Below are 70,553 nucleotides of genomic sequence, written 5' to 3'. Positions count from 1 at the left end.
AGAGCTTAACTATTAAATCAAGTAAAAAATGTCATTGCAGACCAACCATGCAGAGACCAACTTCCATCATAAATGGTACCATGTCTGACTTAAATCCACACATACTGAATTATAAACAGTCATAGCGCCTATCAAAACATATATTTCTGGCCATGCATGTTAGATGTTATGCAGCAGCTGATCTGGGACCCAGACAGGTTCACATATTTATATAAACAAGCTCTGCAAGTAGCAGGATGGATTTAGACGGTGTAGGTTAATGTAAACTTTGCTATTTAAAGGTGCCCTGTGGAGTTTTTTGGAAACACAATTCTCACAGAAAACTATTGTGTGCATCCTTGAAGCCTGAGAAATGTGCTGAACGTCTTTTCTTCTTCAGAAAATACCTGAAAAGTTTATTTTTATTACAGTATTTTGAATCACTTAAGTTTGTCGCTGCATTACTGCCAACTGTCAATCAGTGGAAGAGCATGAAACAGTCAAACTTTGCGGCGGTGGCTAAAAACTCGGCAGGGCACCTTTGACAGCCACATTGTTGTGAGCTCAAACAACAATCTGTGAAGTCAACAAGCATTTGAGTCTTTTCTTTGCAAAGACAATCTGAAATTGGTCTTGCGAAGACTTTACGCTCTCTCTGCTTGTTGGTGTGATTTGCACATGTTACAGAAGAACAGAATCTACATTTAGCCTTTTAAAAACACAACAAAGACTTTAAGTTACTGCATACAAAAGAGGATACTACTTCTTACCGGCCTGTTAAAAGTAGTATGTTAAAAGAATGTGCACATACTGGAGTGCAGTTAGGTGAGCTAAATGTGGGGTGACAAAATATATTATGGGAGATGTGGACACGAATGTAATCTGAACTCTTACTTAAAGCCAAACCATGTCTTGTAGAACCTGTGAAGTTGAAAAGAGATCAAATATATACAAAGTACTGCAAAAAAAAACAAAAAAAAAGTGACTGGAACGTTTGATTATGATTAATCAGGATTGATTTTGGTGATGACTTCTTGTGTGTTACTAGTAAAACAGTTACCTGCTGTCGTACGTATCGGAGTTTAAGTCAAACTTGTACGTGGGCTGAAAGTCCAGGGGTCCTTCCTCAAACTCCTGCAGCATCGGCTCTTTCTTCTTCATCATGAGCAACTGAAAACAGCAGCAACACACATATTTCATCATTTCCTGACCTGCCCATCCAAAACGCCTCCTCCCAGTTATCAGGCTCTTGGTTTTCATTTGGTTTAAAACCAAAATGTTCCCACAACAGTCCTCTGGTGTTTGGCTTTGCAACCAAATTCAAAATGCGTACATTATTGGATGCTCATCAAAATGTGGTTGGTTTAATATTAAAAGATAAGCGTCTCAAAATAAACAGTTGGTGGCGCTAATTTTCCACTCGTGTGCCGTAAACAAAACGGGAGGAGGAGGAGCAGCGGGATGAGGTCATTAAAAGCACCAGTCAAACCTCCAACTGTGGAAAATAACATGGAAATAGTGATGCAAATGTATTTGTTAGTTTCAGATGAATAGAACGATTCCAGTAATCATTGAAAATGATTGTGGTCAAATAAAATATCTGCATTTATGCATTACTTGTCACGTGAGCAGTAGCTGAATGATACCTGGTCTTTGCTCCACAGCAGGTTGTAGGTTTCATTGTTGATACAGGTGCGGACAAAGTGCATGCCGTGGTCCTGAATCCGGAAGTTGAGGTCTCCGAACCAGAACACGAGTCTGGACCAGAGGAGGACCAGAGGAGGACCAGAGGAGGGCCAGAGGAGGGCCAGAGGAGGACCAGAGGAGGGCCAGAGGAGGGCCAGAGGAGGGGCAGCAGGAGAAAGAGAGGTTTTTTATGATGGTTGCGATCAAAAATGTTTGATTTTGCAGAGGATTTTCTCAAGAATTGCGATGTAATTAGAAACAATTTTAAGTGGAGAAATAAAAAAAACATTTTGCACTACCTACTACTATAAAGGAATAAATGTATAATCATTTCCTGTGATAATAATCATGCTGCACATCACAGAAATATTAGATACGATAAGACTCATAATGACACAACTTTACAGAACAGACAGTCTGTGACTAAAATAAGAGCTTTAATTACCGTTTCATTATTGTTAATTCAGCATATATAGGTCTACTGTATGTACAAAAGCGCAGCCTCTTGCAACGTGTGTATAAAATTGTTTTAGCATACAGTAATATGTAATCACTTCCATTGATAATAAGAATTTCATTCAAAAGTATTAATGTGAGAATCACATTTCCTGCAAACTCTGTCACGTCTGGTTTTCCCGCTTGTTCCTGTTTAGTTTTCCAGTTTTATTTGGTGATGAGAAAACAGGTGCAGAGCATTTCTGAGTTACTTTTGATAATAAAGCGAGTTTTGTTTGAAAATACTTTACACTGTAACACTTTCAGCACAGCTTCTGCTGACGACATGTTTTGCGGAAAAATTGCAAATATTGCAAAATATTTCTGCCTCTTCTCACCTGTGGTCAGCAATCCTTGGAGCCTTTTCACAGTCAAACATCTGCGTGTCCATGATGTACTCAAACTCATCCACTCTCTCTGTGGCGTATTTCATATGAGCTGCCAGGTGGCAGTTGAGGAAGCAGAGCATGTGGCCGTAGAAGGACAGACGGACGGACACACCACCTTTGTTACCCTGAGAGACAAACAGGAAGAGATGAAACACACTGAATCTGTTGAAGCACTTTTCATCCACTGAGCTACAGCATGTGAGAGACAATTATTAAGTCCATTTTTAGCCTTCTGAAACAGTCAAACATTTACTTCTGCTTCTGCGGTTCAGTTCACAAGTAAGACACACCAAGTGGGATGACGCATTTCACAATACACTTTATTGCGTTCCGTATTTCGAGGGGAAGTGCTCCAATTTTACTCGCCAGAGTGAGTTCGTAGGTGTTGATGAGCTGCGCTACACAGCCAGGTTTCAGTTTTAGGAGTTTGACACAGAAAGCTGTTTTTAAATTCATCTGCTGAAAGGTTTTCTGAGCTGATCTGAAATCTGAGTTGAAGGCGTGTGTCTGTCGGGAGGATTTGCGACATCACAAATAGTTGTTGTTCGTCACAGTGGGGAAACCACAGATGGGATTACTGACGGATAAATTCCATTTAGTGCCCCACAAAGCCTCAACAATGAAGAACCAAACACAAAAGCAGGACCTCCATAAAGTGGAATGCAGCCATCATTAATACACTTGTGTTTTCCATACTGTGACAAGTCTCAGTGTCTATAAGCAGCTAACACGAGTATGAGATGGAAACCTGAAACCCGCTTTACTCATCTTGTATTTGGTAATTAAACCTTTGAACTGATAAATATTTTCATTGTGATAAATTCCATATTATTTTTGGGGGAGAGGGGCAGAGAATTTATACACTTAGGTAATTTAACTTTTTCTAATGACCAAATCTTATAAACACAATTCATTACTGAATTCATAGTATCTTTATACATCTTCACACATACCTGGAGGGAATCTTTGAGTGAAGAACCAGAATGCACTGGATTCATTTAGTTGTCTCTCTAAGTTGTCTTGAGTCTCGTCTCTTTATGGCCTCTACGAATACTACGAGCTTAGCAAAGCCAAAACTCTGACTTTGTGGCAGAGGTGCATTGTGGGTAACGCAGGCACCAGGTTTTGACAAGGAAACAGAAGGCGTGGAATAAAAAAAGAGAAATATGTTGCGGATACTTCAGCTTTGATTTTGATCCACTTGTAAAACCGTAAATTGTGTCTGACAGTGTTTTAGTCCACTCTATCAAAATGTTTGATATGTGTGTGTGTGTGTGTGTGTGTGTGTGTGTGTGTGTGTGTGTGTGTGTGTGTGTGTGTGTGTGTGTGTGTGTGTGTGTGTGTGTGTGTGTGTGTGTGTGTGTGTGTGTGTGTGTGTTTTACTCACCCAGTAACCGAAAATGCCTGTGCGTGTGAACGTAGCCTGGATGTCTCTGATGAAGGGGACATGCTCCAGTTTGGAGAAAAAGAGCAGCAGCAGACCCTGCATCCTGATGGATGACACCTGAAATACACACACATACACACACACACGCACACACACACACACACACACACACACACACACACACACACACACACACACACACACACACACACACACACACACACACACACACACACACACACACACACACACACACACACACACACACACAAGAAGAATTTACACTTACATGAATGAAAATGACTAATAACAGATTGATCTGTTCTTGTTCCCCTGTGAAAGTGACTTCCAGCTCTGACGTGTGTGTGTGTGTGTGTGTGTGTGTGTGTGTGTGTGTGTGTGTGTGTGTGTGTGTGTGTGTGTGTGTGTGTGTGTGTGTGTGTGTGTGTGTGTGTGTGTGTGTGTTTTGAGAGGATACGTACCTTGATGTATTTGTGTGGTGCTAAGGTGGACATAAACAGATGACTCCATGGGTCGTCGAACACGATGTCCGACACGAATCTCAGCGGCCCTGAGTAAACTTCCTGCAGACTGACACACAAACACACACACAGTTGTGACTGTCAGTCCAACTCATGTCTAGTTGCACCAACAAACCAGCAGCGCCACCTTCCCTGCACCACCTACCCGATGACGTAGAGGTCTGGGCTCTTTGGGGAGTTCAGGTGGAGGAGCGAGGTCAGGTCGTCCGGGGGATCGACGGTGGCCACGTTCCACGTCACCATGTGCAGCCTGTGTGAACGGAAGATGAAAACTAAGTCATTTTCAAGCATCATAAAAACATACAAATTGCGTGAATAATTGATTAACAAAATGGGAAACTAAACAAGCAATAAGCTACAACGATCCACCTTCATTCACGACAATCCACGAGATACAGGATGATCTTATGACTTCAGCTGCACCACATCGCAAAATAAGAAGTTACTATAATTCGAGCTTTACAAACAAAGAGCTTCTTTCAGCACGACCGAAAGCAAAGACGAACACGTCACGCGAGTTTAAAAGCTGTTACAGTATAACCACTGTACTACTACTACAGTTCTCATAATGAGAGCAGTCGTCCTTTCATCCAAACATGAGACATCCAGTATATTGAATTTTGTCTGCTCCGCTTTGACAGCAAAATCTATGACAGAAATTCGAAGAATAAAGAGGGGCTTCAATTAGAAGGAAGAAGAGTGTCCTTGGTTGGCCGGTGACCCGGCGGCTCGGTGAACCCAGAGGAAGAAGATCCACGAAGACAGAGTAAAGTTGTTCATGTGGAAAGATGAAGAGACGACGTCATTCTCCACCTGAAGCTGTTCTTTCTCTGCGTGTTCGCTCTCCTGCCACAGACGAGGAAGGCGTTGTCCAGGGTCTTCCCCACTTCCTCATGCAGCTTGTTTTTGGGGTCCAAGTCGTCCACGCAGGTCATCAGCTGGTTGAGGCGGTGGCGCAGCACCACTTTGCTCCCCGACAGCAGCGTGGCGTCGCTGCAAAGGCTGTCGGAGCGGACGCGGCGGAGGCTGCCAAACAGCTGAGTGATTTGACCCATTCTGCCTCCGAGTTTGACGTGTGGTCAGCTGGCTGCTTGAATGAGGGAGCGTGGAAGTTACAAAAATACACAAAAGTACAAAGTATTTGCTGAAGGATCAAAGATCGTTGGCAGCGTTCCACAACAACAAAATAATCTAAAAAAAGGAATCAAAGGAGCGGCAGTCCTTGCGTCTGTAGAATCGACCCACTGAGTGAAGTGAGGAAAGTTCTGGCTCGAGGATTTTGGTGCTCCAGAGTGGGACGGATTAGGAAATTGGCTAATTTGTCTACAAGTCGTCTTCGTGTGCTACGTCTAATCTCAAAGGTCTCAACATTAGGCCTATTAAAAATTGAGAAACCGGCGTGCGTGCGCGAATGTAAAAACCTCTGTTTCCTTCTGGAAGCTGTTGGGCATCCAGCTGCTTTTTCATCAGGCAGAATGGAAAAGCATTGTTTACCACTTCAAATCCGCATTAGATATGTTGTTGGGCAACCTAATCCTCCTGCCAGAACGCACTCTGATTGCACTCAGATTTGTAGGCTGGCAGGAGCACATTCAACCCTGAATGAGACGGACAATTATGCTTTCTGGTACCAACGTCAGGCAGCGACACAAAGACTTAGTCAACCTTTAATTAAGCCAAACAAAGAAACATTCTTCAGCTAGAAACGTAAATGTCACGTATAAAAGGCAAAGAGAAATGAGGTGGAGAGGAAAGGAGAGCAGAATAAAGTCCACATTGTAAAGTCTGTCTTCACGGCCGGGCGTAGACAATGTTATCTCTGTCTAAAGAGGGAAACGCCAAACTGGCTACGACAATAACACAATATAGTCCCCAACTACGGCTCTGGCCTGAATTATAAGATCAATCGAGTCCAAAGAAAATAAAGACAAATGAGGAGAAATAAAAGAAAAACTTGTGCTATAAAAACTGTTAAAATCAGAAGTGACTCAGACAACTTAAACAGCAGGATCCAATGAAAACTACAGAAAGCTTTCTCCTAAACTCTTTTAAATTATGCAGCACATAACTTGTATCCATCCAGCTGTTATCTGGGACTTATCCTGTCTTTACATTACATTACATTTCATTTAGCTGACACTTTTATCCAAAGCGACTTACAATAAGTGCATTTCAACCATGAGGGTACAAAACCCAGAACAACAGGAATCAAGAAAATACAATTTCTTCAAGAAAGCCAAACTACAAAGTTCTATCAGTAAGTGTCATTTTAAGTGAGATTCATGCTGCTACCTGTGTTTCAGATCGGGGGAAAGAGAGGATCAGTTGGTTGTCATCAGCATAGCTGTGGTAGGAAAAGCCATGTGAGTGAATGACAGAGCCGAGAGAGTTGGTGTACAGAGAGAAGAGGAGGGGACCCGGGACGGAGCCTTGAGGGACACCAGTAGTGAGAGGACAAGGTTCAGACACAGATCCTCTCCAAGTTCCCCGGTAGGTGAGGTCATTGAGGTAAGATGAGAACAGGGAGAGAGCAGAGCCTGAGACACTGAGGTCCTGAAGGAGGAAAGAAGGATCTGGTGGTTCACTGTGTCAAATGCAGCAGAAGGTCCAGAAGGATCAGGACAGAGGACAGAGAGGCTGCTCTAGCAGTGTGAAGCTGCTCAGAGACAGAAGGAGGACCGTCTCTGTTGAGTGGTCTGTTGAAACCAGACTGGTGATCAAGAAGGTTATTATGGAGGAGATAGGAGGAGAGTTGGTTGAAGATAGCTCGTTCGAGAGTTTTGGAAAGAAAGGGAAGAAGAGAGACGGGTCTGTAGTTGTTTAGACCCCGGACAGGTCGCCAGTCGATCCCACAGACACACAATCATCAACACTCAAACCTAAAGTCTACTGCGAATCACCATCTGACCAAACAAGCAGGTCTTTGCAGTCTGCGGGTCGTAGGAGGAAGCCGGGGTACCTGAGGAAAACCACTTCACACAGAAAGGCCCCGGCCGGGACCAGGACCTTCTTACCGAGGACTAACTTGTGTTGCCAAAAACAAACTGGGCTCCACCCAGCATGTCATTACATCCCGTCATCCTGACGCAATGCTTTCTATTGCGTGATTGGGTTTCTTTTCAAGACACTCACACGTTGGTCTTACAGCAGAAAACATCCCCCTCCATTACAATGGAAAGACATTAGAAATAGTTTGACCACAAAATGCAAAAAAAAAAATGCCATAGTTGTTTCACTTTGCACAACACAACAGAGGGTGTATGAAACATGCTTTTTGGTGTTTTTTTTTGTTTTTTTAATGGTCGCAGGGGGCCAATAAAGAGTCAGTGTCCCACCTGAAGCTGTCCGCCTCGTCGGTCCCGCTCCTCTCACTGAGCTCCTCGTGCTCCTCCATCATCTCCTCACCTGCAAGACAACGACACGCTTTCACTGCAACTTCAGTCCAAACCTGAAGCTGGAGAGGAGTGAAAACTCCCAACGCATGCAGCAGTGACGCTCTGGTTCCGCAACACTGCTGACGTATCAACACCTGAAGGCTGACGACACCGTGGATGTGTTGTTGTTGATCTCTGACTTTAGTCGACTCGGTTAAACCAAGCCGATAGCATCCATTGACTTCCAGCTAACTGCGCATGGGAACTTCGTGCTATCGCCCCGCGCCGCTGCTGCGTTGTTGTCGTCTGATAATGTCGTAAACAAAGCGAGCTGCATCGAGCTTTTCTCATTCAACACTTAACACCGGAATAAACGACAAGCAGCAGTGAAGGTGTTGCATCGTGTATTACCTGATATGCTTCAGTTGCACTTGTTTCCCTTGTTTTTGTCGACTTTGTCGAGCGTACAGTAAACAGCAGAGCAGCGACGCTGGTGTACAGTAGCTGCTGTTGTTGACCACGCCCCTTAACCGGAAGACAGGTTATTTGCCTTCAAAATAAAAGCATAGCTTTGAAGTTACATGTCAAGTGTTAGAACAGAGGTCTTCAACGTTTTTCAGGCCAAGGACCCCCAAACTGATAGAGAGATGGAGCAGGGACCCCCTACTATATATATAGTGTATAAAATTGTGTTTTATATTAAACTGGCGGAGTGCAGGAGGGTCCAGGCTAGTCTCCTGCTGTGAGTGAACCGGTGTCCAGCTTGAGAGCTCCTGTGTGTTGCTGAATGTGTGCATTTCTGATTGAAAGATAACATCCCTGTTGAAGACCTATGCGTTAGAATGTAATTGGCGTTTTCTAATATATTGTCTATTTATCTGCACTGCACATAACTTGACACCTATCGATGATAGTTTTTAGTTTACCATGCGTATTAAGCAGTGGTGGAAAATAAAGCACACTTGCTTGTGACCTGTATTCAAGCACGATTTTGAGGTTCTTCTACTTTACTGGAGTATTTCCACTCTATTCCATTCCACTACATCTCAGAGGGAAATGTAGTAGCTACTTCCTACTCCTCCTGACTGCTTACGTCACTTTTAAAGTGAGGACACAACGTAATACAGGGTATAATAAGCTTTTGAAATACAGAGCATTGTTAAAGGTTTAACCAGGGGGTTCCAACAAGAGGCTTCTGACATCTCACAAACAGCAGAGAGTAGTCAGGGTCACATTTCAGCCTTTTGGAGCAAAAGGTTTTTCTTAAAACCTTCCCCTTAGACAGTTTGCCTGACCTGAACCTTTAGTAGGTAACACAGCTACAGATTCAAGTTAATGTGAGAATTAAGTATGAGTAGAGTAAAAAAAATAAAACATTCTGACCTAAATTGTGTGCAACTAATGTGGAATTTAGTGTTTGGCAGTTAAAATTTGTGGGGGAGGCTTTTATTCTGAAAGGCTCAGGCTCAAGCGTTATTATTGGTGCAGGTGGTATGACGGGACATTAGCTCACTTTTTCCAGCAAAGCACTATGTACTACTGTATACAAAAAAAAAATATCAATAAACAAATACACTGTCTTTAATATACTAGAAACTCATAACATTAAAATCCAGAAGTTTTTTTTTTTTTTTTTTTTATTCAAAGCAGGATAAGACTTACAATGACCAAACATTCTTCTTGCATATTACAATCACCAACACTCTAAACCTAAATTTTAAATCACCTTTTATATCATAGTGTTTATATAAATCATAAGCTATATTTTCACTGCCTCCACTGCAGGAAGGGGGAGGAATTTCCCATTTGATAAAACATTAGGTGCACTTTGTGAGGTCAGAAAATGAACTGTTCCCTAAAAAGCACCAATGTCTTCTCCTTTTTATTTATTATTCTATAAAAAAAATAAAACAAAAATGTAACTCCTGGAAACTTTAAGGATTTTGTAGACAGACGACTGCAGGAAAAATTTGTCTTGCTCTGGTAAGTAAACAATAAATCACTGAGAACTGGAAAAGACAAACTCAAGAAGGAGAATAAAACCAATAACTGTCATTAAAAAATTATTGTATTCGCAGGAAATGTTGCTTCAGAGACAACCCACACCTTTACCCTAATGTTCTTCAACTTCAAATGACCAAATAGGCATAAACAAAAACGTTTCATTCCTCAACTTGCAAACTCGCCCATATAAAAAGACGAAAAGTTGTATTCAAATGTAGCACATAAATACACACAGTTGCTTTACAATAAGGAGCTCTTATTAAGAGCAATTTTTTATTGGGATGCAAGTGTGGTGCTCTCGATTATGCCTATCAAGCTGCTACAATTCCAGTCAGTCCGAGGGGTGGAGTGTGAGCTTGCTGAATGAAGACAAATCCTCCTGTGTCAGAGTGATCTGAGGAGGAAGACAGAAGGAATAAAAAAATAAAAAATAAATTAAAAAAAGATTCTGCGAAATCTCAACTCTCAGCAGGACGATAGCTTCATACTCACAGAGTCTGTTTCACTCAATGGGCATGCCTTTAACTTCATCCTCCTTCCTCATCTGTGACACGGAGAAACACGTTACTCAGACACATGAATACAAAAAAAAGTCTTCATTCAGCAGAAGCACGGCTGATGAGAAATACTGCTGCCGCCATAACAACAAAAGATTTGCTCAGTTCTTCTTTTAAAAAGATAATTTCCACATTGTACCAAATAATCTTTCATGGTGTTATGACATTGAAACCAAATAGGTTGACATGAAGAGCTCAGCACAGGGACAAAGGCTTTCAAATATGTAATGGGAGTCCAACCTTTCCAGCATCTTGTTTTATAAGTAGATATTCTCACCAGGTTGTGTTTTGAGTGCTGAAAGGCCTGAACACTTGTATACAAAAGATGAGGCACTTCTGGGTAAATTACAAGATGAGAAAATGCGCCTTCAAATATTCAGTCTCATGTAGACAACCTAGTGCCATCGAATTTATCTTTTTCTTGTTATATTACATACCAACTTATCATATAATAAGAACGCTTTCTTGTTTTAATGGGATGTTTTAATTTCATTATAATTTGAAAAATATCTTGGTACATCCAAAGAATATCTCACATTATAATGAGAAATTAGGGAAATATTTGTTGCTATGGTGACGCTGCCAGAGAGGAGTAACGCAACGAAATAAGGTTTAACTGAAGTGATTACTGCTCCCCCCTGCAGCAGCGATGCAGTAACTAGTATACAGTCACCTCGTCCAGCTCCTTCTTTGTCTCCTCCTCCATACGCCGAATGTCATCCATCGACAGATTAATCCATTTATCGATCGAGCAGAACAGCTGTCTGTGGAAGTGGGTGAACAAACGCTTCTCCACCTGGACGGGAGGTGGAGGGGGGAGTGAGAAAGACAGTGAGGACACACCACATTTTCTCTATGTAGAAATTCACATACTGACCACCAGAGGGCAATATATCTCTAAAATCAGATATTTCCTACTTTGTGAATTAGGTTTTCAATGCTTCCCTGAAGTCCCATCTTCTTGAATTCAACAGAGACGAGCTTATAGGCGCACATGTGAGGACACTCGGAGTTGGTGGAGAGTTCTTTCTGAAAACACACAGTTGCATAGACAAAATGTAAAAAAAATACAGATGTATATCCAAGCCTTTAAAATCAATCAAATTATTTCTTTGATGAAGTGACGAGGTCGTACCTTCCAGTCGGGTCCCAGCGGCCCTCGCCCCGTCTCTGAATTAAAGATGGATGGATCCTGATCTGCTTTGTAGTCCTGAAGGATGAAAGCAACCAGTACAATCAGTATGAGACATATGAAAACAACCTAAAGCAACAATTTTATCACACTGAATGTTTAGTAAACAGATGTGCTGACTAGACAGACAGTGTGACTCTGAGCAATTTCAATCAGCGATCTAATCGGCTGCTGTTGGGAAAAATCCAACCCAAAGCCACGGTTTGTTTCTAAAAACATGCAGGATTTTTTTTTCTCTTACCTTTGCACTTATCGCACTTTTGTCAGCAATATCAATGTTGACAACTTCAGCGCGTTCCCATGTGGCTGTGTCAAGTCCATGTACCTGCAGAGTGGAAAATCAAACCTTCACGTTAGCTCAGCGTCTTAGTGAAAGCAAGAAACAGACCAATTTCATGTTTAAAAGTACAGTTAAACAAAAACGAGGGTTTGACCAGTGTAGTTCGTTATTTTGTCCTGAATCTTCTCCAGACAGCTTCTACTGACGAAGCCAAAGGCAGAAAATCTCCTATTTACGGTCTAAAATAACGTCATGCTCGTGGTCCAACGCTTACGTGTTACCAACTCTGATTCTAAATTTTGACCTGATAATGAAACAAGATGAAAAGTCAACCACAGAGTCATTTGACTTTCTTTCCTTTCAAAGAAATCCAAGATATTTAATTTGTAGCAATTCTTGCACTCAACCAAAAATAAAAATCACTGTCATTTGAAACATCATCTGGGATTCACGAATGTTTATATTAAATTCGTGCCGCTCCCAGTAGATGATATTTTACTTTTATTTCTCATGCTGGTGGCTCCCAGCGGGTGAAAGTCTACATCCCCTCTGTGGGAATCACCAATGTCTGTACAAAATTTGATGTTTAATCCATCTACAATTTTTTGATATATTTCAGCTTTGACTAACGTGGAGCCATTCAGCCAGTGTGGATAAAAAAAAAAAATGGTCTGAAACTTGGATCTCGCACCAGCTGGCCAACACGTTGTTGCAGCTAATCAATCTTAATCCGATTTCAAACCAAAGATTCGCAGCGAGACGATTTGAACTACTTGCAGCTCTCCAGTCAGCAACACTGTGAAAGCTGCCAGTTTCCACTAAAGCAACACGCCGAGACGCTGTAACGTCTCCACGGCAACGACTCTGTACGCAGCAACACATGAATGACACAACATGGGGAAAACTAAATGATGGATAAGTCATTGTGGGTTTGCAATTCGGGATATTTCTCGACCTCGACAACTAGTCTCCCCTCATCAACTGAGACTGCAACACAACGAGGTGAGGAAGTGAAGCTGCTACGCTGCTACAGGAGCCACGGAGAGCAAAAACGGTGGAAATAGGACGGTGGTGTGAAGCGTCGTGGGGCGGCACAGTTATCAAACTGATGATCAGCTCTTTTAATCCATCATCTAAAACTAGACAGATCTAAGTTTTTCTGTTTTAAAGTGCTACTTGTGTTCACGCTCAAAACTCTGTAAACACGGCAGCAAAACACAACAATTACAGACATTTTTAGAAAGAAAAAAGATGCATATATCTAATCCACAAATCCAAATATTCAATTTCACGTATGTGACTTTAACTGTGATGTATCCTCTTGGGTAAGGTACGTTTGTTGGCATACATCCTGACTTACATTGTTCTGCTCCCCCATATCAGGCTTGTGCCACGTCTCGATCTTAATCATGAAGGATTCTTTCATGTAGTCATTCTGTGGGCACGACAGAGATACACGACAGGATCAGTCAGCGGGGGTCTTATTGTAAAAAGGTTTGTTATTCAGAATAAAAAGCTCAACTTCAGGTTTCATTTGAACACTCAAAATAAACTTACAGTGAGGACTGCATGAGGAGGACGGGTGGATCAAGACGGGAGGAGGAGACATCACAAAGAAAAGGACAGACAAACTTTTAGACCCGCCGCACATTTCAAGCACCCAACTTTATATTTGTAAAAGTCGACGACACACAGAGGAACCAACACAGAGGGACTGAGTGAAAACGGCCAGCCAACCTGCATGAATTGTTAAAATGACCAATCGTAATGCGACATATTGTGTGTGTACGAGCTGGGACTCACCGGTTTTACAGTAAGGATATGCATTCCAGGCTTCCTCGCGGACCTGCAGAGCACCTTTCGGAGCAATCATACGGATGATACCCGGCACTTTACTGCGGAGACATGAAAAGAAAACACCCATTAATGTAGCTGAATGTACACACACACACACACACACACACACACACACACACACACACACACACACACACACACACACACACACACACACACACACACACACACACACACACACACACACACACACACACACTCAAGACATGTACAGCAAGAAGCACCGGACACACTGGGTACAACTTGACACATAAACAGAGCTGCTTTCATAGTTTTCATGTCTGTTTGCTGTCTTTTAGCTGCTTCCCCACTATAATCCTTTATGTATGTCCCATGAGGTGAACAGTTTGACAAAAAACTGGTCATGTGCATTTCACCCATGGACCAATATCTCCCTCTTGACAGTGCTGCACTATGAGGGCCCAGACAGCTGTCGAGTCCATAATAAAGAAACCCCATTATAACTTATTAGAGGTGCTGCTACCTCTACCTTTTTTTTTCTTTTTTTTTTTACACCCTCCTCTGTCATGATTTTAGACTGTTTTCAGACAGGAATGGATGCAAACACATGCAAATATTTATTTTGAACAAGCTGTGTCAACTTACAGCAACCTTGATAACTGGCAGTTCGTGAGCAGTTAAGGAAATGATGGACGATCCCGAGAACAAGGTAAATGCGGTTAAGTAAATGGTGCAGTGAAGGGAGAACAGACAGAAGCCAGGACGGATGTTATCACTTAATTCACCACCTGCAGCAGTTTGCCATTTTTTTCCCCCAATCTCTGTATAATGTATTTTATGCAGGTTTTTTTTTTTTTTTTTTTGCTTCCGTTGTTCATTTTTTGTATTCTGGGTTAAAATCATTGAGCATGTTTGTGTGTTTGAAGCAAGCAGCTTCTGTTGAGCTTTACAAGGTGTTACAAGGTGTGACAATGATTCCACTGGCCATTGTATCACGGGGTGTGTGTGTGTGTGTGTGTGTGTGTGTGTGTGTGTGTGTGTGTGTGTGTGCGTGCGTGCGTGCGAAGCCGTGCTGCGCTGCCGACCTCGCCAGGTGGTAGATCTTGTTGGTGTATTGTCCCTTCTCTCCCTCCTTCTCGTAGGGATGGTTCTCCAGCACCTCCACGCCTTCTCCTCCACCCGTCTCGCTCTTGCTGGCCTCGGCGACCGTGTACAGCTGGCCCACCTGGTACTGGACGCACAAGCGGAGACAGCGTGGTCAGTGTTGTTTACACAGGTATTCATACAGTCACGAAGTCAATCAGTCAGATACTTTGTCAACACACAAGCATTGTAAATATTGGCATCATGTGAATTTACATAGTGAGAAGAAAAAAAAATATATATATATATACATATATATATATCTTAATTTAAAACAATAAACTAAAATGACCTTAAAAGAAATAGACGTTAATTGTGGCCATATTCACTATAAAATCAGCACAGAACCTTATCAGATTATTTGAGTCATCTAAAATATTCAATTACAGGAGCCCATCAGTTTAAAACACGCCTTTAAGGACTTGTCATTTCGTTCACCGAGAACACTTTTATTAAGCTGTCTTGCCACTGATGTAAGGTGGGTGGCCAAGACAAAAGATGCGCAGCTGTTTCATAGAGTCAACAATCACTGCTCCTGTTCTTCTTTTAAATGCTTAAACAACTCAAATTTAAGAAATCTCATCCAGGCCTGATTACTGTAAAACACTTTCTTTAATTGGGTCCTCTTTATCTACTTTTAGGACTTGTGTGAAAATCTGATGGTTTTATGAAGTCATATTTATGTCGAAAAATAAAAAATTCTAAGTCTTTTCAGCACCTAATGGAAAAGTAGAAGCTCAACCGCAGGAAAAAAAAATTGGATTTAGAGGATTTCTGCATAAACAAAGTGAAGTCTTTTCACATACTTCCTCAGAGCTCAGTGTTGTCAAACAAGTTTGTAGAAATGATAAAAAAAACAAAAAAACACTACAATCAAGACCAAATGAAGACAAGAGGAGACAAGTTCAAAGACCCGTGTTGAGTGCTTCTGTCATGACCTCAGTTAAACATTCACGTACAAGACCACAAGTTAACCGTTTTCCTACATTTCTTAGACACAAACTTCAGCAACAGGAAACCGCAGAGTAAGCCTGTTCTTGAATCTCTTCTTCCTTCTCCCTCCTCACCCCTCCTGACTCAGGCAAAAGAGTTGTGACACTGGAAAAAGTGACTCATATCACTGACCACACACACACACACACACACACACACACACACACACACACACACACACACACACACACACACACACACACACACACACACACACACACACACACACACAGAAAGCCTCTCTGACAGATTTAAGTCTGTTTTACGTAATGCTGAAACATCAGGTCCACTCAGCAGCCCGCTGGGTTTGATATCTTTGTGTCTTTGGTATTTTAGGATCTGGGTGACACTTGTAGAAGCACTGACACATGTTGTCACCACAATGTTGGAGATGAATGAAGCCAAGCCCTCCTCCCTCAGCGACGGCGCACCGCTACAGGCCGCTAACCTATTTTGGTAGCTGCCCGACGCTCGGCCTCGCCGCTGTGACTGGGAGCTCAGGAATGTGACTGGCCGTGTGGAACCAGTGCGTCTTGTCGTCGTCACAGACGGGTCAGACAGCTCAGGGGAGGGAGCGCAACGATCGGCGTTGGCAGGCGACGTGTTCAGACAGAGCGTGAACTTGCCGAGTCACAGCTCGCGATTTATAGACAAAAACAAGTTTGTGTTGCTTTATATTGAGAACCAGAAGGACTGTAGTCGGCAATCAGTCACGCCAACAACCGTCCAAACAACTCCAGAGTTTGTTGGTTGAAACTTCTGAAGCCACCAATCATCCAACAACATTTCCACACAGCGCTGCAGAGAAACTTCATTCTTTGCATTTCACATGCCATTATATACCGGAAGAATAAGTTCAAACTAAATAAGTGGGCTGTATTCTGTTACACTAACAGATGTTAATGAAAATATCACTTCTGTCAACATATTTCAATTAACTTGGGCTGCAACAATGTTATTTTCTATTTCTAGTTAGATTTTTTTTTCTTGATTAAAAAAGGAAACTCACTGCTTTCAACATTAACCCATGATGATGTAATCAGGTTATTAAAATAAAAAAATCCATTAGAGCCTGTATTTCAAAAATAATTTAAAAAAAAGTTATTTTAAAAGTACCTTTCATGCAAGAAATGCAGCTCCGAGTGCTTCAGTGTTAAAGTTTGAAGATGAAGGCATTCACCGGACTAGTCAGGTCTACTCAATGATGTTATCCTGTTGCATTGTGGGAAACGTAGCATTCACATTTTTGGATCTCATATTAAGGAGGGAAAGTCGGTGGCCTGTGATGCCCCAGTTTTGATCAGTTCTTTTGAAATAGGTTTCTTGTGAGTCCTCTATCTTTACAGAGAGCAACACCTGAGTGCTCCTTCAAATGATTATTTTAGTTTTATTCTAGTAATCGTTGGTCCAAACCGTTTTATATTCTGTTTAGTTTCATGGAAGATTAGGAAAAAAAACCTGATTATTGACAATTGTAAAGCTGAAGTTTAGTTTTGCATAAAGAATACAAACAGTGAAGGTGACTGTCCAAAGGTTAGTTACTGCAACGTAGTGTTTGCCGTTTCAGATCTATAAAACATACAACTAAAAGAAGGAGAAATCCAACACTGACTAATCCCATTACGTAATAATTGCCGTTTTGATAACCTGTAACCCACCCGGCTCGTTTCCAAACACTGTTACAGCCTCACATATGACAGCGCCTGCGGCGTAACAACAGAGCACAGAGCAACACCTCGACTTCATTCAGACTTAATCCAGCTCAGGATGTTGTAACTGTCGCGAACGGTTACCCAACGAACACGGGGATCGGAAGTTCTGCATCCAAAGTTCCCCCTCCTCCCGAGAGGGATCAGGGGAAAACTGAGACGATGCGGCTTTGTGAAATTCTGGCTTCCTCTTTGTGTTAGGCAATCAATGGAAAAACAAAGAGTTCAGTATTTGATGGTGCATTTGGATTAAAACTCAGATTAACGCAATAGCAAAAAAAAAGAAAGAAAGAAGGGGTTCACGTACATGCAGTGAGGAAGGTAAACACTCACGGTTCAGTACAAATGAGAGAGAAAGAGCTCTGAACTGCTTTCTTGAAAATCACAGCTAAATAAATTCTGGATTTTGAATCTGAAGGGAGGCTAAAGTGAGTAAAGTCCTCAAAGTGGCTAACTACAACAACAACACGACTGTGTCAAGCGGAAACCAGCAGTGACGTCACCCGTTGGTTTGTGAACGGCCGTTATGAAGCCTCGAGTTGGGATTTTGTCTGACGCCATGTTGCTAGTTCAGAGCGGTTTGGAGCAGGAAGTGACCATATTTGGATGAGCTGGGGGGGGGGGAGCGGTGGATCTGACTGATCTGATTGGAAACCTGACGATACTACGTCCCACCCACCGATAGATGTAACCTGACTGCACCGCAGGCCCGTCAATCAAACAGACCCCCCAAAAACAGGTCTTTTTAAAGCTTATTTTGTAATTAATGAGGGATTATTTTCAGATGGACGTCCAGAAAACTAATAAGAAGGAGCGACTTTAGCGAACAACACCGAGATAACTTGTTTTATTGACTGAGACTTTTATGAGACCAGTTGAACGAGAGTCTATGGAGCCTTTTTGGAGACAACCTCTAGTGGCACTCAGTGGTACTGCAGCTTCAGGCACTTCCTCATCGGCCTCATTTTTAAGAGCCGGAAGTCTAGGTTCTGTGTGAAATCTCTTCCGCTCTGTTGTGCCTTTAATCATCTCCAAAGATGAAGATCAGACACACCGTGATAACCAAAATATGTTGTATCAGCAGGCCGGAAAGGTTCCTCTTCCCTGGAATGCTGTACTGTCACTGAGTGACTTCATCTCACATTAAAGAGAAGGAAACTGGTACTGACATGAGAACATCTCCGACAAGGAGAAGAAACGATCAGGTGTAAAATGTGGACTGATGAAAACCAAACTTACCCAAAACCGTGTGAGCAGAAAATATTCCATAAAACACAACATCAACATGATATCAATTCTTCCTCTGAATCTGGAGCTCGTTCAGTCTGTTGATGTCGATTATCACAAACTGTCTCATTGAATTAAAGGAAATAAACGAGTTCTTACCTCCTCCACGGAAATGGGCAGGACGATCCGGCTGGGAGACAGAAACAACAAGAAGACATTAACTGTGGCACACACACAATCCAGTCAGCGATAAAACGGTGTCGGCTGCACTGTTGACCTACAACAACAGACGAGGAAACGCTATCACAGATCTGCATTTAGTCTTTAGGTCCGACATCAGCTGTCTGATGACATCATCTCAGCACATCAATAAACAGACAAGTCGGAAGTACAAACAAACTTGAGAATCACTCGTAGAAATGACTGTAACTTCATATACGGTGTCTCAAGATTTAGGAAAATAATCTTCTACTGAACATAATGCAAATTCACTTTGCAGAGATTTAGATTAGTCGATTGTTGCCACTCTCCTTCTGAAAGGAAACACAATTTCACCTCACAAATGCTCTGAAGTTCACTAACTACATTTTATCTCTTTACTAAACGTCAAAATGAGAATTCACTGGTTTTTTTTCCATTTCGTGACCAGTAACTTCATTTAATCCATGCTGGTTGCCTAGCAACTGTTCCCGACAAAGAAATAACCTCCAGCAATAACGAAAAAATGTGAAGCTGCAGTTTTTGTACAGATTAAACAAACAAGATAAAACAGGCTAATTTGTTTGCCTAAGAGGTGCTACTGGGTGGATTTAGTTTTGACAGAGTTTGGTTCGCTGTCACTCTGTTTCTCAGGCTATTTGTTAAACTAACCTAAACAAAGAGAAGCGGCTGCTGACTCCAGCTCATGGTACACATTCAGGATCCACACATGGGGGTGCGATTAGTCTATCAAAGTAACTCAATTAAAAAAGCGTGTGAAGAAATTTGGAACCTCTTGTCATTACATTATTTGGTGTATTTTAACAACTGTAATTAATGCTGTAATAAAGGGAAAGTTGTGAGACTCCCAAGAGACAGATTTTAAAAAAGATCCCTCAAAACTGAAGCAGCAGAGGCTGAGATGTTCACGTTTGAAAACCACGTTTCCCATTATGCAATTCCTCAGTTTTAATTGGACCTGTTTTGCACATGTCCTCCAAAGCCAACACTTTCTATCTAAAGCAGACATTAGAGTCACAGGCCGTGTAGCTCTCCTCGAGACGCGACGACTAAAGTGAAGTTCATGAGTAAAATCAGTGAAGATGTCCTTCAACCAATCAGAGCAGAGAGAACGGCTGCATCTACATTTACAGGTTGTGGGTTTGATTTCAACAAGCGTACAAAACAATCTGACTTCTACATAGATGTCACGCGGAAAACACAATCTTATACCGCAGCTGCAATAAAAACAGGAGTCAGCAGAAACAGTGACATAAGGTCAATCAGCTGTCCTGCAGAGGTGGAAGCCAGAAGCAGCTCAGACATGGCAGCTCAGCAGAGAACGAATGAAGCCACGGTCTCAGCACTGAGCACATGGAGATGCAGCCATAAAGGCAGCAGGGATAACAACATATCCCTGCTGCCTTGACTGATTTATAGTGATATATGATGTTCACTGGGAAGTACCATGACCGGAGGTTCTCCTACTGATGAGAAGGAGGAAATTACGAGGCTGCAATCAAGTCTGCTGCTGCGAGAGATAACAAACTTTTGGTAGAAGCTCTGCATGTGTGTGTGTCTGTCTGTGCTGTTTGTGCATCCTTCGCTTGTGTGCCGTGATACAATAGCAAATTAATCGCCACCTGTTGTCAGTCCAGCAGCGCCTGAATATTTCATTAGAACAGATCAGAGTGGAAGAGGAGCCCTACCAGGCGTGATGGCTGATGAAACAGATCCACGTTGGGCTGCTCACACTCACAGAAAGGCACGCCACAGTTTTTGAGGATGATGCCTAACTAAAGGGGCCTTGTATTACTGTAAAAGCAGAACAGATCAGTCTCCTTAAGAACTTTAATTTAACAGGGCTGAGCCTTTTAATGTACTTTGTACCATGGTCAGATGACGGCCAGGTACTATTTCCAGCAATGATATGCATATGACATGAGAGTTATAAAACTATCTGCCTCAGGAGTCACCGGAAATAAAAAAGACTCCTTTATTTACTCAATCAGGCGTTTTAAAGCATATTTGTGAGATTTGTAAATAAAACTGATTGCATTATTCCCAATATTTGCCAAGTTGTATCCCAAAGTCTGCCCAAACATTTGCCTATTTGAAATTGTCCTTATAAATTCACTACCATGTCTTATGAAACACGACTTAATACAGTTTATAAGAGGAATTTTCCACTTCGGCTTATATTGTGACGTAAACAAATACATATATTAAGAGCACATTAAAGTTGTTTCGCCGCACCCGAAGCGTGTACCTCGCTCGGTAGCGCCTTGTGTAAAACAAACCTGAACGTTTTACTGAGTTACACAGCTGCTTTGAAAGTAAAGGTCAACCTATCTATGCCGAAAATACATTCACCCCTAATAGCAGTCCAAAAGCGTTCCTATTTGAAAATATGTTATTGATTACGTATGGTTATAACCAAATGAACCTTAAATTGCAAGAACTTGAAATGGAGTTTTGTGAGTTCCAACTCAAACAACACAAGGGGCCAAAACAAACCCCCAGAAACTGGTAGCCAAGCAACTTATCGAAACATTTTGAACTGGAGCCTCATTATGCTGCCCTCATTCTCTAAGTTAGGTTAGTATTTCAAGAACAGTTTATGAAGTTTACCGATAAATCAAGGGTCCGTTTCGCTCCTCCAGCAGACATAACAAACCGAGCAGTTTCAGAAAGTTAAGATACTCACTATTCTTTAATCAGCATGTTGACTGCTTCCTCCGTCCAGAAAACAGCATACAAAGAGAGAAGGAGGTGGGAAAGCTGCTTGAAAGCTGACAGGACTCGTTCATTCACTGCTTGACACCGCTTCCCTCCGGGTTTTCTTCCTGAAAGATGCCGTGTGTGCGCGAAGGGGCGCGGCGTCCAGAGAGGCGGAGACTCCCACCTTTAGTTCAGGTAACTCCGTGTGACGTTCAAGTGCTGTCGGAACTTTATCAGTATCATCCATTTTACATACAGTCTCTGTACTGTGTTCTACTACTGGTACCGATGTTGTTATTGATACTACCAATATCAGTGTGATGATTACGATAGAGTTTAAGAATAAGACTAATAGGTGATAACTTAACTGCTGCGGTGTAAAGCAGAAAGAACTGCCTGTCTTTTTATTTACAACAACTAAACATTACCGTGTCTTCAAGTTCACGTGACAAGACGTCATGTGATTGCATGACCAATAGCAAACACAGGTTATAAGCATGCAAGTCACATGTTATAATGAGACGCTCGAGATTGGTGATATTTGTTTTAATTATTTTCCACCAAATCAGTGATCAGTGATCCTTAGTAGGTACACAAGGATACACTTCCCTGTCTTCCTAAGGGGTGGTGTGTGTGTGTGTGTGTGTGTGTGTGTGTGTGTGTGTGTGTGTGTGTGTGTGTGTGTGTGTGTGTGTGTGTGTGTGTGTGCACCTCAGTCTGGTCAAACCAGTAAGGAGAAAGTCTGGTTCAACCTGTTCATTTGAGTCGATTTACTCAAACTGTGGATTGACTATTAAAAACGGGTTTCATCTGGAACACAAAGATATCCTATTCTATTTATTTATTTAGTTGCAGATACCACAAACATCAGTATTACAGTGAGTCTGACCCCCGCTGCTCTAAATCTGCACATTCCTGCCATTTGAAATAAGACACACATCCATACAAATGATTGTGTTTATTTTGCTTCATATATTGATCTTTTTTTTTTTTTTTTCAGTCAAAACAGCATGTATTGAAAAGTCAATGACAATGGCTATACTGTGGTACAAGACAAAAGAAAACCAAATATACAATGTCAGACCATGGAAATACACATTCTCGTAAACATTGGTAGGGAGAAAAAAGCGTAATAAAAGACAACAATCTAAACTGGAGCATGGTAGGTAGAAAACAAAATACAAAATGCCAAGGGAGGGAAACAAGGGGTTGGTGTTTCAGCTCAAATCCCCGTTTCTTATCATCACACAGAGCCATAAAAACACCCGCAAGCAAACGCTGACGCTGGGAACTCATCATCAGAAAACAAACAATTCATCAATACATCAATTAATAATCCAAACTAGAGTCGAATCTCAATCCGAGGAGGTTTGGGTTAGGCCAGGAAGGTGATGGCATTGAGGACGGGGTGAGTCATTTAAGGTACGGCAGTGAAGGAAAGTGCTGATTGGATTCCCATTTTGAGGGCCTGAACTCATCACTCATTCAGCCAGGCTCAGTGATCACATGATGACCCGTGACATCAATGCAAGAGAAACGGCCTGTAAATAACAGTATTATGTGGCTGCATGAGAGTGAGTTCAGGATGGGTTACCAGGCAAATAAAAATTAAAATCAGTGTCCATCTTCACACATTCATAAGACAATCAGGATGCACTGATTTTAGTTACAGAACACGCTACCAGATACTCTATGGAGTCAAATTAGTGCCTCGATTCACATGACAACTGTACCTTAAATCAGGTTTCATGAAGTGAAAACAAAATCTGTATATTTGTAAGTGAAGATTTGTGCAGAGTATACACATTTTAATTTGTCCATCTCTTTAAAAAAAATGTACTGCCTTGTATCTCTCAAGCACAAAACCGCTGTTGAGAGGCGACACAGCAACAACACAGATGTCGTATCAGTGAAAACCAGCCGTCGGAATTTGAGTATAGGAGAGTTTTCCCCACTTTTTAAAAGATAGTAGTGCAAAGTCTATCAGTGTGGGGTTGTATTTACACAAAAAAATGAAGTTTGACAACTGAAAAAAACTCATCTGTTCTCCACATCTGATACAGTTATGGAGACACACGTGGGATACCGAGCTGCTGCCACCTTGTGGTTAAACAAATGGACAAATTGAGATCTGGTCTTGTTGCACAAGTTTTGCAGGACTTCTTTTTGGGTAAAGAAATGCAGAAAAAGTATGTGAGAAATTACTTAACGGGCTTTTGATTCCGATATGTAACCAAAAAGTGGCATTTTCAACAAACCAAGGTGCTGTCTATTGCATAATTTAGACCATGTGTGTATTATGCAACTTTCAATTTCACATGCACAGAAATGCAAAAATCTTTGATTACAAATGTACTTCTCTTCCCACTACACAAAACTTTACTTACATTTGTCATCTAACTAAACACGTTTGAATAAATTGTGGCACCAATTTAACTCCATACGGTTCTCTTTGCTTCTTCACAAACTGATTCAGTTTCATTAGTTATGTATGATTGGTATGTTTTATGGAGGTTCTGGAGCTGAGAGACAAAAACCCTGCCACGCCGTCCGTGTACAAAAAGGCGATACATGTGAAGCAATACTTTTTTTTTTTTTTCCGAGTATACAAAAATAACAGAATCTTTCTGTTCCCATATTCTGAATTACAAATCTACATCTGAAGCTTTGAGTCTACATTCTTTGCATTATGCACCACCAGGGAGCAGCCGTTCACGGGCCGTTCACGAATACATGACTGAGGTCCATTTTAGAGGTCTAAAGTGCATCATGTGCCATTCGTTTCTCACTTAACTCATTCATTGGGAGCGTCTGATGGCAGCAGAGGCTTGTCTCTCAGCTCTGTCACCGGTAAACATTTCAAAACCTTTTTGCGGGTGGATGAAAGCGTTTGACGGATGGATGGAGGGATGGATGGAGGGAAAGAGGGAAAGAGGGAGTGGGTGCGCCACATCCTGCCTGGTTCCACTCCTCCCACCACACAGAGAGGCACGCTGAGGGTCGTGGCTGTCTTTGGAAGTGCCTCTATCAGGTACCGGCAGCCAGGAAAGACGTGAGGAGCGTCACTGTTTGGCATTTGAAGACGGCAGACTGAATTATTATCCCCCTGCATGATCGTCTGCACACTCCACGCTCTTGTCTTTGAAAGAGAAGCCCACTCCTTATTGTCAGCGTTTTAGTCTCATCGTGCACTACTTTGCTGGAAGAAGCTTTTTCTTTATCAGCCTGCTACCTTCACGCTAATCTCCCTTTACGTCTGTAAGAGGTGAATTCAAGTTTCCCGGAGCTCCTGCTGTGGTTGCACTTTGTGTTACGGTGCAGAATCACCACAAAACCGATTAGAAACAAAAGAGCAAAAGGTAATTTGAGAGTGATAATTTAACTGTTTCTTTGGAATCCACCTTGTAAAGAAAAACAAGCTCTTGTGAGTACTTTGAAGTGGTAAAATGACCTCAACTCCGCTTTAAAGGAAAATACAAACGACACATTTCTGTGATTCAACTATCACCTTTTTGGATTTAGAAATACAGTCCATATAATATACGCCTCTGCCTGTCTGTGTGTGTGATCATGTGTCGGCATGTTGCCCAGCACCTCGCAGAAACACTTATTGCTACAACGATTCGAGATCGCAAAGTCGCGTGTGTGAGGCGATTAAAACCACCACCAACTCCACCTTTTAAAAACACTATCTAACGTCTTTTTCCTGTCTATCTGCTCTAAACGCATTTCCTCCTTCACGTTGTCAGATCATGCATGAGGACCAAAGACTTCACTACGCATCGGAGATCATATTGCAAGTAAATACAAAAACAATTACATATTCCAAAACGTATGGACATAAAACAAAAACATGGCGTGTTGAGTGTGTCGTCCTGCACTGGTGGCTGAGTGAAACACAGCTTTGTCTCCGGCATCATGCAGTTTGTCTAACACCAGAAACTAATTCATCAAACTCCACACACACATGGCAAGAGGTGCTGCAGTGTTTTCTGGACTAACTTGTGTGTGTGTGTGTGTGTGTGTGTGTGTGTGTGTGTGTGTGTGTGTGTGTGTGTGTGTGTGTGTGTGTGTGTGTGTGTGTGTGTGTGTGTGTGTGTGTGTGTGTGTGTGTGTGTGTGTGTGCAGTTCCACACTGAGTTTCAATCTGAGCTACTAGCGGTACTGCTGTCTGTGGATTCTGATCCAGTTAAAGCCCTCGAGAGCACAAGAGGAAGAGGAAATGCCATGACCGAGGATACTACCGTGTGTGTGTTTTTTTTTTTTTTGGGGGGGGGGTCTTCTCACAAACAAAGAGTAGGTCCAGACATATCTATCAAAAAGCAAAGGTCGTCATGGTTACTGGAGTCCAGCGTGTTCACAGCACTGTCACTGAGATCTTTTGACATCTGTCTCCCAGCTGTGGCTCCCCATTGGTTGGCATCTTCTTCTTCTGCTGTGGTTTTTAAAGTGGGACTGGCAGAGGCTCAAACCAGATGTAACGTGAAATAAACTGAAGAAAAGATGTGACAAAGAGGAGGAGTCGTTTGGGGAGAACTTCTTTTGTCTCCTAAGAGTCAGTTTTCTCCTCAGCTCCGAGGTGCAGTCCGGGGGACGGTGAGCTCCCCATGTGGCTTGAGTGTATGTGTGTGTCGGGTTTTTCACAGTTCATAGTGTCAGAGAGGGTGAAACTTGGTGTCACAGTGGTATTCAGTCATGTAGGACTTGCAGTATAAAGGTGTGTGTGACTGCGTGTCTAAAAGTGTGTGTGTGGGGAATGTAAAAGATGAATGACTGTATGAACTGAGAGATGCTGCAGTCTGAATTAATCACACGGGAAGGTGACCTCCGCCACCCTCCGTCTCTCTTTCCTGTAGCTCTTCCTCTCAGCTCTGTTAAACACCTCTAGATGCAGGCCTCGGGCGAGCTGCCGTTGTTCATTTTGACGTAGATCTTGGGATCCTCGTCGCGCTCGTCTCTGAGGCGCTGCAGTTGGCGACTGTGGCACATCAGGTAGAGTGGCAGGCAGAATCCCAGCATGCTCACCACCAACAGGCCCACGTTGACCTGCAACAACAGAGGTGTCAGGCAGATGTCGCGATATGTGGAGCTAGAAAATGCTATAAAAAAAAAAGTCTAACAGAAATGTCCTCTTTATGGGGAGACATTTGCGTCTTCTTACCCAGAGAGGGTCTCCGTCCAGGGGCCCCACCATGGCCATGAAGAGAGGCTGCTGGAGGAGCGCGAATAGAGCGCTGATCAGAGACTGCATGCCTGTCAGGCTGCCGAACTGAGAGGACGGGTACCTGCAGGGGGACAAACAGCATGTGTCAGACAATAAATGTAAAACAGGTCACATCGCCAACCTGAGGTCATGTTTGAGTATCAAAATCAAAGTCCAATTCAAAGTGAATCTCATTAAAAATTAATATCATCTGGCCCACAAAGTGGGAATAAGAGTTGTAGTAAAAGTCACACATTTTCTGTAGTCTATTTTGGATGATAATGTGCTGTTTACAACTTTGAAGAAATAATTTAGTGAAAGCCGTTCAGCTGTTTTCAATGAACTGATTGCAGAGAAAATGCCTGAAAACTACAGTTTTTTTTAATTAAATGTGCCGCTGTTGTCGTTTCAGCTCATTTTCAGCTGCAGTTGTTTGGTCATTTTACAGAATTTATTTCATGACAGTACCGACTCTGTCCTCTCATCAAACATCACACAGTGTGAGGTCATGAGGCAGGAACTTCCAGCTGTTCCAGGGTCAAGATGTAAAACTTGAAAATAATCTGTAACATTGATTCTGACGTATATTTGAGTTTTTATGATGTATATTATAATGACGTATATCTTTGTTGAAAGACTTTTCTACAATCTTATTTTTTGTGTTAGGTGTTTGGATGTTTGCTGGCTGATATATATGTCTGTACTTACAGTATGTAAGTGTGTTTATTACATTTTTGTTTACATCTCCTTTATGTTTATATGGCTTTCTATGAGTTTTCTTTTTATTATGTCCTCGTAAAGCACTTTATAAAGTGCCATATAGAAATATCTATAAAATCCCAGGCTGTTGTTGACAACAACACATCTATAAAATAACATCTTATAAGGAGCCTGAAGAAAGCCTTAATGTGGAGCATAATGTAGTATGCAATAGGAACTGAGTCTTATATTATTATTTTTTCATCATATAATCAGATGAGCTGGAGTGTGAACTGTGAGTCAGACCTCATCAGCCGACGTCACTGTTGGACCTCATTACTGTTCTTCTGCCTGACAGGTTCCAAAATCTTGTGGCAGGTTCTTTTCAGCGGAGTGAGAGCTGATACAGCTGAATATTAATGGACATGGTTTTTCATTTCTATGTGTAATTTCCACATATTTTTGGCCTTTTTGTGCATGTAGGGTATTACATCATCGTGTTGAATATGTCCCAGACTTACACAGCAGCATAGAGGCCTCCGACCGCAGAGTGGATGAAGCCTCTGACGATGGTGTGCAGGATGAAGGACAGGATCTGAGGAGCAGGAGGAGGAGGGGCAGAGAGAAAAAAAAGGTTTTTCCATGAGGTGCCATGTCAGGTCACAGCCGGCCTGTCTGCACTGAGAAACGCCTTTTATCTCGGATTCAGAGCCGAGTAAATAACACGCAGTGATGGTTCTGTCCAGTAGGTGGCACCAGAGCACCGAGGACCATCAGGAGCTGCATTGCCGTGTGAACGCATCCAGTTTGAACATCACGTACATCTCTGAGCCTCTCTCTCTCTCTCTGCAGTGTTCACTCTCCCCATGAGAGAGACTCGGGACTACAGCAGCACATGCTGCGGAGTGTGAATCCCCCCCACCCCCCCAAAAAACAAAAAAATAATAAAAAAAACTTTCAGTGATCTGAACAAAAACAACCCTCTGCACCAGTAAGTGTGTGTGTGTGTGTGTGTGTGTGTGTGTGTGTGTGTGTGTGTGTGTGTGTGTGTGTGTGTGTGTGTGTGTGTGTGTGTGTGTGTGTGTGTGTGTGTGTGTGTGTGCGTACCTGAAGAGGAAGATTGGGGATGAGGCAGGAGACTCCAAAGCCGACCAGGAGAAGGTTGGTGAAGATGAAGGCTCGGGTGGCGTTGACGATCTTCTGGATCTGTTTGCTGGAGCGGCGGGGCTGACCGGGCTCCCTGACACAACACAGTGAAATGCAATCAGGGTTTTTAACAGCTTTTTGCTTCCGACTGTGCTGCTACATCTTAGAGGCGGGCGTCCTCACCTCTTCACGCTTTTGTCATTGTCGTCGTCGCAGTCTTTGAGTTTCCAGTCCATGACGTAGCCGATCACAGGAGAGGTGACCAGGCACAGAAGCTGGAGTACGCCGAAGATGGAGGTGTACACGCTCACTGGGAGACAGACAGTAGTTGTCGTTAGCGCTTTGATGCAGGATATTGAAACGAACAGCGTGAAGATGACACTGACAGGAATGGAGGGACAGTTTTGTGGATGTCATGGGGCTGTTTTTTGGAAGGGGTTGTGACCACACATTGTACTCCAGGTTTCATGCTCTCACAACACAGCTAAGGTGGACAGACAGACGGGGGAGGAGGGGGTGGACGGTGTAGGTGGTTAGTCTGGCCTCAAGGTCTCTTACCCACTTGCATCCTCTCCACTGCAACAGCAGCAAGAAGCAGGCATGATAGGGACGTTAAAGAAGAAGAAAATGCACAGAACAACATCTGCGTGTGTTTGCACACAGTTGAAAACCACAATCTGCCGGCGGGGACACACACCTGTGCTGAGGTTTCCCTCCGTCAGGGACTCCAGGATGGTGTTCATGGCTCCCATGTAGAAGATGAGGCGCAGCTGAGTCACGCACATGGTGATGAGGCTCAGCAAGAAGATAGGACTGAAGATACTCTTCATGAAGGACTGAGCTGCGGAGGAAATGAGACAGGAGAGGTTGTCACCGTGTTCACACGCCAGAGAGATATCAAATATCACAAATATTGTCCAGGGAGGTTTTTTTCTCTGCACACAGCTACAAAAAATATTTTTCATTATGTGTCTCTGCTGCTTTCATTATATCATATCTTTATGTAACCTCTCTGCACTCTGTACATAACTCAGTGACTCAGTTACACAGTGCTCCCTGTGGTTCTGTGCAGTGGAAACATCCACATGCTGTTTTACCACATATGTGTGAGGTTCATATTCAAAATGTCAGATTTAGACTGTCTAAAACAAAAGATGAAGGATTTACAAAATCAACATGAAGCTGTGTAAGCTGCACTGGAACATACGGAAACATCATAGGGCCAAACGTTTTATTGAGTGCTCAGATCCAAGCCTTCAAAAACTGATTTAAAGAAAGTGTTTTTTTAACTTTTAAATGGCGTTTAAATGGAGGATTTAAATGATGAAAAAAATCGGCACACGGTCTAAAAAGGGCTTGACAGTGTTTACCTTCTATTCAAACAAAGATTCACACATCATTGGCAACAGAGCTACCAGACAAGGTGGTCGCCTCCTCGGGAGCAACTTGGAGTTCAGTGTCGAGGACGCTTCAACATGTGGATTAACCCACTCCGATGTTTAAAGGCATACCAGTGCTTCGAGGTTAATATGACCACATCTCACAATGACACTATTCAACAGGTATAATGTTTACCATGTTCTTCATATCAATTCAGCACTAATATTCTAATATTTGCACATGAACATAAAATACAGCAGAGGCTGATGGGAAATCTGGGCCTGAGGATGGTGCTGGATGATCCTTCGTCTTGACAGGATCATCAATGTTTGTAGCAAATTCAGCAACAATCCAGATGGCAGTTGTGAAGATATTTCAAAAAGAAAAATGCAAACGTCAACTTGTTGTTAGTGTTTCAGTTAAAAGCAGGAGATCAACAAACTCAGAAGGACTCTGGGGAGCACGCAGGACAAAATTTCATGGCCGTCCACTGAATATTTATTGTGATATTTCAGTCTTTATTGTTCTCACACTGAAGCCACCAAACAACAGTGTGGTCTATAAATCTGTGCTGCCATTAACTGTTAATATGAACAAAGTACTGAGGTACGACTGCACATCTTTCCTGTCACTCATTTCAACACATCACTTCCTTTCGAAGCCCTCGTCTGCTGCAGTGAACCTTCCTGCACCGTGCAGACGGCTACAAGCCCACACAAGCCTCACCTCCTACCAGTTCTCACTTTCTAAACTCATCTGATGGAAAACTACATGAATGTGGCCTCCAGGTACGTCTACTGCGAAGGCGGAGGGAAGAGATTGTCATCTAAATATTCCCACTGGCCCCTGGGTGCCACGGCAACGCGTCTCAACGTGACGGAGAAGCAGCCGGGACTCAAAGAGAAGTAGGTTTCAGGAGGAGTTGATCATTAATCAAAGTTGTGAATATAAATGGAAAATGGACACAAGTGTCCATATGGTGGAGCGCCGGACGGACCAATTAATGGAGGGTGCACAGATGGAGCAGATGGGTTTATTGCCTTGAACAACAGGTATCCAAACCAGGCATCATTACAGGCATTGTTTGGTCACGCTCGTCAGGGCTTGTGATGTTTTATGAGCTGCACATTATTAGAATCGAGGTAAAAGAGAAGCAGCCGCGGTCAAAGACTTCGAAGAGGTAAATATATCTTATAAATAAGTGAGGATTTTATTTTGGTGTATAAATCAAGCAGTGACCTTCTTAGTCTGTCCTCAGCGCTGGTACAAAGTGTAGTTTACAGACTGAACTAGTACACTGTGGCCGCCCTTAGTTTGTCAGTGATCAGGTACATGATTTACTATGAACAAAAGAAATCTGCTTTTTGGATGCAAAGTGAGCAAAAAAAACAAGACATAAATATTCTGCAGCCTCCACAGCTGCTATCAAATTAGAGCAAAATGAGAGGGGAGCAGGTTTGTGTGCGTGTGTGTGTGTGTGTGTGTGTGTGTGTGTGTGTGTGTGTGTGTGTGTGTGTGTGTGTGTGTGTGTGTGTGTGTGTGTGTGTGTGTGTGTGTGTGTGTGTGTGTGTGTGTGTGTAATATGGGCCTCTTTAAGGCTCCTGACAGATGGAACATGTCCAGCTGTTATGAAACCAACCATGGGCATCATGAATACAGTCCAAACACACACACACACACACACACACACACACACACACACACACACACACACACACACACACACACACACACACACACACACACACACACACACACACACACACACACACACACTCACACTCGTACCAGCTGATACTACAATGTTTCTCTGGCCAGCATGCCACACACCTGCTGAGCGGCTTTTCTAAGAAGGAGGTCCGAACCGATTCCACGGTCCGTTTGGTACCAAAGAGACCGAGAGGGGAGCAACCCCCGCTGGGAGCTCCTGACCCCGGTGGAAGAGACAGGACGGCCTGAGGAGGCCCGGAGGTGTAGGGTTAAAGGAGGTTAGCTTAGCATGGATGTAGGGCAGGCGCAGTTTAAGGGGTACCACGGAGAGGTAAAGGGGGGCTTGTGCCCTAATTGTGGCGTACAGATGTAGGTCAGGCCTCCTGTTCTACAAACATACAGTATCTGGAGCTGGCGGGGGGCATCTGGGTCGTCTGTGTTGTTTTGGGAAATCTTAATGTCCTCAAAAAGCTTTTTCAAGGCTTTACTTTGTCTGATTTTAGAAAAAAACAACTAAGTTAAAGTTAATTGTTTTTCTCGCTTGGAGGCAACAGAAACAGCTCACAGTATTATCAGCTTTTAAAGTTTTCTACTCTTTGGTCTCCACAGACTCCAGAGACAGATATCTGCCTCTCTAGCTAAGTGCTAACTGCTAACTCTGTGTCTTCTCTGCCTCCGGTAGTTAAACTGTAGTTATTTCTCAATTTGCGTACTTCCGATAATATAATGATATTAATTTATTGTTGAATAATGCTAATGAAAACATCACTTTTATTCCTGCCACTTGGTCACTTTAAGATTTCTAGGATACACACTCGTTGTGTTGCATAGGTTGTGTTGTTATAGTTGTAATGTATTGTTGAGTGTGTAGCACACTGTTGTGTACAATGTGTGTTGTTTTGTGTGCCAGTGTCAAGGACAAATTTTTAAAAAAAAATTGCAAATGTAATGGACAATAAAGAAACCTAAATCTGAATCTAAATCTGAACAGCTGCTGCAGGTAGAAAACATCTGGTTGGTTCTGCCCTTTCTGCTACGTAGCCATGATGGCGACAATTGAGGGTGAAAAGTGTCCAGCGTTTCATACTCCATTTTAAAACCGGTATGAATACACCATCTTCTCATTGTACTCAAAGTGCACTGTTTCTATACTTAACAGTGTTTACACACTTAATGCACTCAAAAGAGCATCTGTAAGTAGCCAAGTGCGTGGTTTGAGACACAGCCTGTGTTTATCAAAACGTTTTCACCAAATCTGCCTCTGGGTGCAGCTGGAAACAGTGTTGATAAGAGAAAAGGGGCTAACATCGTTCTGTAGCGGCAATGAGCAACACAAATTAAGATGACGATACTCCGCTGGTTAATGTCAAGTCAGTTATTCCATTATCATTGTAAAATAAAAGAAGCTTTTAGCAGTCAGGCTATTGTATATACATCTTGTACAGTGTAGGAATGTTTCAGAATATTATTTTAATCCCTCCTCTATTCGTCACTAGTGTTTGAGCTGGATATTGATTCAATAGTAGATTCATGTGTTCATCAACAATGAACAAATGAAACAAATTGTGAGGATCTCAATGAGTATCAAGTTATTGTTGTTGTTATTTTTGTTTGTGGACTATAAATACATATAACTACGGGCTTATGTATTACATAAAAGTGGAATATAGCTCATTGCTTTCCATACCAGTTCGATTATTTTGCAGTATGTGGGATTATCAATGAATCTTTCCAACGTGTGTGAGAGAAAAAAAATGGCTTCATGACCTGATTTTTAAATGGAGATCTTTACAAACGACTCGTATCACTCGTCATCCCGGCACTGAGGGATGGGCAGTTTGTCTGCAAAGCTTTTGTCTGTCAAACAGCTTTCAGACTAATCTGGCAAACAGAGCGACTCTCCTGCCCGCTTCATTCAACGGGCCGTCCCATCGGCAGACTGGCTTTTCAGACGCTCAGATGAATATTCATAAGTCGTCCAAAGGGGACACAGCAAATAGTCAACAATCAGTGGGACGGCCTCTCCTCAAGACTGAATCATTTCACTACAGTGGAGCACTCAAGTTGACTTCACTGTGTTTTTGGATTTGTTTTGTCTCACAGATGGCTGTGACGCTTTGGTAGCAGCATGTTGGAGATTCCAGTTTTCATAGTAAGACGGCAACAAAAGCAGCTAAAAAAAAAAAAAGCTGAATGGGCTCAAACAGTGAGAGCCAACACCAGAAAACGTCATCGAATATTTGTTCACGCTTTCCCTTTCACTGCCACACTAACATGAGTGAGGTCTCCTGATTTAACACTTACTCTCCTCCTTGGACTTGCACTTCACCTCCAGGTCGACGGTGGACAGGCATAGCTTGTTGGCCTCCTGCGTGGCCAGGTCTTTGGGCTGCTGGTGCTGCTGCTTGATGGAGTTGCCTACGCTGAGACGGCGCCCCACTGTGGTCACCTGCCGGTAAAACTGCTTCCCGGTGATCTTGTGGTCAAAGCCCAGCCAGCTGAACTTGAGCTTCACCCTGAGAGAAAGCAGGAAAGAAAATAAAGTTTAAGGAGATAACGTGAGCAAAAAAATACATAGTAGAGAAAACGGGTCGAATGAAAACAGGGAGATGAAAGTAAGGAAGAAGAAAACATGGCAGCAGAGACAGAAAGAAAAAGAGGGAAAAAACAAACGGAAACATAAAGAGATTCAGGTGAATGAGAGCAAAGCCGGCCGATCATCTGGTTTTATGGGGCTTTCCCCTTTAGGGCCCGCTGAGTCTCCGCTGCATTACAGGGGATTTACTGTGCATGAGTGTGTGTATGCAAGCTGGCACATGTGCATGTCATAATGCAGCAATCTGTGTGGAGAATACAGGATGCCTGGGATGAGTCAGAGTCCATTTAGAGCAGGTATGACCTGAGGTTTCCAAATCCCATTACAGCGGCTGCTCAACACTTACAGCTGGAAGCTACACGTGTTTATACGCCTTTGTTCGTGTGCCAGAATGAGTGTTAGTCTTACGTGAAGTCCATGTCTTCTGGGCCGGGGAAGGGCTCCAGAGGCCAGTTGACAAAGCAGTTAAAGAAGACAATGCAGGCGCACCCGGCCCAAATCAGCAGGATGGCGAAGAAGGTGACACCCAGATCATAGATCACCTACAGGCAGGAAGAAACGGAGAATCAATTACACCTTCTCTGGTAGCAATGTTATTGTTTTCTGAGATGAATGAATATTTGGGGGTAAATCAAAAATTGGTTGAAGTAGGTAACAGATCAGATTTTACCTTGATGCCGGGGAACGTGACAGCAGAGGAGGCGTAGGATCCGATCATCAGGGCGATGAAGGTGGACCTCAGGTCTCCGAACATGTTGGGGAGCTGCGAGGAGAACAGACGCAACAGATCAGCTTACAAACTTAAATAGAATAAACAGAGTTCATTTAAACGCACATGAATCCAGAGATTCACAGGAACTACAGCAGAGAGTGTCAAGTTTGACCTGAACGGGATTTACATCACTGTGAAACGCTGTTGGCCTGGAGGAAGTATCAAGTATCCACTCGATAGAGCAACAGACAGACAGACAGACAGCTAGACAGACAGCTAGACAGACAGACAGACAGACAGACAGACAGACAGACAGACAGACAGACAGACAGACAGACAGACAGACAGACAGACAGATAGATAGATAGATAGATAGATAGATAGATAGATAGATAGATAGATAGATAGATAGATAGATAGATAAACAATGTCTAACTTATAATAGTCGACTACATCAAATACATGTAAACATATAGACCCAAACAATTATTAAAGAATACAAAAACATAATGTCAGACAAAGTAAGATTTGACAGACAAGTTGACCTGTTCAATTTATATGAACAGTTTAATTTATATGACATAAAATTTGCCAGGCTACGTATAGCACTTACTGTTCTCCTTTAAATACCACCCAGGGAAACCGTTGTTAGCCTACAGCGGTCGCGCTGCTGGGAGCCAAAATTACATCTATAATTGGATTTAGTAAACTACAGTAGATTAATTACTTCATTTTTGTTCAGTGCACAGGAGGTCACTAATCTTTGTTTTCATATTTTGTCCTAAAACCTACTGAAGGCCGCTCACTGTGAAAGAATGCAGCATACAACTTTTTTTTTTTTTTTTTAACACAAATAGAGTTAAAACATAAAATATGCAATATGCATTTTAAAGGCGCGGTAGTTTAAGTGCGAGAGAGCTTCAAGAGTATAGTTAAAGGCTAAAGTAAAGAGATGTGTTTTAAGCTTTCTTTTAAAAGTACTACCTGAGCTATACATTCCCTGATAGAGAGTCTTGCATAATGACGCTCGAGTCGAGACGAGAGAGCACAAAGTGTTCTTGACGAACTTCAAACCGTAAACAGTCTTCTTCAAAGAGCAGAAACCAAGAGAGCAACATGTGGCTCAGACGTTTCCGTGATGTACTTTGGCGTGATGCTTAATTTTTGCCAGCTGGATGACTCAACGTACAGTAACAGGAGGGAGGAAAACAAACGGAACCAAGCGGGTCCGCTGTGACCGGGTGGGGGCGGAGAGTTCAAAACCCGACAGTAACTCCTCACTAACAGCGCTCTTATTATGGGTCATAAATAGCAGAAGTGCTCTGAGAGATCCCTGCGGTCCCCCTCATTGTCCTCATCTGTCCGTCCAGACGCTGTGCTCACCACAGGGGGTGAAGCTTGTCAGCCAGCTGTTTGAACCTTCTCACTAATTGGACTAATTGGCGCAAAGGTGAGTGCCAAAAAAATAAAATCGCTACGCCCCTGCCATGACATCCAGAATAACAAACACCCCCCCCCCCCCCGGATTCCTCCACTGCTGTTTGTCTGCGGAGGCACTCAAGCACATGAACCACGGTGTGACACGTTACACGAGAGGACTGAGTTACTGACGAGGCGGCGGGTGCTCGGGAAGATGGCCGACCTTTGGCCCAGTTGATGGAGAGGAGCGGAGAGGAGGCGCAAATCACCATCTCAGCAGGTTTAGAGCGGTGATGACATATCAAGGCCAGCGTACTGTATCTATGCAGAGTCAACAGGTTCACATTTACCCACTCACGCTCCATCACTTCCTCATTTGAGCCTGTAACAATGGGTCTGTTTTATGGCCAGTCTTGTTCCCTTCATATTTATTTGTGGGCAGCGAAGTAAAGGACTGTATGAGATATATAATGGGAGGGAAACGGTCCTCAATGGAGGGTGGACAGACCCGTATCTATTCACGCAGGGAATTTGGGTTCAGAAATACCAGGCTAGCTTTGACTGGCCCTGTGATGGAAAGGGATCGTTACGAGGTCGCTATGACTGTCTGTACTGTGGGTTGCCATTAGCAACCTGTGTCAGAGACAGAAGCCACCAGGTGAACAGGCAAATGCTCCTAAATACAAGGACCTTTATGACTATAGAAGGAGACCGTCGCCAAAGATTCAACATGAACCAGGTTTCAAGGATGAAGGTGACACCTCCTCTTATTTGGAAATGTAGAATATTATAAGGTACATTATTAACTGTGTCCAAAGTGGCGGCGCTGATCAACACTTGTTCTTTTAACTGTCGTTATGAAGTATGTCAAATATGCTCCGATTTCATTTTGAAATTTGCATCACAAACAAAATCCCTACACAATATTTTGTTGTTGGTATGTTGTGTTTGTTTTGGGTTTTTTTTAGAAAATATGAATAACCCTGGAGTTTTACCACCCCAGTAATGTTTATACAGGCCCTGAATGACTAGTTCAAATGAACACCATCCCATTTAAACTCCACATACTCAGTGCAGACACAAAGGAACGAGGCCACTGCAGAGGGGATCAGTACGTCCCAAACCTACCTGTCATTCACCTCAGGGCTGTCTCTAATACGCCCGGGCTTATCTGCTCACTCTGGGAACAGGTTTATTTGGAAGCAGAGCTGTTGCCACTGGCAATCATTTCTGGGAGCACATGTGTGAGTGGGAGAAAACAACAATGTCACGTGAGTTAGGAAACGTAGTGGCAGAGAAAAAAAACAACCTTCCAATGATCTGAGTGTGCAGCGGCATGCTCCAACCGGACCAAACCAAACATCCAGAGCTTGTTACGCCGCTGAGCGCCGGCCTGATAAAGAGCTTACGTCACACGGAGAGTTTCTCTGGGTCACTTCGGGTCTGAGTCACAGTTAGCTGCTGAGACCTCCGTTTCCCAAAAACATGTTGCAAACCGGCTCGGTCTGCTACTTCTGAAAGAAGAAGTGGAGGATTAACGGGTTCAGTTGCGTGAAGATGAAGTGGCAGTGAGCGAGTTGGATGGGAGGAGCAGCACATGACAGTGCTTTTGTAGTTTGGAGTCAATAACACATCAGTCAGGCGGACAGCTGCCGCTTCAGGCGTTAACAGACACACTGAGCAACCGGCTCAGTAACTGTACCAAACAACAGACACGATTCATGTCACTGACATCAAATTTGTCTCAAATGTTGTTTTTTTAACCAAACGGACAATGGTACACCCGCTAGCTCTCATGTTCCCGCTTATTAAAAAGCAGCTGAATTTTATGAATGCCTTATAACTATAAATATTCAGGTCATAGAAAGGGGAAGACCTTTTGGTTTTGTGCTGTTTTTTTTTTGCATTAGTTGTATTAGTGTTGTTGCGTCTACCTGCCCAGGGACAGTAGCCTCCTCACTAAATGTACAATAAAAAAATATTTGTGAAAGTAGGCTCTGTACAGGATCCTTAACCAATAAATAGAATAAAAATACAGCGCTCGGTTGACCTCGATATTGTCTGGACCTGTTTTGCTGCTCCAAATCAGATTATCTGTGAGCGTTCAGAAATATTTAACTTTCCCAGCTGAAATTCCGATTTAAATTTTGAATGCTATGTACAAGTAAGAAACTGTTATTCACATTTACTCTGGTACGACACAGATGCAGCATCTTTAAAAGTACAATAATGTTTACGATGCCAACTATCTTTGGTTTAGTTCAATTTAATTTAGCTTAATATTGGCATGCTAACATGTGCTAATCTGGACAAATGACCCGGGCCTGATGGCGCACAATTAAAAGTCTCCAGATATATTACAGCTCATCCTGAGCGTATATGAAATATAATGGCAATCCAACCAATAGCTGGCGAGACAATTCAGTCTGGACCAAAGTGATGAATCTTTACTGGCTGGCTAAAAATCAATAAGTGTTTTCATTTCTAATCCCGGTAAGATTTAATTTCAGAGAGCAGCGCCTTGTTTGGTGATTTTCTAATCATCAGAGGAATGTGTTGTTTCTCAGCCTTCCAGGTATGTGATGATGTAGTTCTACATCAGAGGCATTCCCACTGTTTGTTCTGGATATTTCACCTCTTTTCCTCACTCAGCCTTTTCTGCCTTATTAAACGCCGGCTTTGCTAATCTCTAAGTGCTCCTAGTAGCCTCCTGACCTCCATTACATCATCAATATCACAATCACTACATTAATCTCAGAGGGAGCGGCGGGGGAAAAGTCTGAGAGCAGACTGCTCTTCGAAATAATAGCACCCACCACCTACTCTGCCTCTTCCCTGAATAGCTCCATTGTTAGCTCTGTGATCTCAGTGTATCCATGCAGAGAGTACATGTTGGTCTATTTGAACAACCACTAAAGGTCTAAAGGTTTTAGCTTCAGTCACCCGGAGATAAGAGATCAGGGTTCGCTCAGCAGCAGGTGCATGTGCAGAAATCTTTTTGGAAAGGCTGGTGTTGGATAAATGGAGTAAAAACAATGATTATAATGAAATAAATTCACCTCTGAGATGCAGTGGTGCATTCAAGAGTTTTGTTTCAATAGTATCCAGGTTAACTTGGTATTGAATACAAGCACCACTGTTTGTCACGACTAATCATGACATTTTGTTGAGCAGAACAAACCTGAATAAACTGAAAACTCTCTTTCGCTTGTGTGTCAAGAGGAGTGAATGAAAATGTTGCTTTTCGACTCAACTCGAGACCTTTAAAACCAGCTCCTGGGCCACAGCCGAGATGTCCTGGAGCAGTCGAAGCACTTTTAAAAGTCTCTGGATCCACCAATAACAGAAATCGCAGCTTTTAAAAGGGCCTCACAGTGATGAAGGTTAAATTCCTCCAGAACTCACTCAACCTGCTATTTAGGAAATGTTATACATGCTTAACTCAGCCGGTGATCATGGTAAACATGATACCTGCTAAACATTAACCTGTTAGCATTGTCACTGCGGACACGTCGCTCACAGAGCTGCTGGTTAACACACTTAAACTTGTTTCACGGGCCGTTGAGACTTGAGATTCAGTCTTATTTGGGGGCCGTTGCTGGATGTTATCATTGCAGACAAAGGAGATGAATGTTGCACGATACATGTGAACCAAATAAGGACATTCATTTGTTTGTCGATGACTGACTTTCCCACAGTTTAGATTTGTGTATTCAGCCTTAAGTCTGTCTTGTGAACACGTTCTCAGAGCAACTTTTCCCTGTGATTGTAACTTTTTGCCGCTCCTGCACTTTTGCACACATTTTGTCGGTCGCTCTGGATAAGAGGTGTGCTGAGTGTTGAAAAATGAAAATGGAAAAAAAAAGGCAGAATATGAGGTGACAAAGAGGCCGAAAAGGGAACGGGGAAAAAAAAAAAACACACATGCTGAGCCTTTTAAGCCGGATGAGGGGCACAAAAAAAAAAAAAAAAGAACAAAAATGAGGAAACTGGACACTCTGAGAGGAAAAGAAGACAGAAATGAAAGAAGGAAGAGGGTTTCTGCTGCAGCGAGTGGAAACTTCAGCTGCGTGCTGCTCAGACAGTCGAGAACCAGCTCTGACCGGTCCGGTCCTGACGCACAGGATGGGACTCCATCCATCATAAAGAGCAGCCAAGAGTGCTGTGATATTAGCAAACAGCTGCTGACGAACAGCAGACAGCACCGCCTGATGTCATCTTGTGCTTCCTTTTAGAAGAAGTGATATTTTTGTTTTTTTCAGGAGCATATTTTGAACTGAAACCAGCAGAAATAAAACCTACCACCAGAAATAGGTTCTTGAACAGGTGGTTGAGAAAACCGGATCCAGCAAACCACCTGGACCCGGACTGCAGCCAGAACTCACACAAAGTCCGCGCCAACATGAGCCCGATATCGGCCGCCGCCGCCCTGTCTGCCCAGCTCCCAGCTCCCATCACAGCCTAACTCTTGACCTTTGGCATCAGTCTGTTTTTTTTCCATGAGGTCACGTGCAGCAAACGGAGTTGGTACTGTACTTCCTCCATCTCGCCCTGCCATCCCCGGCGGGGTTAAAAATAGACCTCATCCCTTCACCGGGGAGAATGAAGTGCTGTGTGAGCACGCCTCGTACATTTTTTCACCCCGACGAGAAATCACTCCTCGTCCCGCTGTCGGGCCTAAAACTCACGAGTTGAAAGCTCTTTCATGAAGGAGAAAATAACCGAGAACATGTCGTGTTTCCTGATGAGTGTTGAGAACAGAGGAGAGATACGTTACAAAGCATCAGAGGGAAAAGCATATCGTGGCTGCAGGCAGAGCGTCAGATTGGGAGACAAAACCCCTGGAAGCGGAGGGGGCTTCAACACGTGCCGCAAACCAGAGAACAAGAGGCGGAGCTTCCTGTGTGCCTGTGGGTGTGGTCGGACTGGATGTACAGGATATGTGTGGGGTCTGTTTGAGAATAAAGGCAGAGGAGAGATTCTCAGAAACATGATGCTGTTTACAGTGAAGAGCAGAGAGGAGGGGATTGGCCGCCCCTCCTTCCTTCCTTCCCTCCCTCCCTCCCTCCCGTTCTTCTCCTCAGATTCACTCCCTGATTTCCATCTTCGGTCCGGGACGCTGAGTGCTGAGTGTGCATCCACTGAGGAGAATGAGGAGGCAAAGCGGAGACGAATAAAGAAAATAACAGAAGGGAAAAGAAAGTACAAAGAGGATGAACGAAATCTCCGCTTCTCGTCCCAAATGAGTGAAACACAAGGATGGATCAGTCTGACCTGAGGAGTGTCTGTTACCTGCTAATGCCTGAGACGCAGCCTCACCGCGTTTTACCTCGAGAAATAAAGGTTACAGTCTTAAAATACTTGTTTTCCTCGGTAACAACCTTCGACCCAGAGATTCAGGAAAAGGAAAGAGCCAGACACACAGCAGCACTTCCTCCATCTTCAAGGCTTTTCAGGAGGTTTTAAGATTTAACATTGAGTCAAATGTAATACCTGAAACTGGGAACGATAATGCAGAGAATTATAAATTTTTTCGATACTTCCTGGAAGTGTAAACTGTCGCAATAGAAGAGAAAATCATTTAGATTTGACTTTAACACGTCGAAGGCCTGCTTTTGAGGAAACTGAACTGTTGAATGCTTTTCAGGAATCTTCAAGACCTGCAGATACTATGACACACACACACACACACACACACACACACACACACACACACACACACACACACACACACACACACACACACACACACACACACACACACACACACTAAAAGCAAAACATGTGTCTGGACCTGCAGGGAGCTGTAACTCATGCTTACTGCAGGTCAGAGGCCCCTCCGCAGCTAAAACAACACACTCAAGACACACATGCACAGCAGCGTATAGTGTGTACAGCTTTTACAGTTGCCAGTCGGGCCTTGCTTGTGGGGGTGGGAGGGAGGGGAAGGGGGGGGGGCTGAAACTGGAGAAGAAAACAGCCAGACTGAGACTAAAGACTGGGAGGGAGGCTGCAGGGGGGAGTGCAGCGGGATGAAAGCAGCTCAACAACTTGTGTGTTTATGCGTGTTTGTGTGCGTGTTTGTGTGCGTGTGTGTGTGTGTGCGTGCGTGTGTGCGCGCGCGTGTGTGTGTGTGTCTGTTATGGTCCCAGTAGGCCGAAAACAGCAAAGCATGGCTGGGGAACACACACACACACACACACACACACACACACACACACACACACACACACACACACACACTCTCAGTTCCCCTGTTGCTGCTTCCTGTTTGCGTCCTCTGTGTCAAGTCTGTCTCCGCTCTGTGTGTGTGTGTGTGTGTGTGTGTGTGTGTGTGTGTGTGTGTGTGTGTGTGTGTGTGTGTGTGTGTGTGTGTGTGTGTGTGTGTGTGTGTGTGTGTGTGTGTGTGTGTGTGTGTGTGTGTGTGTTGCTGCATTGTACATATCTTTTTCCAGCAGGGCCCCTTACAGCCTTTTACTTTATCGCACACGCACACGCGCACGCACACACACACACACACACACACACACACACACACACACACACACACACACACACACACACACACACACACACACACACACACGAGTGATCCATGTGTCCTTGTGAGGATGAAATAGTAATGAGGAAAGGTCTTTTTTTGGCTCGTGGCCAGAGCAGCAGAGCAGCAGTGAATAATAGATCACTCTCTCCTCTCCGTGTGTCTCTCTCACATGTCCTCTCTGTGTGTCTCTCTCAAATGTCCTCTCCTGTGATGCACTTTCTCTGACTCATCTTGACTTTTCTCATCCCTTCTCCTCCCGTCAGCTGCCCACACATCTCTCTCCGTCTTCTCCGTCATTCATCAAATGCTTCCGTCTGTCTGACCGTCAGTCTGTCTCTCCTTGTTTTTCTTCTCCAGCTCCCCACCAGCTATCACATCGCAGCGCTTTAATCCTTCCTCCCGCCTCTCCTCTTCCTCCCAACCGTTTCCTGCTCACCACAAGTTTTCTTCTGCAATCTTATCATCTCTTCCTTCACCTATACGCTCATTTCATCTCCGCTCACATCAAACTGAGCTACGCTGGTTTGCTGATATAAACATTTTTTTTTTTTTTTAAATCTGTTTTTCAGAGGTGTAATAAACTAAATATGAACCTCAATAAAGTGTTTAGGTGTCAGATGGTACCACACAATTTATTTGCATGTTCTCACAAAATAAGTATGAAACCGTGACCTATACTGACAAGGGATTTAAAAAAACAAATGTATACACTTGAGCATCGGGATTTATGTTTTGCGATACTGCATTGATTCTGAAAAACACTGTATTCATTTTTAATTTATAGTTTATAAGCAAAGATTCATGGCAGACAGTTTGAGTTTACCCGCTAGCGAGGCTATAAACTGGCCTGCGTGGCCTCGTTGGTCGAGAGACACTCGATGGTCGTAGAAGTCTGTAAAGAGTCTCCCTGCAGGATCTTGTACTGTGGTTGACATCTGACTTCTGATACGCCAGTAAACCATGAAACGCTAAAATCCTTGTAAAGTATGTGATTTCTTTTTGTACGCGCCTCATTCCCTCAAACAAATCTGAAGGTCATCGAAGCTAAACAACAAAACATTCGGGGCTGATTTATCCCAGCAACTCCATTTAAGTTTTTTGGTCCAAATTGTTGGAGATCTTAAAGGCCTTTGTGGATCTTAGTGGTTCAGGGATGGAAAAATAATGAACTCATCATACTTGTCAAATGTTTGTCTATCTGTTGCACAACATGGTTCTATAGTCTCAGTTACAACGTCTCTGTACCTTTATCTTGTGACCTACGACCTCACTCAGTACTATCTACAAAATCAGATATACAGAGGAAGTGGGAGTGACCGTCAACTGTTTCACTGTATATAAGCTGAACTGGAGGAGAGACTTCGAGCAATGCTGGACATCTTTCTTTGAGTGTACATGTATTTGCTCCTTCTTGCAAGAATAAATGTCCGATATGTTTGAGTTTGAAAACAGCCTCTGAGTCATTTTTCTAACATTCAGATACTGTTTGTTTACGGCTTTTCTACCTAAAAACAACCTACATTTTTGGGTGAGTATCATTTGACCAGCCAACAAATCAACTAAAAGTGAACTAAAATACGACGATAGAACAGCAGCGCAGGGTGTTGTAATGTTGACCAAGCTTACCGTCAGAGAGGTGAAGGTCATGCACATGCCGCCGAACCCGTTCAACGCCAACGCAAAGAAGATGAGGATGGACAGATCTGCAGGAGAAAGAGCAGATCAGATGTTGTTACTCAGCTAACGACGCCCATCGTGTCCGATCGATGAAAGCGCCGCCGCAGCATTAATGCGCCGCCGGTGCCCGCGTGTTTAATGCGCTCTGTTACCGGTCGCCTGCACGAGCAGCACGACAGCAGCCGAGTGAACACGACACGAGAGCAGATACGTACCGTTGGGATCGCTGGCACCGTAGGCGATGAGGAGGCAGGAGAAGGCGAAGCAGGCGCTGGGGACACAAAGCGTCGGTTATGAGTAAGAGGAAGGCGGTAAAAGAAAAGAAGAAGGACCTTCAACTGTGTTCTCATCCAGCCTCACCTCCCCAGGAGTCGCAGCTTCCGCGGCCCGTATTTGTCCATGACGATGCCCAGCGGCAGAGTGATGGCCGACAGCAGGAAGGAGCCCACGGTGAAGGCCAGGTTCAGCATCTCGTCCTGGTCCTTGCAGATGGGCCAGTCGTTCATCGTCAGGTACTCCTCTTCTGTGTCGGGCTCAGAGATGGTGGAGACGTTGAGGATGGAGCTGTTGCCTGGACGCAGAAAAAGAAGAGGAGACAGAAAGATTTAAAAATGCAAGCATTTTGTTTTGCAATATTATCCTGCCATGCTGTCAGATCATCATTCTCCTTTCTGATGATCGAACAACCCTTGTTGACGTGTTCAGTCGTTCAAGAGGTTTCCCCTGAGATCTAAAATAATACCTTCTCGGTATTTCAACAGAGCTCGTTTCTAATTTTTCTCTTTCGGGCCTGAGCTTCTACATTTACCCTCCCTCCCGTCCCTGAGAGCTGAGTCACTGATCGAAAAGCCAGGAGACTCATTAAAAAGGTCACGTAAACAATCCGGTGGGAAAAGAACACAATAAATAAGATAAACAGGCACCAGAAATAGTCCCAGCTGAACCTGGCACAGTGGAGGGGGACTCTGCGTCTCGGTTGAATCACCGGTAAACACAGTCCACTGAGTTCAGTCTATTTCAGTCTTTCTGCTCTAATAGACTGTTGCTGCTGGTTAAACTCTGCTGATATCAGCAGACAGACAGACAGACAGAGGACGAAGAGGAGGGCTGACAGAACTGGTCAATCACCTCCACTTGTTTATGGTCAAACCGGCAGGAAAACAATAGAGATTCAGCATTTAGCACATACTGTATGTGGAGGAGGGAGGAGGGGGGATGGGGGAGTGATGAGGGGGGAGGGAGCGACGAAGCACTTAGTCATCTGAGAGTTTTCCTCCATCCAGTCCTCGGGGCGGCTTGTCAACTGCAGCTCAAACTTTCTGCTCCGTCTAATAAACAACAGAACTGGAAATCTGCTTTCCCTCCGTGCTCTTAAAGCGGGGGTGTGATGTTGATTTCTGCCTCTGCTGATTCAGCTCATGGTTAAAATGGGGACCGGGGAGGAGGTGTTGACGCTGAGGGGGTTTAGAGGAACAACAGGAAGTCATTACGTCATATAAAAGGCACTCTGGGGAGAGAAGTGTCTCGTCAACTGCGAAGATGAAGCGCTGGTGAAAGGTCAGATGAGCATCTGATGACTGCGGTGTTGTTGTTGTAACGCGGCTGCATTCAGAACATTCACGGAGGACACTTGAGCTCGAAGGGGCCGCACTTAAGTACACAGCCGCACGAAGATTAGTCTGAATATTCACACAGATACTGAAGCACATCTGTGAAGTGTTGGTGAAAGTCATCCACCTCTAATGTTATGGATTTTCTTGAAGTACATCCTAAATATAGAATCATTTGAATAGTGATTGACAAAATAAATCAGTAAAATCAAGTTATCGTTGTGGATCAACAATTACCTTCTTATCTCAACATAAAGCTGTGGACAGGGAAACCTTCATTTGAGTAGTTATTAGTAACAGTAGCATGATAAGTATTCAGGTTTAAGTCAAATTAAATCGGTGCATTTTCCCTTTAAATGGTCAAACTAAAGTCAGGCAGGACTGCAGCTCTGTTGGGCTGCAGGCCTTTTTCATAGCAGACATTTTGACTCGTCATTGTGGGGAAAGCACAGGTGTTCATGACGGCTGCGTTCAGACAGAACAGAACTGAGACGAGTTCAAATGCCTGCTGTGGAAATAGCTTTGTTTTGAGCCAAATGCTGACGTCAGCATCCAAAGATCTCTCAATGACAGCGCTAACATGCAGATATTCAGCAGGTATGAGGTTGTTTCTCATGTCTACCAACTTGTTAGCACGCTAGCATTTGCTAACTTGCACTAAACACAAAGTACAGCAGAGGCGCACGCTGGCATCTGTCAATCATGTCGTAGCATATTAGTTTGATATGAAGAGTTTTAGTTTCATTTCATTTCATTTTTTTAAATGTGTGTTCAGCGTCCTATATTTTTATTCAGATGTATAAATGAAGTAATTTTTGCTCATAAATTGAAAGGTGCACACGTCCTCCTCAACTTAAACCAATAAGATTGGCTCTGCCATGTTTACATCAGCAGTTTAAGAACCAGACGCCCTGCCAGAGGGTCAACAGAGTCGGTAGGAATCGTCCTCTTGGCAGCGTGAACGTCTGTTTGACAATTCGTGCCAATCCATCCTCTTATTGTTGAGACATTTCAGTCTGAACCAACGTGGCTGAGCGACTAAAAGCCCTTTTGATGGAGCCTTTCTGTCAACAGGCAGATTACGTGCTCGGCCTCGCCGGCTCCTACTGGAGGTGAATTAGAGCATTAAGTGCTGACTGTTGGACTAACAGAAGGCAGCAGCATCTGTCCCCCAGCGGCCCCCGACTGCTGACTAATCAAATGGTCGCTGCAGACCTGAGTCAATAAGGGAAGAGTCCTGTGCACGCGCACACGCACACACACACACACACACACACACACACACACACACACACACACACACACACACACACACACACACACACACACAGGGACTTCTCTGAAAACTTCTCTCTATTTAGTCACACTGTGTTCGCTGTGCGTCAGCTATTCAGGGAATGTTCAACACAACAAAAACTGGTGTGTGTGTGTTTCTTGACGTGTCCTTTTCTTCTGTAAGCTTCTCCTTGTACACACACATGATGTCAAACAGACTCACTCCTACACCATCATTTGGTTTAATCATTACTCAAATGCGCTGACAGCTTTGTTTCCTTGAGTCGTCCCTTTATTCGTCGAAAGCGCAGAAGAAGCAGCTGATAACCCGATCAGAGGCGCGCTGATAGAGGAGCATCACAAACGATGTCAGGGGCGGTATTAATACACAATAAGGGGGCAGTGGGCTCAGATTCAGCCACTGATCCTGGTCATCAGTGGCTTTATTCGGGGTTGTGTTCATCTGCATGTAAAGCCGACGGAGGTCAAGTGATGTTGAGCAGGCTTAACACGCAACGCATGAGATGAGAAGGGAGGAACAAACATCCAGCCACTCAGACTCTGTTTTCCTTTTCGGGAATGACTTCCATTCTGTTCACAGCGAGCTGAAACAAGCTTTTCTGCTGGCCGAGCAAACAGAGCTAAACAAAACAAAACGAGAATCTCAGCGACAGATGGACCGAGTCATGACACAAAACAAAGAGACGAGAGGAAGGTGAGAGCGGATGACTTAGACGAAGGCATGTACGTTTCTCTCACCTCCTCCTCCTCTCCTCCTCTCCTCCTCCTCTCCTTCCCATATGTTACTGCACTGTGTTAACAGGTAAATCCACTGTGGCTCTCGTTGTAAATCATCAGACGTCCTACTGGCTGAAATTCCTCCACACGCCACAGCTGCGAGGTGTTTCCTCAGACAAACACTGGAACGACATTATCTCGGGGCGAACCGTTGTCGTCTGGTGCGCTCGGCCTCTGACTGCCTCTCTTTGTCTCACTGACATGAGTCGATAATGAACCGTATCGTGCTGCAACTTGTACTTCGTGTGCTTTTCACATATTACGTATTCCTGGTATTTGACAGTGGTCTTCCTTTTTTTATTTTTCAAAACATGTTTGGGGGATAAATGATGGAGAAACGCATCCCGGCACACCTTAGATATGATAAAGGGATCATATCTCTTCATATCTACGAGGACATCAGACAGCCGTAACACAACATCAGCTCAGTGAGATAGACGACTTCTGAGTCATCTTTTTTTAATAGTGCACACCAGACTTTTTTACTTATAAAGCACTGATAAGCTTCATTTTTTTTTAGGTTGTTTGTTGCTTCTCTGTCAATATAGAAACAAAATGAACAAGTAGTTAATTATGCTTCGTTAATTAACTTTTTTAAGCCACAATGTTTTGGCCTGTAAAACCACAACTTGTCATTTTTTGTAAAAATGCAACTAACAAGATAAGACATGTTCATTTGTTAGCTTCAGAAGTCTTGATAGGAGGATTTTGTGTCTACCCTCATTTCTAGTCTGCTAATTGTGCAAATAAGCAAAAATAACTGCTTACTCACTCCAGCTGATGACACACGAGACGCGTCAATCTTCTCGTTTAACTTGTGGAAAAGAAGCGAAGAAGAAATTGTGTAAAACTAGTGTTTCCAGTTTTGCTAACTGTCTCCTAGTTACAGTTTAATCTTGTCAGCTAAAAACAAAGGCTGCACAGAGATGTTCCAAAATGTCAAAGTAGTCCTTTAAGTAATGATCAATTCTTCCATTTTGTAAAGATAAAGATTTTAACAGGCAGGGCCATAAAGTCTTCTTCACATACAGACAATGAACCGTTAATAGTGAATTAGTGAACGATTTGGAAGTATAACGCTTAAATTTCTCAAATATTCTGACTTTTCTGAGTAGCGCTTAAAGATTAAAGGATTTTTCGCATTTTTTCGAGCCTGCCAAGAAAACTCGGTGTCGGGGAACACAAAGAGGGAACGTTGCTGCAACTATGGACGATACAAACTAGTGTTGCAGCATGTCTCTCATCACTTCAACCAGGTTTAATTACAGAAACCGAGACTGCTTATACATATATATATATTTATATATATATATAATAATAAATAAATTTATTATAATACATTTATAATAATAATAATTTATAATAATAAATATATAAATATTTAAGTTATATAGGTATATCGGTATGTTTGAAAGGTTTTACAATAGAAACTTAAACATTTACAACTTCTAACATGTAACATGTAATGTAACCTAACAGACAGATCCTCTGCACACTAAGAGTAGGACATTGCTGCACGTCTGCGTAACTCCGAGACACCAAACACACTGTGAGCAAACACACACACACACATGAACTGTGCATGTTGCATCCTCTTGACCTCATCATCGACTTCTCACCGCTACCAGTAAACAAACGAACTGCTGATGTAACGCTGCTGACCACGTTGGAGAGCCGGGACGGCAGGAGACGCCTGATCCAGACAGACACACGGACCTCAGGGAGCGTTATCGCTCAGCAGATCATTCAATCAAAAGGCCTCGTGCACAAATGAACTCCATGTTTTTATCACTGCTCCTTTTGTAGGATACAAAGAGACAAATACGCAGACAAAGACGCCATCAGAGGACCAAAGACAGAAAACCGTCTGTGTGGTGATCAGTGTGGAGAACGAAGGGATGAATGGTCTCATTCAACGCCGCCCGGCATCGGAGACAACTCAAACTCCAATGATGGAGACGAACCGGACGTTTCTTTATTCACTGTGTTGTTATGTTTCACCTTATCTGTGCTGCTGTGACGATCAGCAGATCCAAACCAGGAGGAACTCAAGTCCTGATCAGCCAAAGCGATTTTTCACAATCTCGTAATGACCCGCTGAGTGCAGCAGCTCGCTGCATCACGTTTGATCAGAGAGAGTCGGGGACAGAATAAAGCATAAAATAATCTAATCTGACCCGTCTGCTGCTTTGTTGTTTCAGGAGCACTTCGGAGCTGCTTCTGAAGCTCGTTGCCTGCCGGCTGCCGGTAGACCGGCTTTTTTTCTACAAGAGAAATTTCAGCTGTTGGCTCAATAAGAAATCCTCTGTTTGCTAATATGGAGATATCTGCTTCTCTCAAAGATCCCTGTTCCCACGGAGGAATTGACACCTCGCAGGTTTGAGGTTGCTCACTTCCTGAAAGAGGTTCTTGTACGTTTGTTTGCGTGTCACTAAATCAGCATAAAGAACCTGTGAATGCTGAGAAGCTTTTGTTTTTTCTCAGCAGCTCAGAGAAACTCAAGGCGTCATCATGCAAGTGTGTTCCCTTCACATCCTATGATTAAATCCAAGAAGCCCACAATGAGAGGATGTTTTAAAGATACCGGATCAGCTGTATGACAGTTATTTGCATGATAAATATGATCATAGTAGCAGCAGTAGCGTCATGAAAACAGTTTGTCAATATGATCAGCCAAAGTACAAGTAATTCATCACTGGTTTATCTCAAAGCGATTCAGCTCATTGTTTTATTATTGATGTTTTATTACATCAAATATGTTCCTCTGACTCTGGGGGTCCGGTGGGGGAGGAAGTGGTCAGTTTCTTTTCGAGAAGGGGAACTTTTCCAGGTGTAATAATGCACTTGTGAAGCAGCCACACAGCCTCAGAGTTACGGCCGGCTGAAGACTAACAGCGAGATAAAGCGAGCCCACCAGACAGATCTCTGTCGGCCGCTCCTCATCTCTAATTAACGCTGACTAATTCAGGATCCAATGGCCGAGGGCAGCCTCAATCTCAGCCTGAACTGACATCGGTTTGAGTTGCATTGTGGGTAAAGCAGGCACCAGGTTTCGGGCAAGGAAGAGGAATATGTGGAATAAAAAAAATTGCATCTCTGTGGTTTTGGCTGCAACTTTGAAACATGTCAAAGGTCCCCAGTATACTGTATACTAATTTGTATACAGTATACAGTATACTGATAATATACTGATTATATACTACAGTAATGTAGAGTAAATATACATTTAATACAGTAAATACAATACATTTAATTAATCTTTTTTTATTATTATTTATTTGACTTACTCCGAGTAAGTAAATGTGCCCCCATGTAGCTACACTTGGTTTTAAAAGATGTAAACCAGACTCACTCGGTCCTTTGCACAGGTAGGAGTAGAAGCCCTCAGACTTGAGCATGATGAGCAGAGACGACCAGCCGAGCAGCACAGCGGAGAAGAGCAGGTTCTCGATGACCGCCGTCACCGCCATCCACCAGCGGCGGGAGAAGGCCGTAGCCAGGGTGGGAGCCATCTCGGCGGGGTCGCAGGTAGCCGAACGCTGACCTGACTGGATCTGAGGGAGGCTGCTGGAGCCTGGGAGGCAAGAAAGGGGGAAAAAGAGATAGATTGATTATTTTACTGATCCAAAGATGATGATCAGAAATGATATTGACGTCTTCTGATATGATGCGTATGTCTTGTTGCTTGTTCACAGAGAGCTTCATTAGCTCTTCATATTTAGAATATATTCGAACAATATGATCTCTTGCAATACGTCTTTATTTCATAATAAAGTGTTTTGGAGCCAGAAACATATGCAATCTTTTGTTGTAGCTTGATGATGATGATGATGGTGGTGATGATGGTGATGATGATGGTGCTCTGGAAGAAGACTATCAAAAACAGAAAACAGCTGAGGCCTTTGGGGCACAAGCCCCTTCTATAAATATTAAACATGCCCGCCCCCTGACAAGTCTGATTGGCTTGAGGGTTGAACAGGTCGTCTCTTATTGGCTGCTAGTGACATAGTTCTTGCAGCAGCTACACGTGAGGTTGAGGTTGTATTCATATCCGGTGGGAGAAGATTGTAGAGTTCACTTTACTGGCAGATCATGTTGTTCACTCAGCTTTTACATGAAAAAAAATCGAATTAGATTTTTTTTCAGTTTTAGGCTCGAACCAAAGTCTTCAAATCCATCATTCTTAATATTGATGTCAATAGATTAAAATGGTTTATCTTAATTTGGTGTTTAAAAAAAAAAAAAATACCCGAACAGGACACGAGTACTTGTTGGATTTGTTTGCTTTGTGATGAAAGAAAACATAAACCGAAATGTTTACACCGTTGAAGCGGGTGTCTGTCGAGCACGACAGAAATATTGCCATAAAAACAAAATGTCCCGTTTCCAGAAAAACTCCAGTGCACGTGAATGCAACGCGAGCTCGAGCCGGTTCGAACCAGTGCGGCGCGAGATTCTGTTGTCTGCGCGAGCGCTGCTCGGACGAGCCGCGGCCGGGCCGTAAATACGACCAACATCACCAAGACGCGCACAACACACCTGCTGTTCAGGAATTAGGCTCGTGCACGACTTGAACGGTTTCATAATAATGTCCTTGTTTAAAATGGGACACTTTGCTGACGGTGACGCTCTTCATTCAAACAAACACGGCCTGACCTGAAACCGTAACAGGAATAATAGAGCCTGCCTTTTCAGTTTTAATTCGTTTCATATTGTTCAACGAATCCCATTTATGAGCAATTAACTCCCGGACCCTCGTGGCGCGTGGAGGGCGAGTTGTTTTGATGTCGTCCGTCGCTCGAGCGCAGAGCAGCGCGGAGGAGGAGACGCATCAGCTGGTGACGCGCGGACCAGACTTCACTCGGGTTTCCCGTGTTTTTAGGAAGCGGCTGAGAACAATGACACGAAGTATATTGCGGTGAATGAAGAGCAGCCTTAGAACTGGTCTGAACTGGACTGAAATCATCCGCACAATACCCCTCCTCCCCCCTCCTCCCCCTCCATACCCAATCTGCATCTCTACCCCCTCCTCCTCCTCCTCCTCCTCATCCTCATCCTCATCCTCCTCCCCGCGCAGTTAGCCAGGATGAAACACTCACTTTCCGGGTGGTATTTTCAAAATAAAAGGGCGAGTGAGTTTCTCTACTCGCTGAGACTTTGATGACTGGGCATGCAGAAGACGAAAATGCGCAGCTGGGTTTGTAACTACTTTGACTTTAAAGATTATATTACCGTCATCAATCAACGGAAGTTCAACATTGTGTGAAACGAGCGATGTTTTCCGGACGTATTCGTTGTCCGGTTTTATTTGAACGTTTCTCTTCCGGATGTAGACGGACAGCGTCTCAGCAACTTGACGCACACGCACGCAAAGAAGCGCTCAGCTGTTCAGTATCAACAACAGCAGAGGGGAACGTGCATCACGCTGCTGAAACAAAGACAGTTAACGAGCAGCCAGCTGACAACAAAAAGCTCCCGGACACGGAGACTCCCCGATCCTCCCTCATCACAGCAGCTCCTGCGACAACAGGCGGGTTTTATTCTAAAGGGATGAAATCCGAACTTTCACGCAGCAGCAGAAGTGATCGGTCCTCACGGGGGAAGAAATCACGACTGACTGATGAAAGCAGCTCGGCGTGTTTGCAGCCAGCGTGTGCAGGATGACTCACTGAGGTTATCGGACTGAGCTGATAAGCTCCGCCGGAGCCGGAGTTGATAACAGTGTTTACAGGCTGTTTGCAGCTTCAGCTTCCTCTCTGCAGCCATTAAACAAAGGAGGAGGCTCGGAGGGCGGCGGGACATTTCCCTGTGAAAATACCGCCCGTTATAGACCACGTCTCTATCGGACGGGGTTTCCTTTTCACGGAGCGGACCGGAGGTCCGAGTCCGCCTCTCCTCCACTGAGGCGGCGCGTCGGGGCTCCGCCGTCGGAGCATCCTCACCTGAGCGCGCGGGTCCGGGGACAGCGGGAGCAGCTCGGTCCAAAGTCACGTCCGCCTCTGCAGCTCCGCACGTCCCACGACGACCAACGCAAACGGCAGCGGTGGAAGTTGACGCGCAGGATGCCCGTCTCCTTTCTTTAAGTCACTATTTCTCCTCTCATCGCTCATTGCTGCGGATTTATAGCAGCGCAGCGGCGACGCACAAACACCGCCGCCTCCCTATTGGCCCGTGGCTGAGCTAGAGACCAGCCGCAGCCAATAGGAGACCTCCCATGTTACATGTGTTTCTCAATAGCCCCCCCCCCCCCCCAAAAAAAGAAGCTGTTTCTTAGGTATGTTTGGACACCAGACTGAACAGCTGATAATAACTGGAAACAAAGTGACTTTTACTTTGAAACAACAACAACGGGGTCATAAACGGGGTAATGCAGAAGAACATTTCATTTTGCAGCAATTTTACAGGTCAACAACAGGCCAATAAAACAATGAAAACTTTGTCAGATGGTAACTTGGGAAGTGTTAACTTACAGGCAGTTTGCCACATTGTTCAGTGTAATCAGATTTATATACAATATTTTAGTTTGGTGAAATATTTAAACAGGAGAAATGATCTGCATCAGGATTAAACGTCTCAAAACTTCTTTGGACTCTTTGTTTTTATGTGACAGAAAAGTTAAATGAGCTGTTTCTAAATTCAAGACTCCACAAACCTGTGTTTTCTGTGTCTACAGCGCCTCTGCCTCCCTGGTTGGTCTGTTAAACCATTAGCATATATGAGCTGACGCCCTGTTTACTCTCAACTTCATGCCAAACTTGTAATTCCTAGAAATACAGGAGAGGAGGGTTCACATGTTCCAGTGGAAAAGGACAGCCAGAATAAAAATAAGAAAACACTGCGGGGTCTCGCGGCGAGGGCGACACCTAGTGGCTGCTCGGAACCAGGACTGCGACTGTTTACCCCACAGACATCAAGTATATGTATTTATATACGAATATATGTCTGTGGTTCACACCGTCACAGTTCAGCCAAACGGTGATTTGATCACGGCGGTGGAGGGGAAGTGTCTGACAGCAGAGAGAAGACAGTGTGGGACACATAACTGCAGAGGCAGGAAAAACAACGTGTGTTTACTGTGTGTTTACTGTGTGTTTACTGTGTGTTTATGTGTGTTTACTGTGTGTTTGTGTGTGTTTACTGTGTGTTTACTGTGTGTTTACTGTGTGTTTGTGTGTTTGTGTGTTTACTGTGTTTATGTGTGTTTACTGTGTGTTTGTGTGTTTACTGTGTGTTTGTGTGTTTACTGTGTGTTTGTGTGTTTACTGTGTGTTTGTGTGTTTACTGTGTGTTTACTGTGTGTTTGTGTGTTTACTGTGTGTTTACTGTGTGTTTACTGTGTGTTTGTGTGTTTGTGTGTTTACTGTGTGTTTATGTGTGTTTACTGTGTGTCTGTGTGTTTACTGTGTGTTTATGTGTGTTTGTGTGTGTACTGTGTGTTTACTGTGTGTAATCTCTGTATTTGGTCCTCTGTCTTTGTGTATTCTGTCTACATGTGATGGTTTGTGCACAAAATATGAATCTGCATCTACAGATAACTCCCTCGGTTACGTTGCAGCACCGCTGACGGATTAAAACACAGGAGCCTTCCTGAGGGGTCAGAGGTGGGACCCTACATCTCCAGAGGTGGGACCTCTACATCTCCGGAGGTGGGACCTCTACATCTCCAGAGGTGGGACCTCTACATCTCCAGAGGTGGGACCCTACATCTCCGGAGGTGGGACCTCTACATCTCCAGAGGTGGGACCTCTACATCTCCAGAGGTGGGACCTCTACATCTCCAGAGGTGGGACCCTACATCTCCAGAGGTGGGACCTCTACATCTCCAGAGGTGGGACCCCTACATCTCCAGAGGTGGGACCTCTACATCTCCGTAGGTGACTGTTGTTAACATTTCTCTTACTGTGAGGACGATGAAATCTTTCTGCAGTTATCTGGAGAGCAATGACCTTCTTAACTTACATTCTTGTATTAAAGGAACAGTGTGACCTCTTCACTGTAATAACTAGTTTTCTTGTTGATTAAGGACCAGGGAGTAATTCATAATAATACTGAAACTTTCCATCAGTTTGTGCCGTGATGACTCTCGTTTCTGTATATGAATAAAAAATAGCAGCATTAACAGGGATGGAGTTTTTAGAAAGTGTCTGACGCAACATTTATTTTTATTGTGTTTTTCTAATACTCTCATACATTAAAAAGAGATGTTTAACAGCAGGATAAGAAAACATAATCTGTATTATGTTTCCTTTAATGGTTTTTCTATTTTTTGTTTTGTTTTTTTGTCCAGTGTACAACAGTTTATGTGGATTTCTGCTTTGTGAAGGCTCGAACAGCCTCATTAAAGTGTTGCTTTAAAACAAACGGCACTTTCCAGCGACGGTCAGATTCTCCTGCAGAGTTGCGTGGTCACTAAATTTAGGAATATGTGACATGGAAGCACAAAGAAGAAAGTCAGCGACCGAGGCTGCCTTCAGTCAGGTGATGTTGGCATTTTCTCAAACTATTTTTTTTTAAATTGAATTAACCCCAACTAATGTGCACTCATGAAGTCTGGAGCTTTCAAGTTATTCCAGGACCCCGGTCCACCTCCCCGGTCCAACCCCGGTCCAACCCTGGTCCAACCCCAGTCCATCCCCCGGTCCACACCCGGTCCAACCCCAGTCCAACCCCGGTCCATCCCCCAGTCCAACCCCAGTCCATCCCCGGTCCACCCTTGGTCCACCCCCGGTCGGTCCAACCCCGCTCCATCCCCGGTCGGTCCAAACCTGGTCCACCCCGGTCGGTCCAACCCCGCTCCATCCCCGGTCGGTCCAAACCTGGTCCAACCCCGGTCGGTCCACCCTCAGTCCACCCCCGGTCGGTCCAACCCCGCTCCACCCCCGGTCGGTCCAACCCCGCTCCACCCCCGGTCGGTCCAACCCCGCTCCATCCCCGGTCGGTCCAAACCTGGTCCATCCCTGGTCCACCCCCGGTCGGTCCAACCCCGGTCGGTCCAAACCCAGTCCACCCCGGTTGGTCCAACCGTGGTCCATCCCCGGTCGGTCCAAACCTGGTCCAACCCCGGTCGGTCCACCCCCGGGCGTTTTTTTTTTTTTTTGCAGACGAGATTGTTTTGTTGTGCGGTCGATTAAAACCATTTCTAATCTTGATGCTCTGCATCTTTTAAAGGGAATGAACCACAAACACTCCTAAAACTACACTCCTTCATAACTCTTATTATTTGATGGTGTCTGTGACTCATGTCATTGTTTTTATTGATATGTCCTCATGTTAATTGCATTTGATGATTGTTTATCAGAGCACACACAGTATAACATCTATTTAAAAGTCATTGCATTAGTTGCCTCTCGAAAGGAAAACTAAAGACACATATCTTCTCAGCCTGGTTTTCACTTAACGTGACTTGTAATTACTTTTTATCCATTGCTTTTATTTATATCCTACTTTTTTTTTAAAACATTTTATTGTTACTTCATTGTAAGTCTTGCTAAATTCTCTGTGCTGTTATTGTGCTCCATGAAGAGATGCATGTTTATATGAAAGGTACAATGTCACTAAAGGGGAGTTGATCATGAATGTTCCCAGGATCTCAATGCCACCTCAATGACACTATCTTATCAAATGAAGATCGATATTTAGCCGTGTTTACATTTACAGTTAACCTACAATGTGTCCAAAAAAAAGGTCAAAATGTCTGCTGGCAGCTTTCAGCTGCATCACAGTCGTCCTCAGCAGAGAGATTGTTGAGATGAAATTGTAGATGTTCAAGTTTCAATATTTTCATCAACGTTGGCTTTAAAAAGTCCTTTAAAAAAACCAAAAAAAAAAACCAAAACACGTGGTTGAAAGTGAAGAAGACTCAGCTCGGTTTGTTTTTTACTTTTTTAATTTATTTTTCAAATCTTCATTATCTTATTTTTTAGTGTGTTGGCATAATTATACATTGGTTTGGTGCATACAGTAAGTCGGGGCTGATAACAGGAGTGCATCTGTAAAAGGGACAGACAGACTTGGTTTGAATAAAGCTTACACACAGAGAGAGGGGAACCTTTGGAAAGCACCGCTCTGCTCTGACACGGTCCAGGAGGTGTTTCTCCTCCCGCACACATCTCGTATTGCTGTTCAACGAAGGCACATGAACAAGTTTGCGTTAAACAAACGACACTAAAAAGCTTCTTTTTTTTCCTCCCAAATGTTTCACATCGTCAAACCTCACTTGGCTTGAGTCTCTCATTTATAAACACAGAAACTGTACATATACATCTCCTCTCCCGGAAAATAAACACGACATTCACAAGAATATCAAATTAATCATACAACACTGAATCACTTAGAAATCAACGGGGTCTTTGGCTAATAAGTGCAGCAGCGCAGCCTCGGCATGTCGCGTCCGCGTCGCCGCCCAGAGTCACGCGGAAGAAAAGTTGTGTCATCGAGTGAGAACGAGGTTAAAAGAAACAGAGAAAGAGGGAAAAAAAATCACCTTGGAAACATTTTGGAGCTCCTCTCAAAAGGGTTTTGATGACAACTTTTTCTCCGTCTGTCTTTGGTCTCACCTGCATGCGTTAAGGAGAGTTAAGGGTCAAAGGTCAGAACAGGGTTAAACAGAGAGATGACTATTGTCTATGGGAGGCCTCAAACCTGAGCTGGAGGGACTTTTGATATTTACTGAAGTGGTTTAGTGCTTTCTACCCTGAAAAATCTACTCATGCACGTCTTGAAAGAGAAGATGTGCATTCAGGTATGAAACTACAGCCAGGAAAAGCTTAGCTTAGCGTAGCGTAGCTTCGTTTAGCGTCGAGTGCTTCAGTGTTTCTTGTTTAAAGCGCAGAAAAAACTCAAATGTGTCGGGAGTTTTTTGGGTTTTTTTGTTACATATTTTTGGACACGGCCGAGCCAGCTGTTTTTCCACGTAGCCGAGTGAGCCGTGCACAGATCAGAGCGCCGTCAATCTTCTCATGTAACTCTTGGTAAGAAAGCTTTCCCCACAACGTAAAAACGGTTTTCTTAAAAAGGATTACAACAAACGGCTCTTAATTAGTAGCTCAGGCCGGTCGGGTGCAGCAGAGCACGGAGAGAGACGCCGAGGCTGCTGCTGGTCCAACGTCCAGTCAGAGGACGACGGCTTTCTGGCTCAGCTCAACTCAACTCAACTCAACTCAACTCAGCTCAGCTCAGCTCAACTCAACTCAGCTCAGCTCAACTCAACTCAGCTCAGCTCAGCTCAGCTCAGCTCAACTCACTCCGCCGTCGAGTGTCCTGGTTTTTTTCTCGGCACCCGTAAAGAGCTCTCGAACGGTTAAAGTTAGTCGAGGAGGAAAAAAAAAAAGGCACAAGCACCTGGCGTCAAGGCAAACAACCTCTGCTCGTCTCTCGTCTTTCCGTTCACCTTTGCTCGTCCCTTTTCATCACCTACTTTGTTCATTTTCATGCAGCATTTACAGCATCGCAGTGATTCCCTCACCACCGGCTCCCTTCTTATTCCAGAACAGATTTTGGAAATAAATTCAGTAGTACATCCGACTAGTTCTTGAGTGAGTCCTACACTACCAGCCTTTTGTTTTTTTCTTGCGCCCGAGCACCACCGTGTGATAGAGACGTCGCTCGTCCTCGTCCCCCGAACGTCTCCGCGGCCGTCCTACATACCGTCGCGGCCTCGATCTCGACACCTGCGAGCTTCGACATTACGAGCCATCCGTTAGACAAGTAGCGTCAGGAGGACAATCAGGCCTCATAGTCGAGCAGGAGAAGTAAACAGGAGAAACAAATAGAGGCGACAGCTGACCCCGACTTCATCAACAACAATCCCCTTCGGTGTATCGGGACGCTTCCCTCCTCGTTTTCTTGGTCGTGTTCCCGAATAAAGCGCAATAAACACAATAAACACGCACGGCGCAGGAAAAATGCACCAAATATCTGTTATTCCTTGGCCTCATATATAAAATCAGAATATTCAAACAGCAACAGTATTAATCCCAAAAATATTATATATAAACATAAATATGTCAATTAGTTTTGCTGGATTTTTTTCTTTTCTTTTCTTTTTTTTTTTCTTTTTTTTTGGAAGCACATGCCACCTATGTAGTGACAGCTGGCGTCTGATTGGCTTTGGCAGAGCGGGGTCTGCGGTCGTGTGATTGGAGGATGGGAGAGGTCAGGAGTTCCTGGTGTGTGTGTGTGTGTGTGTGTGTGTGTGTGTGTGTGTGTGTGTGTGTGTGTGTGTGTGTGTGTGTGTGTGTGTGTGTGGTCAGACTGGCCATCATCTGGAGTTCAGCCTGGGAGCCGTCTGGAAGAAACCCAGAGGAGAGAAACGTCAACACTGAGACTCTCAGGACAGAAGCAGGAAGTAACGACTGTAAAAAAAAATACAGGCATGAACCAGATTCCTCCAGTGAAACTTCATATCACATAACATGACAATAAATAGAGTAAAACGGGATTTAGTGTTTTTTTTTATTGGAAATCTGGCTCAAGAGAAAGAGTAAGCAACGAAACACAAAGATTTAACGATATTAAAGCTGCATTATTCAGTCCCTCGAGTTTTGTTTTTGATTATGATCAAACATTTTAGACTTCACAGCGACTTTTCTCTCAAATTTAGATGCAATTTTTTAAGTGTTATGTTTTTGATTTTTTTTTTTTGCGGTTTTGCAGGGAATTTGATATTTGAACAAAGTGCAAAATACAACTGGAAGTTTGTAGTAAACTGATGTAATTTGAGACATACTGCATGATTAGACAGGTGTGATGATTGGTCGCTTAATTTCTCAAGAAAAGACCGCATTTCCAATCAAACCTATCACTTCAGGTTTTGCTGTTTTTCGTTGTTGTTGGTTTCGATGATGAGAAGTTGAAGAGCCGTGCTGCTACATAAGGAGTTATTGATAAAAGTTTTGTTTGGAAAGTCTGACTGAATTCTCATCCATTACTGTGATCAAAAGATAGTGATTTCTGACAGGGTCTGGTCATTGTACTTTTTGGCCACTTGGGGGCAGCACCAGAAGCTGTAATCCAAAGTTTCTTTTTTTCTGTAGAATCTTTTGATGTTAGTAGAGATTTAGTGGACATGGAGAAACATGAGCATTTCACTGGTATTTACCAAACCAATGAACTGAAAGACACTAAAATGTTCCGTAGAGCCGAGTCGGGAGATTTCTCGGTGGAGTCGTCGCTATGAGCAACTTTCCCATTACTAACATCATTTCAGTCCGTGTTAATATAAAAATACTGATTAGTGCAGCTTTAATATGCGTCAATATATCAACTACAGGGTGCTGCTTTACAAAAACAAAAAGTGTCCTACCTACTGAAGCTGACTGAGTGGACTCACCACAGACAAGTGTCCGTTCTTCGCCTTGGCCACGAGCAGCTCCGATCCGGGCGTGAAGTCGATGATCCCCTCTTTGCCTTGACCCCCCGTGAACTTTATACTGGAGGGGCGACAGACGGACAGTTCGACTGAGTCACGCACACACTGCAGTAAACATCTGGACGAGATGCACGAAGCTCTTTCAACTTCAGGAGGAAACAAATGAAACGAGGGATCGACGCAGACTTTACAGTTTTCCACTTTAGAGTATGCGGGAGATTTTTTTTTTTTTTTCCTCCCCTCCCACCCCGCACGTAAAACGTGCTGACGCGGTCGTCTGCGTGCCGCCCTGCCGCTCACCTGCCCTGGTTGATGTTGATGCTGTTGATTTTGTCGGCACAGATGGCGATCTTGGTCAGCGTCTCGATCACGTGGTCGCTCTGCAGAACCACGTCTCCCTGGGAGGAAAACCAGCAGACCGACACGCCGTCACAACTCAACGTTCACGCGCAACTACGTCACACTCGGTCAGCGGAAAAATTGCGTCTGCGGCGTCACCTTTTGTTTGTTGTCGCCGCTCGGCACGTGCAGAACAAACAGGCCGTCGCTCAGGGAGCTGACCGACACGCCTGCGGAGAAACAGCGGAGGAGAGAAGCGACGTTAGCGGAGCGGCGAGTACGGCGGGAGACAAAATACAGTTCTTCTTCTGGTCCTGGGATTTGTTCGCTCTCGGTTAACACAAGAAAACGCCGAGTTCGCTCAAATCCAAACGTACGAAGTGCGATCAGAGAGTTCAGGAACAGTTTCTTTTGAGCTCGGTGATGCTCCAATGTGACCGACAGTCTGATTCAACCCCGCTAATGTCAAAGTGAACCTGGCCGGGCTTCTTCCCTGCGGTCCGGGAACACGGCTCCCATTCACGTCCGGCCGCTCTGAAGGGCGCCGCGGGCAGCGGCCGGTGTCCGTGGTTACGTGCCGTGACGCTGAAATCGAGCGTTCTTTTCCGAACGGAGCTTCCCGATTGGTTAAAGCTGCTCCCATCATTTGGTCTGCGCCCAGTAGGACGCAACGACCGCTAACGATTTCTTATGGATGTAAGTAACGGGATGACTAGCTGCAAGCGAACGAGCTCTCTCTCCGTGTGTGTTGACCTCTGACCTTTCAGAGCTCCGTAGTCGATGCGCTGCTTGAGTTTGCCCTCCTCTGCGATGACGGCGCTGCCGCCGGTGAGCAGCAGCTGCCGGGGCCGAGCCTTGTAGCCTTTCCTGTCGTACTTGGTGACTGGCACTGCGTACTGGGGACAGAGATGAGGAAGAGGAGGAGGAGGAGGAGGAGGGGGGGGGCAAAGGTCAACAACACACTGCTGATGATGAACAAAATCCAAAATCCTTCAGAGCCTCACTGACCTTCATCTTCTCGCTGCCCAGAGCTTGCACCACTTTGGGGTTGATGTCCTCGCCGTCTGAACAAAAGCCAAACACGTCACATTAAATGTTGAAGTGGACAGCGTCAAGCGTGTTTTTTGGACAGACGGGGAAGTCTTACTGAGCCTCGTGTTGACAAACAGCTTGGGCACGCTCTGCGGGTAGTTGTCCTTCTTGTCCTTGAAGATCTCGCTGGCGATCATCTTCTGCTCCATCTGTTCAGAGAGGCGTGACGAGAGTGAGGCGGGGGACAAAGACGCCCGACGGTCGTCTCACGGAGAGCTTCTCCTGACTCACCTGGTGTTTCCACTCCGGACTGATCTTCTTGCAGTAACTCCACACCATGTTCTGCATGAACAGCTTCCGCAGCTGCTCCGACGCCTGAACACACAGACACACCGTTTACACAACGCTTCTGCTGACTGAGCATTTTTCAGTTTTACTGAACCCCTGATACGTAACATGTCTGTGTTTCACTGACTTTCTGTCTGGTAGTGGGGGAAGGGGTGGGGGTGGGGGGGGGATATCTGACGTCACCTGATTGTAAACCCACCGATACTACATCCCGCCCAGCGATAGCTCTGACCTAACCTGCACCACAGACCTGTCAATCAAACAGACACGCCCCCAAAAACACAGCTTTTTGAAGCTTATTTTATAATTAATGACGGATTATTTTCAGATGGACCGACAGAAAACTAAGAAGAAGGAGCGACTTTAGCGAACAACACCGAGATTACTGGTGGAGAAATTTTATTGACTGAGAATTTGATGGGATTAGTTGAATGGGAGTCTGTGGAGGCTTTTGGGAACCGACCTCTAGTGGCACCCGGTGGTACCGCAGCTTAAGGCGCTTCTGCATCGGCCTTACTGTTCAGACCCGGAAGCTACGTCCACTTTTATACATACAGTCTGTGGGATCGAGGTATAACTATGCAAAGGGTGTTAAATGGTGACCTCAGTGAGAGCAGCCGGAGGCAGCGGCCAGCTCTTGTCCAGGACGTTCTTGGGCAGGTTCCTGCGCAGGTTCATGAGGAACGAGTAGCGAACGTAATCCAGGAAGTACTCGTTCTCCGGACAGCGCTCCTTGTGGCGGTAGATGAAGCCTTTGACGAACCTGAAGGTGAGACGAGGAGAGGAACAACAGAAAAAGATTCATACCGTCGACCTGTGAAAGTGTCCGTCCTGTTCATACCAACACAAATCTGATCGTCACACTCTGAAAGGTCTGAAAACTGAATTAACTGAAGAAATAAAGTTCAGACAGCTTTCAGATTTCAGCGCACGCTTGTTCTAGAGTGGTCTGCTGCTTGGCTCCTGTATGAAGTGTACCTGCGTATAGTGTCGGCCGCCTGTCGTCTGCGCTGAGCCCTCCTCCTGGCCAGGATGCCCCTCCACCACGCCTGGACCGCAATAGCTGCAAACAGCAAACGAATACACCAAACCAGGGGTTTACAACCGGTGGGTCACGGCCTACTTTTGGGACGCAAGATGTGCGTGGAAGATAAAAAAAAATTTTTTTTTTAAAAACCCCGTTGAGGGCAAAAAAGTCTAACTTTTAAGTAAAAGTCTGCAGAACTTCTGCTGCTGTCATTTTATTTTGAAGGACATTTTATACGGCGCGGTGCGCTCGCAGTAGCTGTTCGCTGCCAGCGTCGTCATGACAGCGACGACGTTGTCACATCAGTAGTCAGCTCTCATTACAGTATTTGTAAACAAGGTCAGGATTAAATAAGTCTGACTTTTTATTTTATATTTTATACAGTTCAATTTAAATCCTTAAACAGTTTTAACTCAATTTGAACTTTACTGCACCAGCAGTTGAAGAAATGTCCACCGTTTTATTTCACTGGGTGATTTTTTTTTTTTTTTATCCCTATTCGTTACATTTCTTTTGTTTATTTCGTGCAGGACGGCATTTGAATCGCAACTTAGGACTCAGGAAAGATGTGAATCCTGAATCAAGACCAGAACCACTTTACTTAAAACCATATCTTTAAATGAACAAATATGTTTGTTTTAAATGTGAATCGTACATTAGACAGAAGGAAGCAGCCGCTGCCTCACCTGATGTTCTGAGTTTTTGGTATTTGGTCTTCTGGCTGTAGCCTTTCCATCCCGCCTGGAGTTTGGTGGCTGTGTGGTGACAACAGAGCAAAAAGAGAGAAATACTTTCAATCTGCTGAAGAATAACTGTTATATAAATAAAAGGCACAAATAATCTGTCCAGCGATGACTCATCGACTCTCACCGAGGCCGTGTTTCCTGGTCTCCAGAGCATCCTCCGTGGCAAACAAAGTCTTTGGGAAACGGATGAAGATTTTGGATCTGCGCGGTTAGAGAGCAAAATATTAGAAATTTAAATGAATTGATTAAAACAGTGGAGATCTGAGCGATTGTGGGAAAACAGATGAGAGTCAAGAAAAGCAGAAGGAAAATGACAAGCGATCACAAAGAGAGGCAAATTTAAAAACGTAAAAAGGAAAAAACAAAAGCTTTCGAGAGAACTTGTTTCATGTGAGCCAAACGATCTGAGAAATATCGCTGACTCCTCTGAAAATGTCCACACGTCCGAGCGCTCACCTGCCCAGCTTGTACTCCTCCGGCTTGTATCCCAGGTGTTTGACCAGCGTGGACACTCCCTCCGACAGCTTCCCCTGCCAGTTGGGCCACGTGTCTGGACACAGGGACTTGTACCTGGACGGACACGACACCGACACAAAGTCAACAAACACAAAGTCAACACTGAAACACAGCGCAGAGGTCAGAGGTCAGAGACAACATCCTGAAACGGGAGGCCCTCAGGTTTAAACCACCTCCTCTTCTACGGCTCAGTGATGAGCCTCAAACAGGTCCTGAAACAGCAGCGCTGTTTATCCATCAAAGAGAAGACGAGCTGAAGGACGGCGTCATGGCAACAGATGGCAAAAACACTGATTGACAAGCAAAATAATCTGCAACCGCTTTGGTAACTTTTTAAACGTTTCTTCAGAGTGAACAAACGGTCGTAGCGTCTGACCGGTGATGATTTACTCTTTTCTTTGTCTGTCTCATGTGACAGTAAATAAAATATCTTTAGGATTGAGAAAGTGTCTCAGACAAAACAGGGAATTTGATGAAGTCACTCTCGGCTTTAAGAAAGTGTTGAGGACATTTTTCACGTTGTAGCACGTCACGGTGCTACGACCCGTTCCCGCGCAGCAGGAACAGTCTCTGAACTTTTAGATCGACCTTCGTATACCTGACGGAGCAACGAATGAGTTGATCGGGGGGGGGGGGGGAGCTGGGACATTTCGACAGGACGGGAAACGTCCCGGTACCGAAAACCGGACCCATCCTGTTAGATAAACACCTGGAGGAACAATCCGACCACCACAACAGCAGGTGTTTAGGATTGTAGGGATTCATTTATATTGAGGTCGAAGGAATATTTCACCGTTCTCAAATTAGAAGTTATTTTATGAACATCTACCTAAACTTGTATGTTTCTATTATAAAACATGATATTTGTCTGCCCCGTTTAGATCAACAGGGGCAGGCTAAATAAGAGAAACTTCATAATGCTCAGTTTCAACAAACCCTGAACTAACGGACTGGAAGCGATGACGCAGCAGATTTAAATGTCTCGTGTTGACACTGATCGAAAAAAACCAGAAGTCGCTGATCACCTCTGTAGGAAGATCTCGTAGCGTCGTCTGTAGGCGAAGCCGGCCCTCCTCACCCTCAGGTTCTCCATCAGGCCCAGATACTTGACCTGGTGACGGATCAGAACCTCGTCGAATCGAACTGGGAGGAGGAGGAGAGGGAGAGCGGGGTCAGACGGAGGAACGCGAGATGAACCAGAGAGAACCAGTAGATGCTAAGCAGCAGGAGTAGGAGTGACCGAGGACAGAGAGACTGTGTGAATCTGACAAAAGACAGAGTGTGAAAGAAACAAAGGCCGGCCCGATATACTGATGAGCACACGGAGAGCTACACTGCAGCCTCTGATGCAGCAGAAAACACATGGAATCAGGATTAACAGAAATATTAGCTTCTACTGTGTTTGTAAGAACTGCTGCATGAAGCTGGACGGAGTCCTTTTAGAAACTGTAAAGAAATTATAGCCAATAGAATTGAAAATTATGACACTAAATATTTAAGAAATACTTAAATTTAAACACCATTGAATTTATAGGACTGGAATATTTGACTTTGAAAATCTGAATTGATGAAAATTTCACAGCATGATTCATTTAATTCACCTGTTGAATTAAAGAAACATACGTCTTTGAAAGTCACATACATTCAGATTTTCAAAATAAAACACTTTCGTGCAGTGAAATTCAAATTTCAACATCAGATATTCAGTAACAGTTGAAATTCACTATTTAGCTTTGAATGATAATATTATTATGATAATAATGTCAGAGCTCCAAACGTCCAGTTACTCTCAATGAATAATATTGATGTCAGCCTTTATATTTCTCCTTTATTTAGAAAAGTGAGAAAAACACTCCAAAGGAAAAATGCTACTGGATCTAGAGTCCATTAAAAAATATTGAGGAGAAATCTTGATAGTTGAAGATGTTCAAAAGGACTCAAATCATAAGATAAAGTATTAAACAAGCTTGTGCTTGTGATGCATGTGACACATTAACGATCAGTGACTGGATGGTCCTGAGATGTCTGAGGTGTTGAAATCTCCAGTTTTATTTCCATCTCCTACAACAACATTTGACAGAATACTCTGCAGCCGCCGTCTCGCACCGTATTAGCAACAACAACAAAACAAAGACTGAACGTGGTACCTGCTTGCTTGGAGTCATTGGGCTTGATGCAGCGGACGTACGACGGCTCCTTGGACATGAGGATCTCCATGAGTTTCGCCAGGCTGGCTTTGAACTGGGTGGCTGCCTGGAGGGGCAGACACACACACACACACAGATAACGGAGCTGGTTAGGAAGGGAAGGACAGCTGGAGGTGAGAGGACGAAGCGGGTCGCGAGTCGGTGAGCGGAGGAGAGCGAAATGAAATGAAAGCCCGGCAGACTGAGACGATGACCTAAGAGGAGCTACGTAAGCAGAGGGGCGGCTGATGTGACTGGCACTCCGGCAGAGACCGAACACTGGACCCACTGTGGACGCCCGGGACTCTTAACTGCACCAGCCTGCGACGGTGCCCTGTCCGATGTTCGATGCGTGCGTGTGTGCGTGCGTGTGTGTGTGTGTGTGTGTGTGTGTGTGTGTGTGCGTGTGTGTGTGCGCGTGTGCGTGCGCAGGGCATACGGGTGTATGAGGGCATTCCTCAGTGAGCGGGCAGCTGCAGAGAATCCCCATCACAACCGCCCACTCAGCAACGCGGAGGGGAAACACACCGCCGGTTGTTTGGCGGTGGGAAAGTATGCTGCGATGCATCGGAGGAGGATTAGCAAGAGAGCAGAAAAAACACACACACACACACACACACACACACACACACACACACACACACACACACACACACACACACACACACACACACACACACACACACACACACACACACACACACACACACACACGAAGCCGTCTCACCGTATCGGGGCGTTTCTTGTCACTCAGCTCCTCCCGGTTGAAACACTGCGTCAGGATCTTGTTCTCCGACATGCACATCACCTGCAGACGAACACCGAGGGCACATTTAACCTCTGAATCGACAGCGGACCACAAAGTCATTCACTCTCTTCCTGTTTCATTTGAACTCACCTCCTTCAGGTTTCTGAACAGCAGGTCGTTGTTCTTGTCCAAAAATCCTGAATGAGAGAAGATGTCACGGGTCACTGGCTGCATCCAATTGTTGATCATTTATTATAGTTTATTTTTCATAAATAGTTTGAAACCTTTATTTGAGGGTTAGAAACAAGATTTTATTTCTTACTTCCTGACATATATTTGATCATATTTTCCAGTTTCCATAAGTCCCAGTTTGTCTAATTAGCCGTTCACACTGTTAATGCTAACGTTAGCACTTCCTCCATGTTGCTCTGTTGCATTGATAAATCACTTCATCGCCGTTCTGCTGCTCTTTATTTATCTTCTTTTACAGAAATTCTGTTTTTATTCTGTTTACTTCTTGTGCAGGTGTTATAAATCAAAAGCCTGCCAGCTATTTAAAGGTACGTTTTTAATTTGAGAAACATTTTCAGCATTTCTCAAGTTTTAATTACAGTAAATTAACAGCACTCAAAAAAATGGCAGCAGAAAAGTGACGGGAGTTTGCAGTTTACTGGGAGATTTAAAACTCAAAATTTTAGTCAGTTTTTATTTCAGACAAACGTAACCAAAATCACTCTTCTCATTTCTACAACTTTGCCTACTGAGATGAAAACTTGTCACGAGACTTTATCCTGCTGTGGCTAACTGAGCTAACGCTGGCTTGATAAGTTGTTTGTTCGTCTCCGGCTGACGTTTTAATGTTTCCAGTTGACGTGTTTTCAAACTAAAACCTTAACTGTTTAGTTTGATGATAAAAATAACAAACAATTTGAACGAAGCCCTGTTCAGCTGCTTAGCATATATTATTAAAGAAACAGAAATGAGATTCATTTTTTATGTTCTTATTTTTAAAGATTATGCTTCATTTTGAAAATTACAAGAGTTATTTAGGTAAACTAAAGAACTACTCCGTGTGTTTTATAAACCTAACTCTGTCTCTGATAACCAGTTTGTCTGGTTAACTTCCCCAAAATCAACAGAGCGGGACAGAGCCTGGTCAGCTCTGATGATAATAAACGATAATAAATACAAACAGGATGTTCTGGCCTTCGTATTCATTTATATCCTGGAAACCTTTCCAATAATTTGGTCTGAACCTCAGAGCAGCCGGCTGGTCACTACAGCAACTATATGTTTGTATTCATGATGGAAGTGATGGAAAACTCACAGCGTATTATGAATTATTGGTGTAGTTTACTCTCCTTCATATTTTTATGCACACACACACACACACACACACACACACACACACACACACACACACACACACACACACACACACACACACACACACACACACACACACACACACACACACACACACACCGTTGACATTGTAGTTGACCTCTCCAGCGTAGTGCAGCAGTCTGAACTCGTCACGGCCCATCACCTTCCGGGTCTTTCCATCAGCCAGCTTGTGACTGCAGGTAAACACACACACACACACACACACACACACACACACACACACACACACACACACACACACACACACACACACACACACACACACACACACACACACACACACACACACACACACACACACACACACACACACACACAGATTCATCAGCACATGGACGGGACACTTATTCAGCAGTTCACAGTCCGGTACGA

At 44.0% G+C, this 70,553-nt stretch overlaps 4 protein-coding genes across 12 annotated transcripts in view; all 4 read right to left on the bottom strand.

Moving 5' to 3' along the window:
- The window catches only part of LOC138629282 (inositol polyphosphate 5-phosphatase K-like), a 12,824-nt gene extending 4,452 nt beyond the window's left edge, over positions 1 to 8,372 (bottom strand). Inside the window, exons 1-9 of one of the 2 annotated variants that reach the window (XM_069713292.1) lie at positions 8,264 to 8,372; positions 7,814 to 7,883; positions 4,624 to 4,728; positions 4,419 to 4,527; positions 3,937 to 4,053; positions 2,499 to 2,674; positions 1,626 to 1,737; positions 1,040 to 1,149; positions 874 to 900 (exon numbers count right to left, since the gene is read on the bottom strand). In XM_069713292.1, the coding sequence (XP_069569393.1) occupies positions 874 to 900; positions 1,040 to 1,149; positions 1,626 to 1,737; positions 2,499 to 2,674; positions 3,937 to 4,053; positions 4,419 to 4,527; positions 4,624 to 4,728; positions 7,814 to 7,875 (818 nt within the window). In that variant the 5' untranslated portion in view covers positions 7,876 to 7,883; positions 8,264 to 8,372. The remainder of the gene's footprint in view (positions 1 to 873; positions 901 to 1,039; positions 1,150 to 1,625; positions 1,738 to 2,498; positions 2,675 to 3,936; positions 4,054 to 4,418; positions 4,528 to 4,623; positions 4,729 to 7,813; positions 7,884 to 8,263) is intronic. The other variant, XM_069714115.1, reaches the window with a different exon arrangement.
- Positions 8,373 to 10,095: 1,723 nt separating this feature from the next.
- On the bottom strand, positions 10,096 to 22,010 carry LOC138628547 (phosphatidylinositol transfer protein alpha isoform-like). Its single transcript, XM_069712052.1, has 12 exons — positions 21,681 to 22,010; positions 18,935 to 18,965; positions 14,789 to 14,934; positions 13,689 to 13,780; positions 13,443 to 13,450; positions 13,246 to 13,320; positions 11,847 to 11,930; positions 11,549 to 11,623; positions 11,332 to 11,442; positions 11,087 to 11,209; positions 10,349 to 10,400; positions 10,096 to 10,250 (listed from the first exon to the last, which is right to left on the bottom strand). Exons 1-11 carry the CDS (start codon positions 21,695 to 21,697, stop codon positions 10,359 to 10,361), a joined length of 804 nt encoding a protein of 267 aa, XP_069568153.1. The 5' UTR covers positions 21,698 to 22,010; the 3' UTR covers positions 10,096 to 10,250; positions 10,349 to 10,358.
- A 3,932-nt stretch (positions 22,011 to 25,942) lies between these two features.
- Positions 25,943 to 54,663, bottom strand: LOC138627321 (large neutral amino acids transporter small subunit 4-like). 2 transcript variants are annotated; one of them, XM_069709980.1, is made up of 15 exons: positions 54,406 to 54,663; positions 51,816 to 52,037; positions 45,141 to 45,351; positions 44,996 to 45,051; positions 44,730 to 44,806; positions 35,099 to 35,191; positions 34,837 to 34,970; positions 34,137 to 34,348; positions 29,440 to 29,583; positions 29,301 to 29,318; positions 28,926 to 29,052; positions 28,704 to 28,836; positions 28,118 to 28,191; positions 26,856 to 26,979; positions 25,943 to 26,740 (listed from the first exon to the last, which is right to left on the bottom strand). In XM_069709980.1, exons 2-15 carry the CDS (start codon positions 51,973 to 51,975, stop codon positions 26,579 to 26,581), a joined length of 1,725 nt encoding a protein of 574 aa, XP_069566081.1. In that variant the 5' UTR covers positions 51,976 to 52,037; positions 54,406 to 54,663; the 3' UTR covers positions 25,943 to 26,578. The 2 variants fall into 2 exon arrangements, with proteins under 2 accessions (XP_069566081.1, XP_069566910.1); XM_069710809.1 differs by lacking the exon at positions 29,301 to 29,318.
- A 3,707-nt stretch (positions 54,664 to 58,370) lies between these two features.
- The window catches only part of LOC138630527 (unconventional myosin-Ic-like), a 65,879-nt gene continuing 53,696 nt past the window's right edge, over positions 58,371 to 70,553 (bottom strand). For 3 of the 7 annotated variants that reach the window (XM_069715343.1, XM_069720238.1, XM_069719419.1), the window contains exons 15-33: positions 70,260 to 70,354; positions 68,925 to 68,971; positions 68,754 to 68,834; positions 67,988 to 68,093; positions 66,866 to 66,983; positions 65,781 to 65,894; positions 65,449 to 65,525; positions 65,265 to 65,333; positions 64,530 to 64,614; positions 64,155 to 64,314; positions 63,495 to 63,578; positions 63,319 to 63,412; positions 63,180 to 63,235; positions 62,932 to 63,067; positions 62,331 to 62,401; positions 62,133 to 62,230; positions 61,794 to 61,893; positions 59,707 to 60,749; positions 58,371 to 59,641 (exon numbers count right to left, since the gene is read on the bottom strand). In XM_069715343.1, coding sequence (XP_069571444.1) covers positions 60,723 to 60,749; positions 61,794 to 61,893; positions 62,133 to 62,230; positions 62,331 to 62,401; positions 62,932 to 63,067; positions 63,180 to 63,235; positions 63,319 to 63,412; positions 63,495 to 63,578; positions 64,155 to 64,314; positions 64,530 to 64,614; positions 65,265 to 65,333; positions 65,449 to 65,525; positions 65,781 to 65,894; positions 66,866 to 66,983; positions 67,988 to 68,093; positions 68,754 to 68,834; positions 68,925 to 68,971; positions 70,260 to 70,354 — 1,618 coding nt within the window. In that variant the 3' untranslated portion in view covers positions 58,371 to 59,641; positions 59,707 to 60,722. The other 4 variants (XM_069718607.1, XM_069717768.1, XM_069716132.1 and 1 more) reach the window with 4 other exon arrangements.

Source organism: Brachyistius frenatus, unplaced genomic scaffold (genome assembly GCF_029030835.1).
Source record: "Brachyistius frenatus isolate BFR_SWC_R1_liver_20210118 unplaced genomic scaffold, ASM2903083v1 Contig_1, whole genome shotgun sequence".
In the NCBI taxonomy this organism is placed as follows: Eukaryota; Metazoa; Chordata; class Actinopteri; family Embiotocidae; genus Brachyistius; species Brachyistius frenatus.
The sequence above is the reverse complement of the archived record's forward strand: the minus strand, read 5'-3'. Positions and strand labels throughout refer to the sequence as shown.

Coding starts and splice junctions, on each gene's coding strand:
- LOC138628547 (XM_069712052.1), bottom strand. Junction 14,935..18,934: donor TGCCCATTTCCGTGGAGGAG/GTAAGAACTCGT, acceptor TTGTGCGTCCAG/TACCAGGTGGGCCAGCTGTA. Junction 11,931..13,245: donor ATATGGGGGAGCAGAACAAT/GTAAGTCAGGAT, acceptor TCCACTCTGCAG/GTACATGGACTTGACACAGC.
- LOC138627321 (XM_069709980.1), bottom strand. CDS start 51,975: ATGGCTCCCACCCTGGCTACGGCCTTCTCCCGCCGCTGGTGGATGGCG. Junction 35,192..44,729: donor TGACCTTCACCTCTCTGACG/GTAAGCTTGGTC, acceptor TTCTCCTCGCAG/CTCCCCAACATGTTCGGAGA. Junction 34,971..35,098: donor TCACGTTCCCCGGCATCAAG/GTAAAATCTGAT, acceptor TCCTGCCTGTAG/GTGATCTATGATCTGGGTGT.